This window comes from Danio aesculapii, chromosome 3 (assembly GCF_903798145.1).
Source record: "Danio aesculapii chromosome 3, fDanAes4.1, whole genome shotgun sequence".
In the NCBI taxonomy this organism is placed as follows: Eukaryota; Metazoa; Chordata; class Actinopteri; order Cypriniformes; family Danionidae; genus Danio; species Danio aesculapii.
In genome coordinates, this window is record NC_079437.1 from 11,162,456 (window position 1) to 11,234,492 (window position 72,037).

Sequence of the window (72,037 nt, forward strand, 5' to 3'; positions counted from 1 at the left end):
TTAGACATATAAGTCCGTCAACTCGATCTCTCAACGTGTATGAAGGATGTAAAAACCTGCCATGTGAAAAACCTCGCTGATCTTAGTTTGGATAGGAGGTGAGCAGCTGTAGCAGTGAAAAGTGAAAGTACCCGCCCCCATTACATCAGTAGCGGACATGGTTGAAACCACAGGCTTGATTTTACCGCAACTGTGATTGTCTCATGTGCACATGATAGTGTGGCGCGCATGCAGGCGTACACCCGCAAATGGCGGATCTGCATAAACGGAGATGCGCCATTGTACAAATCTACATTTGTTGACAGACAGTTTAGGCTACTTATCAGAATTATGGGAATTATTGGCTCAACAATGTTTAATTGGATGAACAATTTTTAGTTTTATGCTTTACCCAGAATATAAAAATACATAACAAAAACTGTTTATGACGACAATCACCTACTGCACCTTTAAACGAAGTGTATATAAACGACTTTCTTATATCTGTCAATTCCAATAATATGGTAATTGATTTAACGAAGTGTAAGCTGATATGTTTGAGTAAATAGCAGCAACAGCAACAGTTGGAGATTTTCATTTTCGCGCAGTGGAGAGGGACTTTACATTGTATTGACAAACAATGATTAAAAGACGTTAATCGTCAACATTATTTCATTTATAATTCACCCTACATTAATTACATGCTTTCTATTTAGGATTTTCCATAATCAAAATATTTTTGTCTTGATGGGCCAGCCTTTAGTTTAAGTGGGCTTGTGTCACCCTGGCCCTTATGTAGCCTCGCCACTGGTTGTACTTATTACCACAGCAACTAGAATCACCTCAGCAGATTAATTCAAGTAGTTTACTAGTATGGTAAAAAATTTTCCACCATCTGCCACTGCTTTTTAGGTGGTACAGTTTGTAGATACACACCTATGAAACCAATCAAACTGTGGCATCAAACTAACTCAGGTTCACATTAAAAATACTCCTGTGAAAGCCCTTTAGTGAAGTTTAATTGTGCCCAAGCTTTGGAAACATAAATTAAGTGATGCCATTTGGAAAGATTTGGTTAAACTTAATATAATATTTACTTTCATAGGCTTTCACATAACCTGGGCTATTGCGAGTTTACATACAGTATATAGTAGGGGTAATAACTTAATGTCTGAAACTTTGTTTGTATTTGTAAATGTTGCATATGAATTATAAGGTATTTTCCAGCCAATGTTACACGAGGGAGAATAACAGCTGCATTTTGCAAAGGCGCATAACCGCAAAATTGCTTTAATAAATTGGTTTCTACTTTTACCAGTACATTAGCTTTACTTTCCAAGAGCATATACATTCAAAACTCAGGCTCTCAAAATTAGCTGACTAAAGCTTTCCGTGAGCTGGGGACACCCGGATGACCCTCAGTCTCCACCTGAGAGAAACAACATGCTCTTTGAGTCCAGAAAGTGGACAGATGGATTGTTAATACATTCAGAGCGACCTGACTCACCGTTTCCTGAGAAAGCTCCACTCCCAGGTACCCACAATGACCTGCCTGCATAGCAGCCTCTTTGTGACCTTTATACATGCTTATTCCCTTAATATACTGTATTTAATACTGTATTTTTATTGCATAACACTGATTTTGCTATTTCTTTTTTTTTCCAGAGCTACAGAGTGGTCTCCTGTGCAGAAAAAAACAAAGACTTTCAGAAATGCGTGAAGCTACCTAAATAGGAATTATCCTATGCTTTCTGTCGAAATTGTTTATGACATATTTTGGGGGCCACATTCCAGGAGGGGTTGGGAAGCACCGGTGAGGAAGGGGAAACAAACACCATAAGGGGTCATCCAGTTTCACCCAAGCTAATCCAAGTTTGGCATGGGTTTTTACGACTGGCGGAGCACTTGTGAGAGCGATATGTCTGGATGGTGGTGTATTTAGACATACTGGTGGATGGTTTTAAACATTAGCTCAGAGCTGAACAGACATTATGTGTCTAACATTGTTATCCATGTTGGAAAAGGAATCCCTGAATGAGAGACACACACTTCTGTACTTCTGTTGTGTGAATGGACACATGCACTGTAAAAAAGTGATTAGTTACTTAACTTTACAGGTTCTCAGACCAAATGTACAGCCACACTTCCCTATTCAGCCACATAATTGTAACAAGCGAGTAAACATGTTGTCTTAAAAGCTACATGTTGACTTTACTTACAATACATTTAGTCAGACGCTTTTATCCAAAGTGATGCCCAAATGAGGATAATAAAAGTTTTCTAGGTCACCAAAAAGCAGCGATATACTGTATAAATGCCAATAAAAGTATAAGTTTCAGGTTTTTTTTTTCATTTAAAGGGATAGTTCATCTAAAAACGATAATGTACTATTCTTAATTATCTAACAAGAGACTTTCTTTCTTCTGTTGAACACAAAAGAAGATATTTTGAAAAATCTCAGAAACCTTATTGACTTCCATTGTAGGAAAAACAAATACTTTGGCAGTCAATGGTTACAGATTTTCAACATTTTTCAAAATAACTCAACAGAAAAAAGAAACACAAACAGTTTTGTGACTAGTGAAAGGTAAGTAAATGATGACTGAATTTAAATTCTTAGGTGAGCTATGCCTTTAAGTATTAGAAATCTGCAATCATTAACATCAGTGGTTATAGTTTTCCAATATTCTTCAATATAAATATTCAACTCCAAAACAATCTTGTACTACAAATATATCTAATATATATTGTGTTCAGCAGGACAAAAAAGGCTCAGACTGGTTTGAAACAAGTCAAGGGTGAGTAAATGATGACAGAGTTGTCATCTATTCCTTTTTGGCAAAAAAACATTATGAATGATGCTTCATGATATTGCATGTCTCATAACACAATCTTAATCTTTTTTCTTTTGAGACAGCATTGAGTCATGGGCAGCAAGGTACACGAACAGAGACCTAGACATTTGGTATTGACCTTATGAGTCACTGAGTTAACAATATACCAACAACAACAGAGCTAGTTTTGTCTAGAATGCTACATCTGAACAATCTTTACAGAAGTGTTGGATTTTTACTGCCAGCTCAGCGTCTCGACAATCACACTACTGCTCTGGGAATGAACCTTTTGGGAACAAGGAGATAGAATCTGCATGAGTAGATGGTCATGACTCACGCACAGAAAAAAAACTCATCAGTCCACAATTTGCAATGGTGCCATTTTTAGACGTGAGCCAGAAGTTATGTTTTGAGCACTTCAATATTGCTCCTACACTGAAATATAACCATGGTATAAACTCGTAATACTGGTTACACCTAAGATAAATGACTTTTTTCAACTTAATATATTACAATAAAGGTTGGAAACATGTAGTTTGTTTTGGTGTAACAAGTTGAAGTGTTGTGATTTTAGCTTTTCATTTTTTTCATAGTTTTTTCAGGGATTGTTCGCCCAAAAAAAATTTCAATTCTGCCATCACTTATGCTTTACTTGCTCCAAACCAGTTTCAGTTTTTTGTTCTGTTGAACACAAAAGATGATATTTTGAATAATGTTGCAAACTTGTAATCATTTACATATATAGTAGGGGAAAAACAAAAGATTTACCTCCAAAATTCTTCAAAAAATCTTTTGTGTTATACAAAAAAAAAAAAGATCTATCTGGATTGGAACAACTATTGAGTCAATTATTGCAGAATTTTCAGAACTGTCCATTTTAGTAGGGGAAACAGGCTAGTTTAAAATTGTTAACATTTTCCTTCATAACTCAATGATTACTTGAAATACACTGGTCACCTTTTATTACAAGATAAAAATATATTCAAGGAACACTAATAATAGAATTGAATGTACTCATTCATTCATTCATTTAGGCTTAGTCCCAAATTTTTCAGGGGTCGCCACAGCAGAATGAACTGACAACTATTCTGGCATGTTTTATGCAGCGGATGCCCTTCAAGCCGCAACCCATTATTGGGAAAAACTCTCGCATTCATACACACATACACTACAACCAATTAATTTGTTCAAATCCCATATAGAGCATGTCTTTGGACTGTGGGGGAAACCGGAGCACCCGGAGAAAACCTACGCAAACACTGGGAGAACATGCAAACTCCACACAGAAATGACAACTGCCAGTCGGGACATGAACCAGTCGCCGAGTCACCATGCCACCCTGTACTCATTCTATAAAATATTAAATTAAATGCATGAGTTGTTAAAATTGCAGCCTTGTTCACTGCAAAAATATTACTTTCATAAAAATATTAGCTTGCTTTAAATAATTATTTTTATTCAGACTCACTTAATTTTGGCATTTAATGTCTGAAACCAAGACAATAATTTTTACTTGTCTATAAAATGCTTCTTGATTTAGGAATTTTTAGATATTTGGAGTAAAAACGAGACAAAAACAGAAGGTTTTTTGTAGTGTATTGGAGGTGATTGTATAGAGTGAAAAAATAATAACCCACTGTATCTAAAAAAAGCCTACCACAAATCAAACATGAACTGATGTAGTATCTAACATTGTTGCTTTTATGTGTTTATTTAATCTGCTTCATATTATTTTAGATATATTTAAAATGCGAAAGTCTCTTTCTTTGAAAGTCTTTGTCCCACAAGTCCCCCACAATTTTAAACTAGCCTGTTTCCCCTACAGCACTGAAAGGGAGAGTTCTGAAAATTCTCATAGTTGTTCCACTCCAGATTGAGTTTTTTTAAACAGAAAAAGATAATTTGAAGAATTTTAGAACTAAATCTTTTGTTTTTCTCTACTATATATGTGGCGTCACAGTGGCGCATTGGGTAGCACAATCACCTAACAGCAAGAAGGTTGCTGGTTCGAGCCTCGGCTGGGTCAGTTGGCATTTCTGTGTGGAGTTTGCATGTTCTCTGTGTTAGCGTGGGTTTCCTTCGGTTGCTCCGGTTTCCATCCACAAGTCCAAAGACATGCGCTATAGGTGAATGGAATAAGCTAAATTGTCTGTAGTGTATGTGTGTGAATGAGAGTGTATAGGTGTTTCCCAGTGATGGGTTGCAGCTGGAAGGACATCTGCGGTGTAAAAACATATGCTGGATAAGTTGGCGGTTCATTCCGATGTGGTGACCCCTGATTAATAAAGAGACTAAGCCAAAAAGAAAATGAATGAATGAAACATTAATCAGCTCTTGAGTCAAGAATAGTCTTTAATGAATCAGTGAACTTTGATGAAGTGCTATTTGATATATATATATTGATATTTTTTTTATTTTTATTTTATCTCATTTATGGAAGCCTTAAGAGCAGGAAAATACTACATTTAAATATTCTTAGAACAAAATTCAGGTCTTAACAGAATTATCCAATGAAATTAATTGTATTTTAATAAAGATTTTACTCTACACTATACCTTGTTTATGACTGGAGTGCACTGAAAAAATTATTCCAAGATGATTCCTTGCATTTACTCAATTTTTTATGTTAAGTGGATGTAAACAGTTTATTTGGGCTGAATTTAAACAAACAAATTAAGTCGAACATCGCTCAATTTAATTTGTTTGTTTAAATTCAACACAAATAAATAGTTTGCAACAGTTTTGCATGCAACACTTTATTCAGTGTATGTAACAATGCCCCCTTGTTTCACCTGAAACAAACAAAGACACATTATTTTGCCATTCAGATGGAGGCCTGTAATGCTGCAGGAATTGCACACTTCACCTTTAACTTCTGAAGGACCTCGTGTCCATTCTCAATTTAGATTTCCACAGGAATGCTTTAACCGACGGTTTTGCTTGCTGCGCAAATAATAAATATACCCCAACGCCAGTAGCTTCATTTAAATGGATTCCTTATCACTGGCCGTGGCTTCCTTTCAGAAAACTATTTTATTTCTAAAATAATCTTGAGCTAATATTTGCCGAGGCTAAAGAAGGCACTTGTGGTGAGAGAGCGCACAAGATGAGCTCTAGCTCTGAATCAAGCCTCCAGATACCACACGGCTCCAAAACGGATGAAAACGGCCACTGACGCAAATCCTGAGAGACGGTGTGCAATCCAAGACACCGCCACATATTTCCCTCCTCCGTGTCTCTGCCTTGTCTGTTTTTATGTATCTGTTAATGGGACTTCTCAGAAGTGAATGCAGTGTGTCATTATGTAACAATACAGTAGCTTCAAATAGAGTCGTTGTGCAATTGTATTTGTATGAGTGCACATACAGCGGCCCCAAAACGTATTTGGACACTAAAGATGTCATTTAAAAGTTTAAAAAGATTATTTTATTTCTGTATTTTTTGGTTGCACAACAAAAAAATCTAAATGAGCATTTACCCCCCACCCCTTCCACCCCCCGAAAAGATATTGCACAAACTCTTTATTGAAAATAGGGGAGAGCAGGGTACAATGTAAAACTTTTTAGTTTTGGAAAAATAATAAACAAAGTAATGGGGTTAGACAAACCATATTTTTTAAACAGCAACACACAAGCCTCTCCTACAAATGAGCACTGGTTGTATGATCGCCAGACCTATGGTTTCTGTGCAGTATTGCCAAAAATGCCAGGAGTAAAATAGTTACTATTTATCCTATCTGCCAAGCAAGTTGTAACAGACTGAGGATTAGTGGTAACACATGCTTATAAAGTCAGATTTCGTACAATTAATTTAAATTCAGTTAACGCTAAATAGTATATTTCCTTAGTACTTTTAAAAATTCTACATAGCACAGCATGTTTACTTATTTATCTATTGTATTGATATATTTGGATTTATTTGCATTATTAAAATCAAAAATCTAAATTCTATTAAAAAACATTTTTTTATTTATAAAGTTCCCAAAATCACACTCACAATTCACAAAATATTTGGTTGGTTTAATTGGTGTCCAACAGTGTGAGGCTTATTTGTAACACCCTGTTACAACTAAACTCGCTGTGTTGTGTTTTCCTCGAAACTGGCTGGCAGTCACTGTTTTTTACATCTTTTAAAATGGTTTCATCTTTCAGCCTAGAAGACGGTAATGACAACAATATAAGATTTTACGTACATACTTTCACAATTGTTTTTAATATAAAAAATAATATTGAGTATAATAAAAAATACTTTTATGCTGCAAAAAATGGTTTCTCCTGTGTTTCTCATCCAAATTTCGCTGAATATTTTCAATAATTGACTGGAAGACGTCTACTGACACTGTGGTGAAAACCTCGGAAGCATGCCATGGTTAACCCTGAGCAAATACCTTAAAACTGTTACATTTTGTTAAATTTTACCCCGCATTACTTTGTGCCCCACACTCCCCTACATTACAAAATTAATTTTGTTGGGTTTCAAACAATTAATATAAAGATATGCATGTTTTTCCTGCACTTAAATGCATACATTTAGGTTTTGGGTGATTTTTGGTTGTAAGTTTGTGGAACATTCATTCCTTCATTTTATTTTTGGCTTAGTCCCTTTATTAATCTGAGGTCACCACCGCTGAATGAACCGCCAACTTATCCAGCATATGTTTTATGCCGCAGATGCCCTTCCAGCTGCAACCCATCACTGGCAAACATCCATACACACTCATTCACACCGATACACTACAGACAATTTAGCTTACCCAATTCACCTGTTCAGCAAGTCTTTGGACTGTGGGGGAAACCGGAGCACCCAGAGGAAACCCACACGAACACGGGAGAACATGCAAACACCACATAGAAGGCTCGAACCAGCGACCTTCTTGCTGTGAGGCGATCACTCTACTCACTGCACCACCATGACACCCTGTGGAACATTGTTCAGTGATAAAGCACACTGTAAAAAAGCAGCTCCAACAAAATGTTATTAAGGCTTGCTAATTACAAAATGTTTTCAAAACTTTCTAAAATATTGTTACTTTTTTTACACCCAAACTTGGCTTCATCTTTGGAAAGATTACAATATTGGCTGAGTTTGTGTTTATTAGTTCATTCAACATTAGCCATTCTAAATTTTGACTGGATTTGTAAAGATTCATTCATTCATTTTTTTTTTCAGCTTACCCCTTTATTAATCTGGGGTTGCCACAGCGGAACAAACCGCCAAGTTATCCAGCATATGTTTTATGCAGCGGATGCCCTTCCCATCTCTGGAAAACATCCATACACACTCATTCACACTCATACACAACGGACAATTTAGCCTACCCAATTCACCTGTACCGCATGTGTTTAGACTGTGGGGGAAACCAGAGTACCTAGAGGAAACCCAAGGCGAATGCAGGGAGAACATGCAAACTCCGCACAGAAACACCAACTGACCCAGCCGAGGCTCGAACCAGTGACCTTCTTAAGCCACTACCTACTGCGCCACTGCGTCAGCCATTTGTAAAGATCTCTTCATTTAATGTTTTTAATGTGTACTGTATAACTGACAACAAAATACAATGTCTTTTTTAGCTATAAGCCCAAGCAAAAATAATATTACAGAATATTATTAATTAACATTTTCTTAAAAGGATAATTCACCCAAAAGTAAAATTCTGTCATCGTTTACCCTCCAATCATTTGTGTTTGAAAAAGAAAAATAGCCATTGACTTCCATAGTAATTTTTTAAATCACACTATGGATGTCAAAGATAGTTTTCAACATTATTCAGAATATCTTGTTTTGTGTTCAGCAGAAGAAAGAATCTCATAATAGAATTCTTTAGGTGTGTGGAAATGGTAAAGGAATTCAAACAGTCTCACGGAAATCCGTAACTTTTTTAATTAGTGGCTAATTCATATGAATTCGTATGATCTCATTCACACAATTTAGTACGATTTGCTTATCCCTCAATGATGGTTAGGTTTAGGGGTGGGGTTTGGTGCCATGCCTCCTTTTAAAATATGTACATTTTCATACAGCTGAAATTGCACGAATTAGCCAATAAAATGACGCATCGTAAAATACTTGAGTTTCCTCATGAGAACAGGCCGGGGAATTTTCATTTTTGGGTGAACTTTTCCTTCTAATTGGTCTTTTAACAATTGATGATGAAACCCAGAGACCACTTGGTTAACATAATTAGGAATATGTTAAGTTAGCTCTCCAATAAGCTTTAACATGATTAGTTTGCAGATTATTTCTGACAAGTATGCCATTTTTAAGTTCCAAAAGGTGTCCAAATTCTTTTTGTGACCACCGTATATGCTGCTAATTCACTTTTAATGCACCCATAAACTCAAAACAATGACTTTTGCTGCTTGCTCAAACTACTTATCAGTTGAATCAACACAATTCTTAAGTTTTGTGAGGACAACTTAACTGTTTTCTGTTCAATCCACTTAAATTTGTAAAAACAGTTAAGTTAACCTAATTAATTTGTGTTGTGACAACATTTGTGTTAAACTCGGCATTCTTTTACAGTGCACATCTCTTTTAATTGTAGGAGGAAGTGATAATTACCAAACATTTACATTCAGACATTTGGCAGATGATTTTATCCAAAGCAACTTGGAAACTTAGACATCACCACTGATTGAGCTTCACCAATCCATTATTCAGCATTCTCAGAGGCACCAGAGAGGTTATTGGCAATAAATAGTTGTTGTCACCGTGTGAGGTCTTGGGGAAATGATACCTCTGTGTGTGTCCTCTCACATTTACATGCACTCATATTCACATTCCGGGTTTCATACAGACTGTGCAGAAGCCCTGGAGCCAGGATGTCTTGACCAGAGCCTCATGTCCACTGTCCAGTGTTCCTGTCCGGGACAAACCAAAGCTGACCACAGGGAGAAAAAAAATTTATTTAAAAAGTTTAAGCAGCAGAAAAGCAATGTACGTGGGAGGATTTACACAACAGAAATTACACACCTACCGTCAAGTATGTCATTTCTGCGCCAAACCGAATTGCCAAAAATAATGATAGTTTTAAAAAGTGCTCTGCCACTCAAACTTTCTTAAAAAATTACCGCCTTTGTATATCGTTCAGCATTGGAATGATATTTATAAATAGAGCCACTGACCTGTTTGGGATTTTACCTCTTGGCAAGCTTTTCGTACTGAAGGTTCCCATGATCTGTCAGCAGCAGGAAGGGGTTTTGAGTGTCGTCCAGCCCGTGAATGCACACTTCACTCTAAGCATTGGCCAATTCCCCACCTCGCAATTATGGTCTGTAGATACAACTTTCTTAAAATGCAACAAGTTTAATTTGGCCAGGTCACCTCCTACGTGGTCACCTTCCAAATTCAACAATACCTGCAATAATCAATGCATAGTGAATCTTCCTCAGCATACAGCCTGAAACAATACACTTACTCTCATGGGCAGTTGGTTGACTTTACCCCTACTCTGGGATTTGCCAGATAGTGAATTAGTGGCACATTTCCATGGGCAAATTGGATGTAATTGAGAGGCTTTTTGTCTTTTACAGAATACTTCCTTTAATGCCATCTAGATACTCCTTTAACCTCCGGGTTGTCAGGCATGATTGCATGGTAAGTAGTTCCTATACAACTGTCGAGATACAAAGGACTTCGCTAACAAATTATAGGATTATTGCTACAGTAGATTGCCATGGGAAACCTAATACCACAAGAGTGGACAGGATGGAGGAAAAAAAAAACAACAACAATTAGTCTTGTTCTAGTTAGAAGCTGTGGAAACATCTTTAAACAAGAAAGTATTTACTTCAAATATCCTTAGAAAGTTGTGGTCTAATCTGTATAATTAATAACATATTGATTGATTGACTGAGTGGTGCAGTAGGTAGTGCCGTCGCCTCACAGCAAGAAAGTTGCTGATTCGAGCCTCGGCTGGGTCAGTTGGCGTTTCTGTGTGGATTTTGCATATTGTCCCTGCGTTCACTGTGGTTTCCTCCGGGTGCTCCGGTGTCCCACACAATCCAAAGACATGTGGAACAGGTGAATTGGGAAGGCTAAATTGTCTGTAGTGTATGAGTGTGAATGAGTGTGTATGGATGTTTCCCAGAGTTGGGTTGCAGTTGGAAGGGCATCCGCTGCGTAAAACATGTGCTGGATATGTTGGCGGTTCATTCCGCTGTGGCGACCCCGGATTAATAAAGGGACTAAGCCAAAAAGAAAATGAAAGAATGCCAAAAAACATCTCTACAAAATGGGGAAGATAAAGAACAAATCCCTCAAAACACTGCAGCACAGTTTTTACTTACCTGTAAAAACCTGAACATGTGCCTAGATTAACATCTATGTTAATCCTGGAACAACATTCCAATTAGCCAATCAGAATTAAGGGATATGTTTACATTTTATGTTAAGTTTAGGCTTACGGTTAGGTTTATGCACCTCTACATGATTGTTATCCAACTACTATTCCCCTCAGATTTTGGGAAAAAGTTACTGTTATGGTTTGTTTTTAACGCGTAAAGTCAGAGTCCGTAGGCTAAATAGATGCAAATAAAAACGTCTTTATTTTCCAGTCAACAGAATTACTTAATCACTTATCCTTAATCTATATACACACTTTTCTGTTACCTTAAGTTGAGTTGAGTTACTTCACGTCACGTTACGTTACGTTACGGTCAAAAACTGTGTGCTTCCTACCAACGCTCTCTTCCATGCAGTGAAGCCACAGTTATATAGTCTGGTACTGACACCTTGTGGCCAATCGCCAATTTAGTTTGGTTTAGGACTAGGCAATAGGTATGGATTACATATTCGAACAAAAATGATGATCCAGGATCAAGATTTTAATCCAGGATCGCATCATACGTGGCAAAATCATGAAGTGCACTTACCACACCATTGGTATATTAGAATATACAGTAGCACAATTGCAGTAAAGATGCAGTTTACTTCTTTTTACTCCAGTTGTACTTTGGCGTATTGCAAATTGTACTGCTGTTAAACGTAGACTGTTTATACTTTACTTTATACAGTAATTTAGCAGTTACACTTAATTTTTCCGCAGTTATCCTTCTTTAGACTGCTATTGTTCTTCAGTTTACTGTTATTATTAATCTTAAGGGTTTGTTTTTGACTTATATTTTTAGTATGTGAGCACTATCAATCATTCCATAGTTTTTGAGATATCATCCTCAAATATCTTTGTATTTTCCCACAGTTTTACAGTAAAATATGTCAAACATATATACATTTCATTTAAATTTATAATTTTTGACTACCAAGCAAGCCAAAAAACCTGCATTTCAATCAGTCTCACAAGCCACGTGTAGTTCCATCATGAACCCCTAGAGGCTAATAAATCACAGGATTTGGAAACACTGACCTAGAAAGGAGTTATCTATTGTTAAATGTGCAGAACTCCGGAAATATTTTGTCCCTCTACTTACTCTTGCTCACTAATCAGACTGCGTTTCCATATAAAGTTTCTGTATTTCACGCATAATTGCCCATGATCCTACGTCCTGTCACTGTACAACTCCAGACATGTAAGACATGTCATGTAGGAATGTGCTTTAAAGAGAAAAAGAAGTGGAATATATACTTAGTATTGCGTGTGACTGGAGAATGCTAAAGACAGAAGTGAATTGCATCCTCAAAACATACAAGCAGTTCAGTCCAGAAACACTGAACAGACGGGTTCCAACACCTGAACATAACAAATCTAAATCACCCAGCTGCCAAAGTGGAGAATAAGAAACCCGCAGTCGCTACAGAGCTAAATCAGCTTACACACTCCACAAGGCAAACAAATTTGGCTAATTGTGTTGTAATTGACACCACAAAAATAACAACTTCAGCCCAGCTGTATATATTTTAGTCAAAATGTTGTAGAAAGTGAATAAGGGTTGACTAGACAGATGGCTGCATGACTCACGATTACAAACACAAAACAAACATTCAGTCAAAACTGTGCTCCACCTCCTCTACTGTGCCGTGACTCGCAGTGATTCAGGCATCCATGTGCTCTTTAGATGGCCAGACGAGGCACTTGGGGGTCAAAAGTGTGACAAAGTGTCATTCTCTGTTATGGAGACCATGCCAGGACTGCTCCATCTGTCTGGCATGTGTCAAAAATGACAAGAACCAGAAGAGTCCCCGCAGCAAGACTCAACTCCATCCAGAGTCAACAACACCGGCTCTGGATGAACATGAAAGCTCCTGCTCCAGCACTTTAGCATGAAACCATAAATGTTATAAATACCACCTCCAGAAACGTCAGCGCACCAACTTTTAGGAGCTGTTTAAACTTGGTCACTTCATGTGTTTCTATTCTGATCAGATAGCTGTCTTATTGTGAAAAGCACAGGCGTAAACGCCTTCAGAAACACATTCGAGATGATATAAATCTGATTTCACAAACTACTTCAGAAGGTGACCTGAATTGCATTTTAGATTCATCTGGACAGGTCTAAATGCATCTGGTTGTTTGTCATGAGGAGGCCATGATTAAATGGATTGCTGTGTCCGAAACTGCATACTTCCATACTATACAGTACGCTAAAATCAGTATGCAAGCCAAGTAGTATGTCCGAATTCATAGAGACGCAGGTAGGTCACGTGACCATGACAAAATGGCGGATGTAGTACGTCCGAAATCCATTCATACTTTTCACATTCATACTGAAGAGAACGTACTTTTCTAACAGCTGAGTAGTACGTTTAAATTCAAATGCAGTACCTACTGAGTAGTAGGCGGTTTTGGACGCAGCCGCCGGTCTCCTAGTGTAGGTAAAGTAGGTAAATCAAAAACATGACCAAAAACATGACCAACACCTGTGTCTTTGCAGTGATTGGGATGGAGAGAGTGGCCAATAAGGGATATGAAAGAGAGAGCAGAGTCTGAGAGCTACCTCCTTAAGCTGCGGTCACACTAGAGTTTAAGCTTGCAAAATTCTGTCGTATGGCGCTGCGAAGTAAACAAGATGATTAGACATTTAAAAAAGCGAGTGATCGCTCAATATTTTAAATTTCTGTCCAGAGAGGTCATGTTTTGATCCTCGATTGGTCTCACGCTCTCAAGTGATGCGATTTCGCAGAGTTCACCAAGCTTGAACTTTGCAATGCAGCGAACTTCGAAACTTGACGCACGACCTTGCGTTTCTGGTCTGACGCATTCATGTACATATGAATTAAAGTATATAGGGAGAAAAGTCCAGGGTGACCAAAGCTTTATGCTGGGCTTTTTGGGTTTGTTTAAGACAGAGGTGTCCAAACTCGGTCCTGGAGGGCCGGTTTCCTGCTGAGTTTAGCTCCAACTTGCTTCAACATACCTGCCAGGAAGTTTCTAGTATATCTAGTAAGAGCTTGTTTAGCTCATTCAGGTGTGTTTGATTAGGGTTGGAGCTAAACTCTCCAGGACACCGGCCCTCCAGGATCGAGATCGGACACCCCTGGTTTAAGAGAATAAACCTAAAAATGATACATTTTTCTACCTGAGTCACCTGGGTCAGTTGGCATTTCTGTGTGGAGTTTGCATGTTCTCCCTGCGTTCATGTGGGGTTCCTCTGGGTGCTCCGGTTTCCCCCACAGCCCAAAGACATGCGCTATAGGTGCATTAAATAAACAAAATTGTCCATAGTGCATGTGTGTGAATGAAAGAGTGTATGGGTGCTTCCCAGTGTTGGGTTGCGGCTGGAAGGGCATCCACTGTGTAAAACATGTGCTGAATAAGTTGGCGGTTCATTCCCCTGTGGCGACCCCTGAATAATAAAGAGATTAAGCCGAAAAGAAAAGAAATGAATGAATGTGTCTTTAGAAGTCTGCCTTGATCCAGTGGGCCAGCCGGAACACTCACCGGTGATCTACTGACACCTCCGCAATGAACATGCAGTGTTTTCCAGCCTCCGGCGCCTAGACTGCAGCTCTGCACAAAATGTTTGACCAGAGGAGAAATGGTTGTGCCCAACTGAGCCTGGTTTCTCTTGAGGGTTTTTTCCTTCGCTTTCGTCAATTGGTGAAGTTTGTTCCTCGTCACTGTCGCCACTGGCTTGCTTGGTTTGGGACTTGTGGAGCTGCGCACCGATGGATTTGCTCTCCAGTGTTTGGATTTTCAGCAGTTCAACTCTGAAACTGGACTGACACAGTCTGTCATAGAAGACTTCTAAGCTGCTTTGACACAATCTACATTGCAAAAGCGCTATAGAAATACAGATGTATTGAACTGAATTGAATTATTACCAGGTGTAAACAGGTACTTCGCCATCCCTGAAACATTTAGTCTGTTTACATGCACAACATTTCGACATCAATTATAAATGTCTAGGAAAGACCATCCAGTATTTCTTACAAGTTTTATGGTGTTTCCTAATAGATGGATCATGCGAGCATAATCATACTGTGCATGAAAACACATTTGGTTTAATTAATTGTGTAATAATTAAAACAGGGTCAACATGCCTCATGTAAATCAATAGAAAAATAGATATGCGCATACATATTCAATTAGGTTTTACAACTAAGACAACTTTAAAGCACTTTAAGGTGTTCAAGATGTTTGTCCTTTTAAAAAAAAAGTAAAAAGGATGTGAGATTTCTGATAATAATATGATAAAATGCAGTCTTTATTTGTTTCGATCTGTTTATTTATTACAAAAGCTTCATACCTAAGTGTTTATTTGAATGTTCTTTGTATGCTCAGCATTGACTGTTGTTTTGGAGGAAACCATGAATTTTCTGACCTTGAGTAACGGCCAACCTGTGGATGTCGTGTTTTCCAATCATACAACCAATACACCACAACAACAGAAAACACAGCACATGACATACTTCCTGCTTGATTCTACATTAGCATTATAAATATATATTTTAACAAAAATAAAGCATCTTTCCACAGCCATCTTCCTATGACACCAATTTCCTATCTCTTCTGTAGAATATAAGCGAGAATGAAATGATACTGATAATACTTGCAGATCAACGAAGATGATGAGCCGTTCTTACATTGGATTGAGCAACAGAGATGGTAGAGAGCAAGAGATATTGCATACATAAATACTTTATTCTGGCATAATAACGCTGCCTTCGGAAAGTTCACGGACAGGCAGTTGAGCGCTTTGCTTCTTTCTAGAGGCACGTTGGAAATCGCAGCTGAAATGTTCTGGACCCAAGAGGACTTGATAGAGAGCAGCAGCGTGAAATAGCGTCTTCTATTTAAGCAAGGTTATATGACAACACATCCTTTATTATGCTCTTCCACTTTCTGAGTCCATCCTTCAGGCCAATCTGGATCCAAAAACCCATCCAAAGCATGTGTGAAGTTCATGGTCTCTACAAACGTAGTGTTCTCCAAAAGACTTTCTCCTCATCCTTGACCTTTAGCAGAGTCACAAAGAACAGAGAAGCGACACAAACATTGTCTTTGTCAAGTTCGTTTCCGCCCAGTGTTTGACCACTTAATAATTAACCGAATACCAATCTCGTTTGTCTTCAGTGTTTGACAGAGTTCGTAGAAAGCACCTTTGGTGTTGTGTTTGTGTATAATGTTCCTCTGGATACAGTATCTTTTTTTTTTTCGAACAGCAATGGGGTCAGAGGACAAAGTCCCAGTGCTGCTGCAGTATTACGTAGACACCGTTGTCCTTCAATCGCTCGTTTGATGTGGTTTCACCTCATGTCCACTAGAGGGAGAGAAAGAAAACATAAAGCGCTTTTAGCGAGCGATCAATTTTTATTCTAGAATCTGCATTTGTGAATTTTTTTCTTTAGTAACACATGCAATTTGTGTTGAAGTGACACATCTCCACTGCACAGTGACTGTAGTGTGTATTACAGGAGAGTCTGTGCACATTTAAGAAAGAAACAATGTGGACGATTATGTGAAAGGAACCATATTTGTGATCGAATAAATGAAAACCATCAATCCACACATTTTCAAACATGCTCTGTTCCAAAACCAAGCAAGCTGCCTACAGCTAGACATCAGTTTAGACCATCAGATGGGCTTCTATCATAGTCTGCTAGAGGAAGTGTTCACTTCTTGACATGCTCATTTGAATGATTTTGGAAATAAGATCTCCTTTTGAGGGAATTAAAATGATAGTTCACCCAAAACTGAAAATCAGTCATAATATTATCAGTCTTGACTCGTTCCAAACCAGTTTGAGTTGTTTATATAAATATTTATTATTATTATTATTATTATTATTAAGAATTTTGGAAACATGTAACCATTGACGTCCATAGTAGGAAAAGTAGGTACAAAACACTACAAGTCAATGTTTACAAGTTTCCAGCATTTTCAATATATCTTCTATTGTGGAGATACTCAAACTGGTTTGGAACAGTTTGAATGAACTTTCCCTTTAAATTAGGGTCTAACCCAGCCAGAGGTGCATTTTCTGTGGGTAGTTAGAAGAGGTAGCAACCAGGAAAATTAGTTCTGGCAGGACTTTTTTTTTTGTGTATCATTCATTCATTCATTCGTTTTCTTTTGGTTTAGTCCCTTATTTACCTGGGGTCACCTTAGCGGAATGAACCACCAACTATTCCAGCATATGTTTTGGCCTTCCAGCTGCAACCCAGTACTGGGAAACACCCATACACGCCCACATTCACACACACACACACGTACACTACGGCCAATTTTGTTTACCCAATTCACCTATAGCGCATGTCTTTGGACTGTGGGGGAAACCGGAGCACCCGGAGGAAACCTACACCAACATGGGCAGAACATGCAAACTCCACACTGAAATGGCAACTGACCCAGCCGAGATTTGAACCAGCGACCTTCTTGCTGTGAGGCAACAGTGCTAACCACTGAGCCATCGTGCCACATCGAGTTCCTATAACTGAGGCAAAATCCCCTTTAAGATATATGTAAGCAGAAACTTCAGGTTGCTTTCTAGCGGTTTGCTCATAGTGGGCATGTTCGGTTGGATTAAAATAAACTCTTGTGGTACCAAATGATTCGGATGGCAGCTAAAATAAAGGTATCTACCTTGGTAGGCAATAAACAGCAAGGCACCTAACTTGGTTTTGAAACAGAGCTAAATTATATACATGGTGAACACAAACTGATTTCATGAACGAGCACACAAACCCGTGACACATGCAGCAAAGCAAAAGCACAGCACAGTGCACACATCTCTGGTTTTTAGTGTTGTGTGACTCTGATTGGGCACCTTCCCTCTCTCCTGATTGGTTCATGCCAATGATTGGTTTAGAACTGGCAGCAGATCTGCCCGCAGCTGTCCTACCTGCAGGATATTTTGGTCCGCTGAGTTCTAGGAAATGTTTGCCTTTTATTGAATATCCTTGTTGATCTGTGCGGCCACTGCTTTCTTTCTGTGTTTCCGTTTTTTACGGTTTCTAACTGTGCGTAGGCCTGGAAACACAAGTTTGGTTGCAAGCAGATGATGGGCAGGGTTTGGTTGAGCAGATTAAAAGGAAAGCAGGAACAGAAATAAAAGAAAGAAGGAATTTATGGCCTCGGGGAGGTGTAAAACAGACTGTAATTGCACTTCATAAATATTTGAGCCTTCCAACTCTTTTATCTCGACACACAAGAGCAGAAACCTGTTGAACCTGAACTCTCAGACACACTTCTACATGTTTCAGCGTTCGCACACCTGCGGTTTTTCTTATCCATTGGATTGCATCATCGGCCAGCACAGTAAAACACAAGCTCGCACAAGCATTGACGTTTGGCAATAGCAGGCTGACCAACAGGTGTGTTTGATTGTGGTGACCGCACAATGCCGCACAATCCACAGCCAAATAATCATCACAGATCAGGCCAAACATTAAGCATACGTCCCATACATACCTGTGTCTGCCTCCACGTGCTCTATCACGTGATGCTGGGATGTGCATATGCATTCCAGGTGATCCTCTAACCGGACCAGCACCTCCTTCAATTTCGCTTTCTTACGCGACGCAAACTCTACCTTTGCCACCTGGAAGAACAGAGAAAGGCCAGGTTAGGTGAGAAGTTAAGTGTTTTTCAGTCATATTTGATGATGAAGCATAAAAGCTGCTCAATTCTGCATGTCATTAGCATTAATTAGCAATTAACATTAACAATACTTTTGCCATGAAGATATTATCGATGTTCAAATCATGCTGTAGATTTTTACATTATTAGGGTACTACATGCTCAGTTACAGATCAGCTTACACTAGCACACAGGTTGTCCAATTCTGCACATCATTAGCATTAATTAGCAATTAGCATTAAAAATATTGTATACTTTTGCTGTGAAGATATTAATGACTTTCAAATCATGCTGTAGATTTTTACATTATTAGGGTACTACATGCTCAGTTATAGATCAGCTTACACTAGCATACAGGTTGTCCAATTCTGCATGTCATTAGCATTAATTAGCAATTAGCATTAACAATACTGTATACTTTTGCCATAAAGTTATTAACGATGTTCAAATCATGCTGTAGATTCTTATTTTTAGGTTACTACATGCTCAGTTATAGATCAGCTTACTATAGTATACAGGATGTCCAGTTCTGCACGTCATTAGCATTAATTAGCAATTAGCATTAACAATAGTGTATACTTTAGTCGTAAAGATATTAAAGATTTTTAAATTATGCGTTAGATTCTTACATTTTTAGGTAACTACATGCTCAATTATAGATCAGCTTACACTAGCATACAGGTTGTCCAATTCTGCATGTCATTAGCATTAATTAGCAATTAGCATTAACAATACTGTATACTTTTGCCATAAAGTTATCAACGATGTTCAAATTATGCGGTAGATTCTTATTTTTAGGTTACTACATGCTCAGTTATAGATCAGCTTACACAAGCATACAGGTTGTCCAATTCTGCATGTCATTAGCATTAATTAGCAATTAGCATTAAAAATATTGTATACTTTTGCCACGAAGATATTAACGACTTTCAAATCATGCTGTATATTTTTACATTATTAGGGTACTACCTGCTCAGTTACAGATCAGCTTACACTAGCATACAGGATGTCCAATTCGGCATGTCATTAGCATCAATTACCAATTAGCATTAACAATACTGTATACTTTTGCCATAAAGTTATCAACGATGTTCAAATTATGCGGTAGATTTTTAGGTTACTATATGCTCAGTTATAGATTAGCTTACACTAGCCTACAGGATGTCCAATTCGGCATGTCATTAGCATCAATTAGCAATTAGCATTAACAATACTGTATATTTTTGCCATAAAGTTATTAACGATGTTCAAATTATGCGGAAAATTCTTATGTTTTCAGGTTACTACATGCTCAATTATAGCTTAGCTTACACTAGTATACAGGATGTCCAGTTCTACAGGTCATTAGCATTAATTAGCAATAACAACACTGTATACTTTTACCATGAAGATATTAACGATGTTCAAATTATGAGGTAGATTCTTACATTTTTAGTTAACTACATACTCAGTTATACCTCAGATTACACTAGCACTAGCATACAAGATGTTCAATTCTGCACGTCATTAGCAATAATTAGCATTAATAATACTGCATACTTTTGCCATAAAATTATTAAAAAAATTCAAATTGTGTGCTAGATTTTTACATTATTAGGGTACTACATGCTCAGTTATAGATCAGCTTACACTAGCATACAGGATTCCAATTCTGCATGTCATTAGCATTAATAAGCAATTAGCATTAACAATACTGTATACTTTTACCATGAAGATATTAACGATGTTCAAATTATGAGGTAGATTCTTACATTTTTAGTTAACTACATGCTCAGTTATAGCTCAGATTACACTAGCATACACGATGTTCAATTCTGCATGTCATCAGCAATAATTAGCATTAATAATAGTGCATACTTTTGCCATAAAATTATTAATGATTTTCAAGTAATGCAGTAGATTCTTACATTTCAAGTGTTTCTTCATGCTCAGCTTTCACTACCAATCAGTCATAGGCAACAGTGGAAAGGTTTGTCGAACAATTCCTGGGCAGTAAGCCCAAAACAGTTACATGTTCCACTGTTAACGCCCCACTGCATCACACTAAACTCAAAATAACCACACGGCCTTACACAGGGGTCGAATCGTGGCTTTTGTTGTGCTAATTTTAAAGCTTAGGGCTTTATTCCTTCACACTGTTTTGCTAAATGCTTGACAGCGTTCAATGTTGTTTTGTGTAGGATTGGACCATTTCTGCTCGGTGCTTGGACCATCAATGCTGGCTTAAGGTGCCGTTCACAAAGACACTGTTTATGCATTCACCTGTGCATGCTGTTGTTCCACAGAAATGTTCAAGACTGATTTATTTTCACTGTTTTCAACTCTTCCCAGGGAAAAAAAAACATGATGCAAAATTTAAAAGGTCTGCATCTTGAGACCCTACATTTTCCCCATTCCAAGTAACAAATTAATGTGAAAACATGTTATGTGTGACTGGCCTAGACTGTATATAAGAAGTGCTAATGTTCAGCACATTTGCAGTTACATTTTGAAGATAATGTATGTATGCATACCTATTGATTGTTCAAAACAGGACTGTACATATGCAATGGGTTGGATAAGCATTCAAGTATGCACTTGTGCGTATTCTTCTGGCTTCAAACGAAATCAGTAGATTCAACGCATGACTCACAGAGTGCAAATAAAAACTCAGTCTACCGTGTAAGGGCAATTGGTTCAACATTATGGAACAAATGACGCAATACTTGGAAACTCCTGCAAAATCTATAGAGAATCTCCAAAGTGAAGGTGGGTAGAGCGAGAGACAGTGAGACAGGCTGGTTTCTGTCACTCTGTCTACCCGCGTTACTGGTTTATACCACTTTCTCTCTGTCCACTGCCCACCTCTCCCTCCTCTTGGACATTCTTGTGCTTGGTTATATTTACAGAGCCAAGTCTAAAACAGCCAGTGGCGTGCAAGAATGTTCTGCGACTGAGGATGAAGGCTGAGACAGACTCCGAGGGGCTTGAGAACCAGTCAGGGGGTTGGGTAAGGGGTTCAGGAAAGGGTCATAATAAGAAAAAAAGGACTCCCCGCACCATCCTTTCCTGCTCCCGCCCCAATATTTCCATTCAAATTCAATCTATCATTGCCTCTGCATCTCGCTTTCAAGTCCAGCTCCACCAGGTCTGAACTTCACACATGCGCTCGCCCACATACTCGAACGAGCTTTATAAAAAGATCCAAGTTTCTCAGGAGGCCCTTCCAAGCTCTATTTATAAACTACTGTGCTTTACGCTGCAATGAAAGCCCTGCGAAATCCCAGCACAGTGCTCTAATGGTGTGACATCTGATCCAGCCCCGGCTTCAGCAACCCCAACCCCCTTTGACTCGCCCTGCGCTCTGTGAGGACTATTGTCCGGGGTTCGGATAATTGGCATTGGGATTTCCCCTCAAGAAAAGTAAGATAAAGAAAGGGTGAGAGAAAGAACGGGCATCAGGAAAGGTGCATCATGGGTAATTAGCATGGGAACAATGGGAAACGGACATGTAGCCAGAGGACAGGCTGTTTTGTTGCACATCTGTCAGTGGGTAAATCTGACGACAAAACGATGTGGCTAAAAAGCGAAACTGAGATGGCAGGCGGACGACTGGTGGGGCGACTAGAAGAGAAAGAGGGGTGTGGGGAGCAAGCGTTCTCATTGAGCGAGTGACAAAAAGAGGCCTGAACAGAAACAAGGGGTTCTGGGAGGAGGGAGAAAAAAAAATCAGGGAAACTTTTATCTCGTGACCTGCATGTCTAGAGTTACAGAAAGAGTCTGGACGAAATCTTTGCTGTAAAACACACACACTGGCACTCAGACAATCACTAAGATAAGGAGAAAAAGGTGATCTAATCTGCGCACTTCCTGTCACAGCCCTTTAAAAACGTCCCTAAACACCGTCAGAAAAGCGAAGAGTGAAAAGATGGAAAGAACACAGAATTGCAGATATGATAGCAATTACAGCCCACCACATTTGAGGAAAAGCAAACAAACAAGAATGAAAGAGCAGAGTCTTATAATCACATATGTTTTTTGACTATATAACATCATGTATTTTACCCGAACAGGATGTAAAATTCAACACCAGAAGAGTATGTACATAATGCATATACTGTACTATATGTGCACTGCACAAATTATGCCAACCTGATTTCACCAAGTAGGCAAGTAGGACATCTGTGTTGATCCTGGAACAACATTCCAATCAGCCAATCAGAATTAAGGGATATTTACTGTTTATGTTAAGTTTAGGATTACGATCCCGTTTATGCACTTCTATGATTGTTATCCAACTGTTATTCCCCTCTGTTTTTGGGAGTAATTAACAGTTATGGTTGGGTTTAGGGGCAGGGATTACATTTTCAAACAAAAATGATGTTCCAGGATCAACATAGATGTTAATCCAGGATCGCATCGTACTTGGCAAAATCATGACGTGCACACAAATTAGGTAAGCACAATTTTTACACTACTTAACTAGTGTGTCAACACTGAACTTGGTCACTATAAAAAATAGATACCTGTGTTAATAAGTGCTTGTGAGTATTTAGGTTTTGCCACTAGAGGGCGTGTATTAACAAACAAACAAAAGTGTATCTAGAACACCTGGACCTCTCCTATTGACCACGATGCTGAATATTTTTAAGTGTTTTTCTTGTGGTGGTATAAAAATTATTTACACCCCGTTTACACTAATATGTTTTAGTTTTCCTATGGTTACGCCTTCTGTCCACACTACTCCTGAGTTTTCGAGTACCAAAAAAATGGAGCGTTTTGAAAACGCTGAAGAGGCCATTTAAGTTTTAAAACGCTGCTGCTACGTGTCAGTGTGTATGGGGAAAAACTGAGACAGGCGTGGCTGCAGACATTCGACTATCTGATTGAGGCCTTTTCTCAATATTAAGTAGCCTACACACAGTTCAGTCTTGCATCCTTTCCTTCTAAGTTTAGACTTTGCAAGTTTGATATGGAAAACAAACTCCAAGGGCACATCGGGTAAATTTTCAAAGGAAACTTTATAACATCGTTCACATCGCCCTGGCTATGTCCTTTCACTTTTATCTTAACAATGAGATTAAAACGTGATATAAGGAACTGCCTATTTTCATTTCGATATTAACTTAACATACACTAAAAATGTTGAGGCGTCACGATGCTACATATTTATTTGACCGTCATCTTCACTGTATGCATATTTAAACACTACAGAGCCTATAACATAACTGCAAACTTTCATTTTCTTCGAAAAATATGAAACATACCCTGTCTCTTTTGCTGACTATCAATTTTAATCAATAATGACCATTATTATTAATATATTAACTTATCTTTGCGCTCAGCCAAAACACGTTACCTGAGAACAGATTCAAAAGACCAAAGAGCCGTTAGATATAGACAAGATTAATTTAATATCACGTTTAATATCTATAGAGAGATGAGATCCAGCAGTATATCCTTGATGAGCTGTGCGACCTGCGCTGCTCTCACCTGGGGAAGATGTGCTCGAAGCGCCCGCTGACTGCCTGGGACTCAGACCTCCGCATATGCTGCAGTGCATGCCACAGTGTGTGTGTGTAGTCAAGTGATGTGTGTTTTCAGATCTTTTCAAAAACGCTAGATGAAATGCCAGTGTGGACGTGGATTGTTTTCATTCTAAAATGCCGTTTTCAAACTAAAACAAGGCCTTAGTCGCATGAATCAACAATAGAGCAGTGACTGCTGTTGACTATTTAAATATAGCGAGTTCGGTGTCTCATGTCACAAATCCAATGGCACCGGTAGTGTTGATTCTCTTGGATCAATCTGTGATCATGTTTTGGTAATGCTATGGCTTGCTTGGAACCTCAGCCGAAGTGGTACTACAAAAAAGCACCAGGTACTAAGTACAAAATGCAGAGGAAATGCCCCCAAAAAAGTGAGCCATACTGAACAGCACTTGAAAATGACCATAAATCAGAGGCGTAGCAACCAGGGGGGATCCGTCCCCCTCACTTTTAGAGACAGACCATTTAGAAACAGGTAATTAATAATTATATGAATGTATGATCTCATACAAACGCCCCCCCCCCCCCCCCCCCCCCCCCAAAAAAAAAAAACACTTTTAAAATGTCCACTACGCCCCTGCCATAAATTACAATTTACATTCCAAAAAAAGCTTGGTAGTTTCAACTCAAATTTAAGTAAAATAAAGACAAACTGAACCTTTGGGCTAAGCTTGGCCATTTTTGAAATTCCCATGTTCCATTGTATTATAAATGCATCACTGTAAACAATAGTTTGCATACTTAAAATAGTTCAATTTCAACAATATATCTGAACACAGAGCTACAGTATGTTTTGCAGTCTTTGTCAACACCATCAGCATTTCCACTCCAATACAACAGGGTCTTTTGGAATATTTTCGGTTTCTGTATTAATACCACGCTCATTCGATTTAGCACTATTTGCGTTTCCCCAGTGCTTGCGTCAGAGATGGGGCCCGTATCCTCACTAACCTGGGCCATTTGAGCCTCTTAAACACCCAAAATCAACACTCGCAACACACCTCATGCTCCCAGTGCCAATATAAACCATGTATGATTTCCCTTCATACCGACCTCTAAAGGAGGAATCCAAATCCAGCTCATCCAAACACATAAACACTTGCCTTTTGAACCACATCACATGCTGTATTCTTACACTCGCTCGCAAACATTCCAGATCAGGAATATCCTCACTTAGTCTCTTCATTAGGAAAGAACAGCGGTGTACTGGATTTAGAAACTTTAGCAGCCCGATTAACCCGCGATGCAAATAAAATAAACAGCGCTCACACGATCTCAGCTGTCTATCTAGATATTCCTACTTCAATGAAACCATCGCCGCCTTGTTCACTGTTGATGCTAAGGAAAAGCTGGCGTTATTTTTTTCACAAAACAAAATTAAAGACTTTGTTCAATAGTCTCTTCTCCTCAGCGTCAGTATAGGGCACGCGTTAGTTATATCAGTTCCATAACTATGAAAGTCAATGAGTACCATCAACCAGCATTTTTCAAAACATTTAATTTTGTGTTCTCAAAGGTGTGAAACCACATGAGGGAGAATAAATGATGAGGTAATTTTCATTTTTGGGTGAACTATCCCTTTGTGCAAGATTTACATTTAATTAACCAGTAAATTATTACAGTTCAGATCAATGTTTTGTGTCTAATCATCTAGTTTTGTGGCAAGTAACCATGCAATAAGAGGGATAATGTACATCCAGCTGGTGGTTATTGCAAATTGTTACACGCTGTCTGGATTACCTGATTTTGATTAGTCAATCTGTATGTTATTCTAAGATAACAACCGCCAAATAACACAGGATCATCTGGGAACTTCGAACCACCTTGATCATCAGTCAATAGGCCTACGTTCTTATCTATATACTTACACCCGCATTCATCTTGTGATTGAATAATGCGCAGGTTAGTGTATACTCCATCAGCTGGTTTCGTTTCTGTCAGCTGTTCGTTTTCGACTGGTTAGCACCATCTTGTGACTGAATAATGCGCAGGTTAGTGTATACTCCATCAACTGGTTTTGTTTCTGTCAGCTGTTCGTTTTTGACTGTTTGGTGCCATTTTCTGACTAAATAATGCGCAGGTTAGTGTATACTCCATCAGCTGGTTTCGTTTCTGTCAGCTTTGCATTTTTGACTGATTAGCGCCATCTTGTGACTGAATAATGCGCAAGTTAGTGTAAACTCCATCAGCTGTTTTCATTTCAGTCAGCTTTGCATTTTTGACTGTTTGGCGCCATCTTGTGACTGATCAATGCGCAAGTTAGTGTATACTTCATCAGCAGGTTTTGTTTTTGTCAGCTGATCGTTTTTGACTGTTTGGCGCCATCTTGTGACTGATCAATGTGCAGGTTAGTGTATACTACGTCAGCTGGTTTCGTTTCTGTCAGCTGTTCGTTTTTGACTGTTTGGCGCCATCTTGTGACAGAATAAGACAAGTTAGTGAATGCTCCATCAGCTCTATTTAGGTTTTTTTGGATTCTGTCAGCTTTGCATTTAATTAAAGACTATTACAGCTCAGAACAATATTTTATGTATAATTTTTATGTTTTGTGGCAATTAGCTGTGTAATAAGTGGGATAAAATAAATCCAGGATGGCTGTTTTTACAGAATAAAGCCTTTTAATCATGTACAACAGCATCAGGTTGCCAATAAGCTTCTTAGGCTTTATTCTGTGATAACAACCTCCCGCATGTACTTTATCCCAAACATAAAGCCCTTCAATCTTACACAACAGTGCTCCACTGTGCATCAGGTTGCTGATAAGCCTGTCATTTATAACAACCAGCTGGATGTACATTATCCCTTAATTAACACAACAGCACCAATCAAATCCTTCAGATTCAACTGAAACCTCTAGGCAAGTGCTTTGGTTGGAGCTACAAATCTACTGGTCCCCCAGGACTTGATACCCTTCTGCTTTAGTCCAACTGAAATGATGCCAGTCAAATATCAGTATGTCCCCGTCAGCTATGTGTTGTGCTCACAGATGTTTAAATGTGGCCTTTTTCTCACACTAAAGCTCTGACGTGAGTCTCCTCAGTGTAAAATGAGGTTTATTCCCTCCCCCAGTTCTCCACCGCAGCACCTGTTGTTGTAGTACTGTGTGATGATGTTTGCATGTGTGTGTGTGTGTGTGAGTGTGTTAGTAAGGCTAATAGATACAAACTGCACCACAGCAGTTCTGGGAAAACCATTAGCACTGTACACCAGGACTATAGCAAGATAGAGAGAGGAGGAGGTGAAATGAGGTGAAACACAGACTGTACAGAACGAATATGTAATGAACAGGAGGAAAAATAATATTTAATATGGAATGTGTCTGAAATATTTTAAACCTTTTAGCTAAAAAAGCCAAATAACTTTTTATTTACAGGATTATGTGCATACGCATGGGTTGTACATATGCTGAACATGTTCATTTCTTTTCTTATTTGACTTAAAGCAGCAACATTAGTGTTAAAGTTTTCTGCAGATTTGGCATTCGTTGCTGAAACGCAATCTGAGCCAACAGATCTGAAGATTTGAGTCTCAGCTCAAGCAGACAGGAGCTGTACTAGCATGACAGGATTGGCTGTTGAGAGAAAAGACTTGCCTTAAAGCTACATTAAGTAGAGAAGAGTACCCTCAGGAATATGCTGTGCTGGTAATAATAATAATAAAGAAAGAGCAGCCATCAACTTCATCTGCACTTTACATAACAGCTCAATCACTGCTGTGGAAAAGAGGGAGGGACGGGCTAATGCCAGAGAACTTATAGGAAGGATAAAAAAAATGTCAAGAGAGAAGATCAGGCTGCAAGTGTAAAGATAGAGAAAGAAAAATACAGAGAGACAGAAAAATACACAGACAGGCAGACACAAAGACAGACAAAAGGATGGACAGGAAGATGAATGGACAGACAGATGGACAAATAGACAGTCAGACAGATGGACAGACGAATGGATGGACAGTCAGCTAAATAGACAGACAAACAAGACAGATGAACGGACAGATGGACAGTCAGACAGATAGACAAAGTTGGACAGATTGGCAGACAAGCAGACAGACAAATGGACAGGTAGAGAAACAGACAGATGGACGAACGGATAGTCAGACAGATCGACAGACGGATAGATGAATGGACAGACAGACGAACAAACAGACGAATGGACGGATAGACAGACAGATGAATGGACAAACAGAAGGATAGACAGGTAGAGGAACAGACGGATGGACAGACGGACAGTCAGACAGATGGACAGACGGACGGAGAGACGAATGGACAGGGAGAAGTTTGGGCAGGCAGACAGACAGACGAACAAATGGACAGACAGAAGAATGGACAGGTAGACGGACAGACAGACGACTGGCCAGACAGAAGGTTGGACAGGCAGATGAATGGACAGATGAATAGACAGGTAGACAAACAGATGGACAGATGAAGGTTGGACAGGCAGACAAACAGACAAACAAATGGACAGACAGAAGTATGGACAGGTAGACAAACAGACAGACGAATGGACAGACAGAAGTATGGACAGGTAGACAAACAGACAGACGAATGGACAGACAGAAGTATGGACAGGTAGACAAACAGACAGATGAATGGACAGACAGAAGTATGGACAGGTAGACAAACAGACAGACGAATAGACAGACAGAAGAATGGACAGGTAGACGGAAAGACAGACAGACATATAACCAGACACACAGAAGGATGGACAGGCAGACAGTCAGACAAACAAATGAGGAACAGACGGATGGACGAACGGATAGACAGAAGGTTGGACAGGCAGATGAATAGACAGACAGAAGGATGAACAGGTAGAGGAACAGACGGATGGACGAACGGACAGTCAGACAGATGGACAGACAGACGGACGGATTAATGGACAGACAGAAGGTTGGACAGGCAGACGAAAAAGACAGACAGACGAATAGACAGACAGAAGGATGGACAGGTAGAGGAACAGATGGACAGACAGATGAATGGACAGAGACAGTCAGATGGGCAGACAGATGAATGGATGAACTGACAGATCAATGGACCGACAGAAGGATGGACAAGCAGACAAACAGATGAACAAATGGACAGACAGAAGGATGGACAGGTAGAGGAACAGACAGATGGATGAACGAACAGTCAGACAGACAGACGGATGGACAGAGAGAAGGTTGGACTGACAGATGATTGGACAGGCAGGTGGACAGGGGACAGATAGAGGAACAGACGGATGGACAAATGGACAGTCAGATGGTTGGACAGGCAGACGGAAAGACAGATGGATGGACGAACGGACAGGCGAATGGACAGGCAGACATATAGACAGACAGACAAACGGACAGATGAATGGACAGAGAGAAGGATGGACAGACAGACAGAGAGAGACAGACAGACAGACAGACAGGCGGACAAACTCCAGTAAGTGTTGCTAGTCTCATTATCTGGTGTTATGTTCCACACCCAGCAGTGTCTACTTTGAAACCAGCTTATCTCTGCAATGAACCAAAGTACAGCAGAAATGTGGCCAAGCACACACACACACACACACACACCCTGTGCAGCAAGGCCTATTTACAGTCTGTCTTTTTTATATCACGGCTCTGAACAGCACTAGCTTGTGCAGACCTGCTCCTTTTTTCAGTATGAGAAGGAAAAAGTGAGAGAAGGGTAAATACATACTCTTAAGAGCACTTGCTCAAATTTATATACCACCACAGCTGGAAAGAAACACACATAATATATTCTCAGCCCATCCTTGTGCTCTACACTGGAAAAAAAATCCATACAAGACTAACATCTGTATTCATTTTATGCGGAAAAAATGAAAAACCCTATACAAATCAACTGAATGACCATTCAGAAGATGGCGGAGATGAATAAATGGACAAATAAATAAAAAAATAAAACAAAATTGCCTTCCGTGGTTTCTTTAAACCTATTTAAAACTACATCCTGTAAATATAAACACATCATCCCAGCAGACACACAACACCATAAAACATTAACATTAGTTTAGATTTAGTTTGTCAGCATCTAATAAAATCTTGGATGTTATTTCGACATCCAGTAATGACATGAAATGATGTTGATATTTGGTTGATTTTATGTTGTGTTAGTAAATGACCAAAATGCAACGTTGTGCTTTAAACCTACGTCATATTGATGTCAAATACTGAGATTTATTCATCAGGTATGGCAACCCAAATGAAACATCTAATAGACGTCATATTGGTAACGTCCACACAACGTCATGCTGTAACATCAGTAGACGTGGTTTTTAGGTTGCGTTGGAAAGTGACCAAAATGCAACATCTGTCTGACGTTGGACATTGACGTTGGGTTCTGACGTCAACCCGATTTTCATATCCAAACAAAATAAATGTCCCCCGATGTTGGGGTACAATGTCAATCGGACGTCATGTTGACATATTGTGCTTGCTGGGATCATTCAAAAGGTTGGGTCTGGTAAGATCTTTTAAGGTTTATATGAAATATTACAGTCTAAAATAACAGTTTTCAGTCTGAATATAATTTAAAATATATATTATTTCAGATTTCAGTGTCACATGAAGCATTTTTAATCATGAATGTTGCGAACATTGAACATCTTTCTGATCATACACTGTAAAAAAATCAGCTTAGGCATTGGTGCCTTAATTTTTTTTTAGTTGAATCAAATTAACTGTTCTAGTCGTCTCTATAGCATTCTTATAACTGACAAAAAATATTTGCAACTTTGCAAAACTTCAAAAAAGTAGTTGAAACCTGATTAACTTTTAAAAATAACTTAAAGTAATATAAAACATTTGTAGTCATGACTTTTTTTGTTATCACTTTATACAGTGTAGGCATTTTTTCTTAAATGGTACACTGAAAAAAATTATTCAAAGATTATTCCTTGGATTTACTCAATTTTTTTACGTTAACTGGTTCTAAACAATTTATTTGGGCTGAATTTAAACAAACAAATTAAGTTGAACATTGCTCAATTTAATTTGTTTAAATTCAACACAAATAAATTGTTTGCAACAGTTTTGCATGCAACACTTTTTTCAGTGTATGAAAAGGGGTGTGGTTGTGGAGTGGGTGTGGCTTTAGAGTGGGTGTGGCCCTGATATTGATCACTGAGGATGATATTTTTCTTCATTTGTCCTGTATTTTAGATGACAGGAGCTTGACTAATCTGACTTTAGCAGCACAAATGAGATGCCAGAGAGCATACAGTCTTAGCCCCATACAGTTGAAATCTGTAAAATGAAGTCATTTTTTCCCCAATTTCTGTTTAACGGAGAGATTTTTTCAACACATTTCTAAACATAATAGTTTTAATAACTCATCTCTAATAACTGATTTATTTTATCTTTGCCATGATGACAGTAAATAATATTTGACTAGATATTTTTCAAGATTCTAGTATTCAGCTTAAAATGACATTTAAAGGCTTAACTAGGTTAATTAGGCAGGTTAGGGTAATTAGGCAAGTCATTGTACAATGATGGTTTGGCCTGTATGCAATTGAAAAAAATATTACTTAAGGGGGCTAATAATATTGACCTTAAAATAGTTTAAAAAAAATTAAAAACTGCTTTTATTCTAGCAGAAATAAAACAAATAAGACTTTCTCCAGAAGAAAAAATATTATAGCAAATACTGTGAAAAATTCCTTGCTCTGTTAAACATCATTTGGGAAATATTTGAAAAAGAAAAACAAATAGCAGGAGGGTTAATCATTTTGACTTCAACTGTATATAACAGTGATTTTACAAGATGCACTGCTTTTTACCTTGACAGTGCGGTGCTGTTTTTTGGAGGGGTGGCAGCGCATGTTTCCGGTGTTGCAGCAGCCGGTGCAGCGCTTCACCTCCACACATGGAGGCCAGATGAGGAAGTTTGCAGCAGTGGGATCCACTTGACTGCGGGGGATCTCGTAGATCACCGTCCGGGTCTTGCACATGGCCGGCACCGCCTCCTCTACTGGATTCAACAAATAGGTAAATTAATAAGTTAGTTTTACTTAGTCTGTTCTATACCATTAAAGGTGAAAACCCCTAAAAATGTTTTTATAAATTTTTAAAATAATTATAAAATATATTTTTTACAATAATAATGAAGCTAAATAAAATAGCTTGGCACAGGAAACTAAATAAATCAATAAAATTCACATGGCAGGTGAAAGTACTGAGAACTAAAAACAAACTAAAGAATTACGGTAAAATAAAACAGAATTAGACGATAAATAGAATCAATTTAAATACCATAGTACATTAAACTAAACAAACGCTAAGAGCACAACATGCTAAACTAAATAATATCTTAAAACTAAAATAAAATAATTTTAAAAAATTACCATTTAAAATTGAATACCTAAACCAGATTTCAAGAGTTCACACTTATCTATTGCTTTATATTAGCTGCAGGTTTGGCATGCTGTCCAGGGAGAGAACCCTGAGCTTGGACATACTTGAGCCCAGGGCTCTCGCCTGGTCATTTAGACCATTTCAATGTCATTGGCCCATGAACATTTCCTGCTTGTTATCAAACCATTTCAAAACTGTAACAAGAGGCAATTTAATCATAACTTAATGTTAAAACAGCTCTCATATCATTATTTATCAATATGTGGCTCTTTTTGGATTCTCAGAAGCTCTAGAATAATAGAAAATTAAATATGTCAAACAGAAAATACGTTGGGAACTTTGTTTTTGATAACATCCTTCAAAACAGTCTATAGCATAAAAGGAGGTCTGAGATTAGGGAGGTTCCAAGAGCTTCCCCTGGTAAAGGAGGAAAGGGGGATATGGGGGGATTCTTCAAAACTGAAGATAACGGAGTTAAGACAAACTGGGCTATTTATTGATGTCTTGGATTCATCTGATTGGTTTAACGATGACTGTTGATGAGAGACCAGCCGCGGTCGATCATAGCACGCGATCCTCTTGAATTTAGTTTATAAAACTTCAACAAATAAAATAAGTCAACAAATAAAATTATAGAAAAATAAAATATATTTATAAAATTTGACACTGGACCACAAAGTTACACAGATATATATTTATAGCTTTAACCAAATAAAAATTGTATGGGTCAAAATGAAATATATATATTCATTATAATATTAGGTAAAGATCATGTTCCATGGATGTTTTATAGTAAATTTCCTACGGCACATATACCAAAACTCCAATTTTGAAGAGCAATTTGCATTAATTGCATTGATCAATATTAGCATTTTGATGACTAATTTACTTTATTAAGAATAATTAATAATATTAACATTAATAAAAATAATGAATAAAATAAATCAATAAAAGGTGATTTTATCAGTATTTAGCATTTTTTGAACCCTTAGATTCCTAATTTCACATAGTTGTATCTCAGTCAAATATTCTATTTCCTACAAAGTTTACATCAACAGAAATCTCCTTTAATCAGCATTTGGGTGATGTACAGTATACAGTGTTTCCCAACCTGTTCCTGAAGGCACACCAAAGCTGCGTCTGAATCAGACACTTCCATACTCTATAGTGTGCCAAAATTAGTATGCGAGCTGAGTAGTATGTCTAAATTTAAAGAATTCGAAAAAAATCATGCCAGAAGTTCCCGGATGACCAACTACTTCCGGCGAGATTCTGAAGTGCGCATTCGGAATGAGGGAATTTATGAATGGGAGTGATGTTGCGATGCAGCTGACGTGGCTAGGTCACGTAATCGTGACAAAATGGTGGATGTAGTACATCCGAGTTCCATTCATACTGCTCACATTCATCCTGTATAGAACGTACATTTCTAACGGTCGAGTAGTAAATTGAAATTCAAATGCAGTACCTACTGAGTAGTAGTAGGCGATTTCGGACGCAGCCCAAAAGTACACATTTTCAACCTCTTCCTATTCAAATACACCTGAATCAACTCATCAAATCATCAGAAGAGACTCGAAAACCTGAAATGAATGGTTCAGATAAGGGAGACATCTGAAATATATACTGTTTATATACAGTGTGTCTGTAGGAACAGTGTTGGGAAATACTGATATATTCAGTACATAGCAATTTCCAAAAACTATCACTTATGACTGGTTTTGTGGTCCAAGGTCACAAATATATGGCGCATTAATATGACAATCATTTCATTCTGTGGCATTACCAGTGGTTTGACATGATTCTACAGTATCAATTAGCAAATAATCGCACATTAAAAACCAAATCGCACAAACCGACTACCATTTTTCAGTTCATTTCAGACAGCCGTATACCTAAAACATTTGCCACTGTGCTTTTTTCTCTGTAACCAATGCCATCCAGCTAAACAAAATTCCCTTAAACCTGCATGAGTGGCAAATATTGAAGAGTGTTTTTAATATCTCTGAGCCTCCGTATTTACTGAGCCCGAAATAAGACAGACCGCAGTGCTTCCATCTCCACCTCCAGCCTCTTTCAGAGCAACAGTAGTTAAAAAAAAGGCACACGGTTTACTCTGAGGCCTGATGGGATGATGAGGGGTCTGAATCTCCACACACACGCAGAGAAAGGAAAGGATGTCAGATCTGTGTGTGCCAGTCTGAACTCTGCTCAGTTCAACGAGCTGTGACATGAACTCCGAATGTCTGGAATTTCCTGGCTCGGATGCGTTTGTGACCTCAGCACGTCCCGCCAATCAAAATACTCTCACGTACAGTCCAATAAAGAGATGCTCGCCGATCACTGCGCTGCTTTCATGGAGAAACACTGGCGTTCCCTGCTTCTTATGTGCTCAGAAGTGGAACTGCCGTTTATGTAATTAAAAAAAAAAACCTGGACACTTTATTAAAGGGATAGTTCACCCAAAAAATAAAATGGACTCATTATTTACTTACGGTTTCAAATGCTGTTGTGTTTCTTTCTTCTGTTTAGGTATTTTGGAGAATGTTAGAAACCTATAACCACTGACTTCCATAGTAGGAAAAACAAATACTATGGAAGTTTCCAACATTCTTCAAAATATATTGTTTTGTGTTCAACAGAAAAACTAAAATAAAGGCTTGTGACAAGTAAGTAAAGCGAGTAAATGATGACAGAATTTTCAGTTTAAGTTAAAGCTTGGAACATTTCAGAACAAGTGAAAAGTTCAGATGTAAAAACCGCTAAGTGGCATCTGGAATTTTCTACAATGAGCATTTTTCACAGCCCCTAATGTTAATGTTCAGTTATTTCAAGTTTAAGGCAATGAGAATAAGTTATTCTGTCATAAAAGTGAAATTACTGAATCAAGACATAGGAGCTTGAGAAAAATGCTAATATTAGAAGAGAATTTCAAATGACACTTGTTTTTTATTTTGCTTTTAAACTCTTCAAGTTGTCTAAATGCACCATAAGTTGTATTATAAATTATGTACAGTATAAACTTTAAATTGCAATATATACACAGTTGAAGTCAGAATTAGCCCCCCTTATTTTTTAAAAATATTTTTAAGTGATGTTTAACAGAGCAAGGAAATTTTCCCATTTCACATTTATGTCTGATAATATTTTTTCTTCTTGAGAAAGTCTTATTTGTTTTATTTCGGCTAGGATAAAAGCAGTTTTTAATCTTTTAGAAAATATATTAAGGTCAAAATGATTAGCCCCTTTAAGCTATATATTTTTTCGCCTGTCTACAGTACAAACCATCATTATACAATGACTTGCCTAATTACCCTAACCTGCCTAGTTAACCCAATTAACCTAGTTAAACCTTTAAATGTCACTTTAAGCTGTATAGAAGTGTCTTGAAAAATATCTAGTCTAATATTATTTACTGTCATCATGACAAAGATAAAATAAATCAGTTATTAGAAATGAGTTATTAAAACTATTATGTTTAGAAATGTGTTGCAAAAATCTCTCTGTTAAACAGAAATTGGGGAAAAAATAAACAAGGGGGCTAATAATTCTGCTTTATAAAGGTCACTGTTCAAATGTTCCATTTTAGTAATTTTATTAAATTATAATGCAGAAATTGATTTTATATACATAGAAACATAATAATTGCATGCAAAGTGTCAACTGTAATGTTTTAAATAACGTGAAAATATAGTGTCAAATATATTTATTATTCCATTTGCAGTACTGTAAAAAATATGAAATATTAATTTAATAGTGACAGAAGATTTCAGCATTCTTACTAAATATCTTATTTATTAAAAATCTATCAAATAAATGTTGTTGTTTTGAACATTCTAGGCATCAAATTATTATTTCAAAAAAATCTATCAGGGTTCCCATAAAAATGTAAAGCAGCTGTTTTCAATGATTAAATAATTGAATGCAATTTTAACATGCAGTATTATAAAAATTCCTTGTTGCATTGGTATGCTTTTGGCAGTAACCAAATGATCATTTTGACCCATGCCCAATGAACTGGATGCTGCAATCATATGTATATATTTTTTTCGAAATGTGATGCAATTCCAAATGAATATTAAACAAGAAAACAGTGGGCGTGGATTGTTTTCTCCAGTGCAAGCTGAATGGATGCAGTAAAGTAGGCGTTTCATTCAGAAAGATCGGGAAAAGAGGTTTTAGAAGAGCTATTACAGCCTAACAGACTCCTCCTGCTTACCATTTCTGTTTGTTGTCAAAACTGACAGTTGGAGGGGCGTGGTTAAATATGTTAGCCACTCCCATTTGCTAAGATATACCAAAGAGCATAGAATCACAAGAGGCGACACTCTAGTGTGATTTGGTAATAGAACAACAGCATATTATAAGTCTGTAAAACAAACTATTAAAAGTGCTGTTGATTGTGATCTTAAGTGTTGTACTGTAGTCTTTCAGGTTGTAGCTCGGCTTTAATGCTCTTTTTAAATAAATAAATAAATAAACAAAGCAGCTGCTTGCCATCGCGACAGCAATAAGATCCAATGGACAGCCGACCGCTTTCACTCCAAAATGGCGGAATCGCAAGGCTGTTGCTGGGCGCTGCTGTTGCAATGGAACGTTCTATTGAGTGTCGCCTCTTGGTCATTCTAAGCTCTTTGGATATACATAATCTGATCATTTAACTGAAAACAAAAACAGGAAATGCATTTTCAGATTTTAATTAAAGATTAGAAGGGCAAACATTTTATTTTTCTTAATGACATGCACAGATTAATTGCTAGTCACAAAACTAGCAATGTGAGCTAACTAAATCAATATGACTAGTTTTGATTTCTTGGGGACTTTAATAAACAATTAATATATTAAGTAAAAATCATGTTCTGTAAAATGTTTAGGTACATTCCTACTTTAATTATATGAAAATTATTTTTATGATTAGTAAGGTGCCTTGTTTCTATTTCACAAGATTACTGATTTCACTGTATGTTTGACTGAATAAATGCAGCCCAAAAAAGCCTGACCCCATAATCCTGAATTTGTTGCCCATGTTCTCTGTTTATAGCCTGGTTGTTGCTTAGTGACTGATTATTAGTATGTTGCTACACACAAATGCAACATATTCCAATGTTACACATTATATAACAGCAATAGTAAAACAATTATCAATGAAGCACCATAAATGCACAATCATCCTGCCAAGCCAGAACGGTGCATGACCTGTTTACAGTTGCCAAGCAACAACAGAATTCATCACACGTGACCCTGGATCAAAAAACCTGTCACAATTGACTGTTCATTTTTGGGAGCTGAGATTTCTGCATCATTTATCTGAAAGCTGGATAAATAGTATTTCCACAGATCTATGGTTTGTTGGGTTAGGACAATATTTGGCCTGAAGATGCAACTTTTTGAATATCTGGAATTTATATTACTAATAAAAATGTAATTTTGATATATTTACAACAGGAGATTTACAAAATATCCTCATGGAACATGAGCTTTACTTAATATTCTAATGATTCTAATGAATAATCCAACAAAATAACTTACGATAACGGTCCAAAAATCAGTACAGCCAAATTTATATGTTATAGAAAAATATTACATACAAGTTTAAAAAAAAGGAAAAATGAAGAGAAGCAAAAAAAATTTAGCAATATTTAGCTTGAATTTAATAGTAAAATCTTTCAATTTCTAAATATGGTGTCTAAAATATTATTTTAATAAATATATCTGTTTAATAAATCTGTTTTGTTTAAATGCACCAAAATATATTGATATTCACTGAGAAATGGATACAATTATTCATTTTCAAAATTGGGTGCACTCAATTATGCTGAGCACTGTATGTTAAAGTTAATGCAAAAATACAACTGAATTTTATTAGTTATTTTTAATAAAACAATTGTGACTTTGGTGGCATGGTGACTCAGTGGTTAGCACTGTCACCTCACAGCAAGAAGGTCGCTGGTTCAAGTCCCAAATGGGTCAGTTTAGTTTTTATTAAAGTTTTTTAGTTAGTTTTCATTCAAAATGATTTTAGTTTAACTGATGCAATGGGATTTTCAGTCGTCCACTAGATGTGACAACATGTGACTGTGATGAACACTGATGTCGATACAACAGTCTTTGTAAAAAAGCCCTCTAAAAGTTTAAATAATAAACAATTATTCATAGTATTTTGAAGTGCCCATGATAACAATATTGCACAATTCACAATATTTATTGAATTCTTGAATATCTGAATTCATTCGTTCATTCATTCATTCATTCATTCATTCATTTTCCTTTTGCTTAGTCTCTTATTTATCAGGAGTACCCACAGCCAAACGAACCGCCAACTAGTCTGGCATATGTTTTACGCAGTGGATGCCCTTGCAGCTGCAACCCAGTACTGGGAAACCATCGAAAGTCAAGTCAAAATTTAATTGAAGTTTATTTTTCAAATATTTCCCAAATGATGTTTAACAGAACAAAGAGTTTCTCATGGTATTTCCTATAATATTTTATCTTCTGGAGAAAGTCATATTTGTTTTATTTCGGCTATAATAAAAGCAGTTTTTATTTTTTTTTAAACATTTTAAAGTTCAATATTCATTCATTCATTTTCTTTTCGGCTTAGTCCCTTTATTAATCTGGGGTCGCCACAGCGGAATGAACCACCAACTAATGGGAAACATCCATACACACCCATTCACACACATACACTACAGACAATTTTAGCTTACCCAATTCACCTATGGCGCATGTGTTTGGACTCTGGGGGAAACCAGAGCACCCAGAGTAAACTTACGCCAACACGAGGAGAACATGCAAACTCCACACAGAAAAATATTATTTACTGTCATCATGGCAAAGATAAAATAAATCAGTGATTAGAAATGAGTTATTAAAACTATTATGTTTAGAAATGTGTCTTCTCTTTGTTAAACAGAAATTGGGGAAAAAATATGAAAGAATTCAAATTTAACAGGAGAACTAATAATTCTTACTTATAAAGTACAAAAAAGTCAGATTTTGTGGTCCAGGATCACAAATCACCAGACCAAAGTGCTGATTTCTGAAATAAACAGCAGGTTATGAAGAGTGATTGTTTTGATATCGTCTTACCAACGCTCCTCTTTCGCCGATGGGACAGCTGTCGGCTCTTCAGATCAGAGGCGATGCTCTTGTATGAATGCTGGCTCCTCTGATGGTGCTTCTGCTTGACCTCCTCAATCACCTCATTTCCAGGACCTCCACAGAAACACAGGTTACCCAACATTACTTTCATGTTACTAAGCAAAAAAAAAAAAGACAAATCACTTTCCCCCCATTTTATGAATCCACAATGCATCTATTGAAAAGTCTTGAGAGATGCCCTGCAGCCTCCAGAGGCGAAATGGCACTGGCGTGAGTGGCACCAAAGCATGAAATAATTTCCTTCTTCTGAAACTCTTTTCCCTCAAACAATGGCTGCTTTATGCACGGGCTTAATTGGAAATTCATCACGATGGATTTCTGGAGGAACTATGTCATGCTGGGGCCGAAACGCGCTTGCCAAGTTTATTATAAAGTCTTACGTTGACGTGTCTAAAGAACAAATGTGAACTCTTGACAACCTCTGTGAGTTTTTTTTTTTTTTGCTGGTTATGAATGAGTAAGAAAACCATTTGAGAGTGTTTGAAGAAGAGGCGGGACTGCTGGACGCATGAATACCACATCAGTTTGATTATTATTAACTGCTGTTTAAACAACTCGTGATAGAGGTATTTTAAAAAGTGGAGGGAATTAATCTTAAGACAAAATCGAGAATAAATAGAGTGCTGACTGATATATATATACACACTGTAAAAAATGATATGACAAAAAAGTCATGACAACAAATGCTACTTTAAATGTTACTTTAACTTAATTTAATAAGTTATTCAGGTTAAATCAAGCTAAATTCTTTCAGTTTAACGCAGGAGTGACCAACCCTGTTCCTGTGGATCTTCCTTCCTGCAGATTTCAGTTGCAACCCATATCAAACACACCTGCCTGTAATTATCAACTGCTGCTCAGGTCCTAATTAATTGGTTCAGGTGTGTTTAATCAGGGTTGGAGCTGAACTCTGCAGGAAGGTAGATCCACAGGAACACCTGTACTTGAGCCAGGAACACCTGTATTTTGAGCCAGGAACACCTGTATTTTGAGCACCCCTGGTTTAATGTAATATTTTGAGTCGGTTTGACTGATTTAAGTTGAGTAGAAAAGTTAATTTGATGCTATATTTTTAATGTTAAATATATTTATTATATGTTATATTTTGATGTTAAATGTATGTTATTTGATTGCTAATTTAACATAAAATATTTTACAGTGAAGCTGAAGACAAAATTATTCAACTTTCTGTGATATTTGAGTTATTTTTCTAATATTTCCCAAGTTCTGTATAACAGAGATACTTTTTCCAACACATTTTTTAAACATAATGTTTCTAATAACTAATTTATTTTGTCTTTGTGATGATGACAGTACACATTTTTTACTAGTTATTTTTCAAGTCACTGAGAAGAACTGTAATATACCAAAATAGCTACTACAGATATAAGTGAAAGAGCTGATATAATATAAACCAATATGCCATATTAGTTTTAGTAAAGGCGACGCAGTGGCGCAGTAGCTAGTGCTGTCGCCTCACAGCAAGAAGGTCTCTGGTTCGAGCCTCGGCTGAGTCAGTCGGCATTTGTTTGTGGAGTTTGTATGTTCTCCCTGCGTTTACGTGGGTTTCCTCCAGGTTCTCCGGTTTCCCCCACAGTCCAAAGACTTGAGGTACAGATGAATTGGGTATGCTAAATTGTCCGTAGTGTAAAAATGTGTTTGGATGTCTCCCAGAGATGGGTTGCGGCTGAAAGGGCATCCGCTGCGTAAAAACGTGCTGGATGAGTTGACGGTTCATACCGCTGTGGCAACCCCGGATTAAAAAAGGGAATAAGCCGAAAAGAAAATGAATGAATGAGTTTTAGTAAATCTAACTATATAAAGTATAATCAATATATTTTTAAAAATCTTGTAATAAATACAATCAAAACAACGCTGGGTTGATTTCAGATATGGAAAAACCCAACAGTCTTGTTTAAAAATGTTTATTTAATGTAAATAAAATAATTATTATTGTTCTTATTTGAGCCATTGTTGTGTTAATCTAGCATTTATTTATTTTAATGTATTAATAAATTTAAATGAACATACAAATTATAGATGTAAGTACTGTTTAATTATAATACAATACTATATAATAATAATAATAATAATAATTATAAAAAAATACTGCTGTGAAGAAAGTTAAGGGACCACCAAGAAATTTCTCTGCATTTACCATTTATTCATGGCTGATTCATTTTCCTTCAGCTTAGACCCTCATTTATCAGGGGTCGACACAACGGAATGAACCGCCAATTATTTACACAGCAGACGCCCTTCCAGCCGCAACCCAGTACTGGGAAACACCCATACACTCCTTCAAATACACACTACTTTATTCGTTCTAGTTCTAGTTTATTCGGTTCACCTAAATGTCTTTGGACTGAGGGGGAAAATGGAGAAAGCCCACACAAACGCAGGGAAAACATGCAAACTCCACACAGAAATGCCAAATGGCCCAGCTGAGACTCGAACCAGCGACCTTCTTGCTGTGAGGAGACAGTGCTAACCCTTTTTATGGCTGATGACAAATTTACAATACAAACTTTTGAAGCCGGTGCCATGTTTTCAGACATGCTTTTCTGACATGCTATTATTTGTTTATAAATAAGAAATCAATCATTTGCTGGAATATACCTGTAAAATAAGCAACAATAATTAAATATCTAACTAATAAATGATACCACTAATAAAAAGCCAGTCTGCTTGTTATATGACAGTGTTCCCATAGCTGGCTTTAGCTTCAGCAGTGGAGTTAAACATCAATCTGTGTAACGTGTGAATGTGCAGACAAACCCACTCTCTGAACTGAAAGACTGCATGACCACACGCAGACCTGCAGCAGGAAACACAAGTGACACGTCAACAAAAGCCCCGTCTCATCTTTCCTACAAATGGACGGCCATTGTTTTGAAGCTGTTTTTCAGACTCAGTCAAAGAGTAAGCGTTGACCCGCAGAGAGACAGAGAGAGAGAGAGAGAGAGAGAGAACTACTGCACTGTGAACATTACCACAACGTTAGATCTATAAACCACCAACTACTCCAGTGTATGTTTTATGTTTTGAGCCACAACCCAGCATGCGAGTACACTAACTCGTCAACCCCTAGTGCTGGGAAACACTTATATATATCCATATTTCAAACCAATTGATCATTATGTTTAACACTTTGAACCACATTAAAGCACCAACTTTCAGAAAACCCAGTTTACTGCCACCAAACACCAAAACACTGCAGGATCAGTTGCTGCCAACACTAGCCCTCTATATTGCCTCAAATAGAAGAGATTGTATTAATCAATTTATATTTCCTTAAGTAATTCAATAAACACACTCTCTTTTTAAAACACGAAATCGTCCTATAAATGAGATAGATAGATAGATAGATAGATAGATAGATAGATAGATAGATAGATAGATAGATAGATAGATAGATAGATAGATAGATAGATAGATAGATAGATAGATAGATAGATAGATAGATAGACAGACAGACAGACAGACAGACAGAAAGACAGACAGACAGACAGACGAACGGACAGATTTTTAGATAGACAGACAGTTCAAATTTTCAATTTTTATTGATATAGCCCTTTAACATCTGTCTTGTGAAATAAAGCAGGGGCGTAGCAACCGGGGGGACGGGGGGAATACGTCCCCCTCACTTTTTGAGACAGACCATTTAGAAACAGGTGATTAAGAATGTAAACTTTTGGATTTCATACAGCTGTCCCCCCCACTTTCAAAATGTCCACTACACCCCTAAAATGAAGAGCATTTGGGTGAGAAAGAGAGAGAGAGAGAGAGAGAGAGAGAGAGAGAGAGAGAGAGAGAGAGAGAGAGAGAGAGAGAGAGAGAGAGTTCAGCAATTCATCCTTATCTGGTGTTCACATCAAAACTCACTGTTATGATGGCAAACACGAGTACTTTGTTCTCTCCAACTCAAAAACAGCAGATGATCATCTGGCAGAAAGCACTAGTGTCCAGACACACTGAAAGCAGCGGAGCAGGAAAAGCACAACAAAGCTGTTCAAAGCTGGATGTGAAATCAGATCTGATCTACTGTGGAGAGAGATTTAAAGGGACAGATCGTCCAAAGATTAAAATTCTGTCATCATTTACTCACCCTTGACTGGAACACAGAAGAAGATATACAGTAACCATTGACTTCTATTGCATTTGTTTTTCCTGGATGTTGATGAATTGATCCAGCTTTTTAACATTCTTCAAAATATCTGCTTTTGCAGAATAAAGAAATAAGAACTAATAAAGTTTTAGAGTAAATAGTGAGTACATTTTATTTCAGAGTGAACTATCACTTTAACTGGACATTTGATTATGGATTTTTTTTCTTCTCTGTTTATTGAAGTTATTCAGGTTTGACAGTGGTAAAAAATGTAAAAGATAAATATTAATAAATGCACTTAAATATTAAAAAATAAAAGTCTGCATATTTACTGATATACACTCCCTGGCCACTTTGTTAGGTACACCTGGCCAACTGCTTGTTAACACAAAGGTATGCAGAAGAGCATTTCTGGATGTACAACATGTCGAACCTTGAGGCGGATGAGCTACAGCAGCAGAAGACCACACCGGGTGACACTCCTGTCAGCTAAGAACAGGAAACTGAAGCTACAACTCGCACAGGCTCATCAAAATTAGACAACAGAAGATTGGAAACACGTTGCCTGGTCTGATGAGTCTCGATTTCATGCCTTTAAATATTAAAAGTATCATGCCTTTAAATATTATAAATGATTGCTAAATCATTATTGAGTCACTTCTTCATTAGTTGCTGATCACAAGTTTCTATTAATTGAGAGAATAAATAAATAAATAAATAAATAAATAAATGATTTGATATACATTAATTAATTCCATTTTATATCTTACCCAATAATTACTTACATTTGATGTTTAAGAATGTCTGTATATGAAAGTAAAGAAATCAAAGAGCAATGAGTGGTGAAACGATGACAGAATGATCATTTTGAGTGCATTTTTCCTTCATCTCCTCTGCTCTTCAACACCGTAAAACTGACACATTTTCATCGAGCATCATTTTCACCCACATTATCTTGCAGCGCAGTAATTACAGGGATAATCCACCTGCAGCGAGACACTATTATACATCATGATGCTGATGAAAGCATTCTTACAGCAACTGACAAAATTGGTGGTTCTCAACTTATAATCTTTGCATTACCAGCACAGATCTTTAACTGCCATCAAAACCATCTCTTAACTATCTGTGTGTGCGCGCGTGTATGTGTGTGTGTGTGTGTGTGTGTGTGTGTGTGTGTGTGTGTGTGTGTGTGTGTGTGTGTGTGTGTGTATATGTGTTACATATATGTGCACTATTTAATATTTAAAGGTGCAAAGTGACAACTTCCAAACAAGTTAACGAATATAAATGATTTTGAACAATTATTAATTAATTAAAAGGCATAACAGAGCACCATAGATATCTGATATGTGGCAATATATCCAAATCACATGTTTAAAATAAAAATTCATTCTTGGATTTCACAAATATATATATGTATATAAACCATGTCATACATGCACATATATATTCACCATATATTTCAAAATATTGCAAATGTTATATTTGATTTCAATCATTAGAATTGCCACAGCGTAATGAACCACCAACATAGATAGATAGATAGATGATAGATAGATAGATAGATAGATAGATAGATAGATAGATAGATAGATAGATAGATAGATAGATAGATAGATAGATAGATAGATAGATAGATAGATAGATAGATAGATAGATAGATAGATAGATAGATAGATAGATAGACGAACGGACAGGCAGACAGTATGTTTTACACAGGGGATGCCTATCCAGCTGTACACACTCATTCACACACATACACTATGGCCAATTTAGTTTATTCAATTCACTTATAGCACATGTTTGGACTGTGGGGGAAACCGGAGCACCTGAAGGAAACCCACACCAACATGGGGAGAAAATGCCAACTCCACACAGAAATGCCAACTGGCCCAGCCAGGACTTGAACCAGCGACCTTCTTGCTGTGAGGCAACAGAGCAAACACAGAAACGCCAACTGGCCCAGCCTGGACTTGAACCAGCGACCTTCTTGCTGTGAGGCAACAGAGCAAACACAGAAACGCCAACTGGCCCAGCCTGGACTTGAACCAGCGACCTTCTTGCTGTGAGGCAACAGTGCTAACCACTGGGCCACCGTGCTGCCATTTTGAAATTTATTAACTATATATTAGATTTCTATATGAGCCCGAAAAATAAAATCCTAAAAGCACCAAAACAGATTAATATTCGCATAATAATTTAGTTCTTACACAATTAATCATCAGCTAAATTTCATAAACACGACAGCCAAAATTAAAGACAAATTTCAGACAAATTTAATGAATTTAATGTTCTTTTAACCCCAAAAAGCTAACTAAAGTTCCTCAGCACTCATACTCGGTAGCTGAGGTGTCTGAATAACACAGCTAAGTAACTGTACTATGCACCAGGTTTTGGGCAGCCGCTGCGATCAGACACTACACCAGGGTGGACAATTCAGGGGTGTTATAGACTGTACCAAAAAGCTGAGGACCGGGGGGTGAAGTTACAGGAGTTTTCCGAGAGAAATAATAAAACGGGAGGGTGGCGGGAGATGGGTCTGAAATACAAGAGACTCCAGGGAAAAACGGGAGTGTTGGCAGGAATGGATATAACTGTACTGGGTTATATAGTGATATAATAGTACTGTATGTAAACAAATATGTAATGAACAGCAACCCGCACCAATTTACACTTAAATTATAAAACATTACTGCAATGATACCATTGAGAATGTGACTAAGGTGTAGACTTGCGGTAACTTGCTCAAAATTTCATTTCCAGTCATTATTAGCCCAAAAAAGTTATGAACTGCAGCTTTAAAGTCCCAATATGTAATTTTCACACCTAGAGGGCGCATAATCGCAACAGACAAAGTCGTATTTTAATCACGCAGTGACTGAAGTTGGAACCATGGGAGTTGTAGTCCTTGTTATATTCTATGATACTCCTGCAGAAATCACGTTGCTGGATGAGCTAAAGTATTTTCATGGTAATATATGAAAGGTTTAGAAACACTCGAGGGAAAGTAAATATTAGGTAATTTTTCATTCTTCAGTGAACTATCTCTTTAAGACAAGATATTGTAGATGATCAGGGTAAACAAACAAAAATGCTACTCATAGTTCAACAGTTAATTGATAACATTAAGAATTGCTCATTTTTTCATTCACTCCTTTTTTTTCAGCTTAGTGTGTTATTTATCAGCGATCACCACACTGGAATGAACCGCCAACTACTCCAGTACATGTTTTACACAGCTGATGCCCTTCCAGCCACAACTCAGTACTGGGAAACACCCATACTCTCTTGCATTCACACTTATACTACGGCCAAACACACTGTGGGGCCATTCACACTTATACTACGGCCAAACTCCACACAGAAATGCCTACTGGCCCAGCTGAGATTCAAACCAGCAACCTTCTTGCTGTGAGGTGAGAGTGCCAACCACTGAGCCACCATATTTCACAATACAATCTTTCTAAAATTTTATATAATTGTATACACTAGAATGGGAAACACTTTTAATTTCATGTCTTGTAACATGATGTAAAAACTGAAGGGTCAAACTATAAATAGGAAAATTACTGAATTTTTTTAGGTCATTTTTGAGCGAGATGCTAATGATCTAGTACAGGGGTTTCCAAACTTAGTCCTGGAGGGCCTGTGTCCTGGAGAGTTTAGCTCCAGCCACAATCAAACACACTTGAACCAGCTAATCAAGCTCATACTACAGTAAATAAACTAGAAACTTCACAATAGGTGTGTTAAAGCAAGTTGAAGCTGAATTCAGCAGGACATTGGCTCTTTGGGATCGAATTTGGACACCCCTGGTCTAGTATGAAGCAGAGTAAAGCTCTCAAAGTGAAACGAGAATGCTGGAGCTTGACGTGGCACAAAAACAGCAGAGCTTTTATTATGCCACAGTCCATAACTTCCAGTTCTTCAGCTTTTACATGGAGAAAAATCCACCCTATTTTATCAGACTAAATGCATTTTAGCCTTCTGTTATAACACTGCTTTGTGCAGTCTAATAAAACACACAACATATTCAAGAGACTGTGCCGTTTCCCTGTTTTTTATAAACCCAAACCAGAAGTCGAGGTTGTGTGACGTTATTAGCAAGAACACACACCAAATGATTCATCTCACTAGCTAAAACTGCTTATTTCTCTAGATTTGAACATTCTTCGAAACATTTGAGATATTCCCAGGACATAAATCAGCAAAATATATAACCCTCTAAGTGGATTTTGGATATTTCAGTGTAAACAAATCTGACATATTGTGCCTTTAAGTGGAGTAAAAACACTTAGTCCATGGCACTGGCTTTCTCTGAAGGAGTTTTACAAAGGGCAAGATTAGCCGCTCTTCACGGATTGACAGCTGTCCTTTCATCTCTGTCTGCGCTGTTTTCTCCTGGATGTGGACAGATGGATGTGGAGAAGTTAAAAGGCTGCTGGGAGGCGCAGGAACAAGTGCAGGCTGTTCCAGGTGAGCGGAGAGGTCGCGTGCCGTGACCTCAGGGAAAGAGAGACAGCGTTTCCTCCCTGAATCACTGTCACTGCTTTCATGACCTCTAATTATCCCTCCATTAGCAGGAGAGATTCCTATCTGAGCCTTCCTCCTCTCATCATTCGCTCCTCGTGTGGACGTTTGACAAGGTTAGTTGCTCTGGTCGGAGGCATTACAGTCGACTGCTTCCAAAATTACACGACGGAAACAGGAGAATAATCCAGGTAATAATCACGTTAATCAAAATAAAGGGATAGTTCACCAGAAAATACAATTTACTCATACTAGTTTAAAACTTTTAATTCTGTTGAACACAAAAGAAGATATTTTGAAGAATGCTGGAAACCTGTAACCCTTGACTTCTATATTATTTGGGTTTTTTTTTGTTCCATGGAAGTCAATGGTTGCAGGTTTTCAGCTTTCTTTAAAATTATCCTTCCATTAGCAGGAGAGATTCCTATCTGAGCCTTCCTTGTCTCATCATTCACTCCTAGTGTGGACGTTTGAGGAGGTTAGAGCTCTGATTGGAGGCATTACAGTCCACTACTGCTTCCAAAATTACATAACACATAAAAAAAAAAACGCAATGCAAATAGGGGGAAACTCTAAACTATAAGGAGCAAAAATCAGATGAATCAAAATAAAGGGATAGTTCATCCAAGAAATGAAAATTGTTTCATCGTTAACTCATACTTTTTTCAAACTTTAAATTCTGTTGAACACAAAAGAAGATATTTGGAAGAATATTGGAAAACTAACCATTGACTTGCTTTTTTGTATTATGGAAGTCAATGGTTACCGGTTTTCAGCATTCTTCAAAATATCTTCTTTTGTGTTCAACAGAAGAAAGAAACTCATAAAGGTTTGAAACCACTTGATGGAAAGTAAATAGTAAGTAATTATAAATTTTTTTAATACTATCCCTTTAAGACAAGACACTGCAGATGATTGAGGTAAACAAAAATAGCTAATTGTTATCATCATAGTTCAACAGTTGATTGATAACATCAAGAATTGCACATTTTTTTACATTACATTTTTATTTAATTGTATACACTGGACTAGGAGTATAGTTTCTAGCCATATCGGCCTAGAAAATAGCAACGTTTTATGTTGTGTCGGTCTTAAAACATAATGTATAAAACGTAAGAACATTATCAAAAAATTATCAAAATTTCATTAAAAATGTTCCTTTTTTGAGCGAGATGCTAATGGTCTAATCTGATTCAATAATCTATGCTAAGCTAAGCTAAAAGTGCTCCCACCAGACCCGCAGATTGGTTAATGAACTTAAAAATGGTACAACTCAACTGTTTAACTCTAGGGGAGTTGTAAAATGAGCCTATTTTCAAGAATGTTGAAAACCTGTAACCATTGACTTCCATATTATTTGGCCTTTTTTGTACTGTGAAAGGTTACAGGTTTTCAGCTTTCTTCGAAATATCTCTTATTATTATACAACTCTATTAGCAGGAGAGATTCCTATCTGAGTCTTCCCCTCTCATCGTTTGCTCCTTGTGTGGACGTTTGATGAGGTTAGAGCTCTGATCGGAGGCATTAGAGTACACTGCTGCTTCCAAAATTACACTAATAAAAAAATAATAAATTTGCAACGCAAATAGTGGAAAACTCAGAACTATAAGGAGCAAAAACCAGGTTAATCAAGTTAAAGTGATAGTTCACCCAAAAATAAAGATCATTTCATTGTTTGCTCATATTTGTTTTAAACTTTTAATTCTGTTGAACACAAAAGAAGATATTTTGAAGAATGTTGGAGACCTTTAACCATTGACTTCCTTTGTATTATGGAAGCCAATGGTTACAGGTTTTCAGCATTCTTCAAAATATTTTCTTTTGTGTTCAACAGAAGAAAGCAATTCTTAAAGGATTGGAATCACTTGAGGGAAAGTAAATAGTGAGTGATTTTTTTTTTATTTTTTGGGTTTACTATACCTTTAAGACATGACACTGCAGATGAATAGGGTAAATCAATAGCTAATTGTTATCAGTTTTAGCTTAACACTTGTTTGATAACATCAAGAATTGCACATTTTTCGCATTACAATTTTATATAAATGTTTACACTGGACTAGTATAGTTATTAGCCATATCGGCCGAGAAAATAGCTAATTTTCATTTTGTGACAGTCTTAAGACATGATAAAAAATATAGAAAAGTCAAACTTTAAATCAGAAAGTTATCAAAATTTCATTGAAACAAATTGTAATTTTTGAGCGAGATGCTAATGGTCTAATCTAATTCAATGATCTATGCTAAGCTAAGCTAAAAGTGCTCCCACCAGACCCACAGATTGGCTAAATTAATTTTAAAGTGGCAAATGTTTAACTCTAGGAGAGTTGTAAAATAAGGGCTAAAATTATTATTCATTCTACAAGCTTTACATTTAATTAACTAGTAAAGCATTACAGCTCAGATCAATACTTTGTGTTTAATTGTTGTAAAAAGTGGGATTACGCACATCTTATCAGTTGTTATAACAAAATAAAGCCCTTCAGTTTTATACAACAGTGCTCCATTTTGTGTCAGGATGCTGATCAGTTGGCTTTATTCTGTGAGAACAACCGGCTGGATGTACATTATCCTATACTTATGCAAAGTAAGGGCATTATTTATTCAAATATGTATAACTTCTATACATTTCAGTGCAGAATAAACAAACAATTGTGGGAAAACAGCCCTTAAAATATGCTCTGTGGTTAATTTTACAGAATTGGTGAAGAGTCTCACGCTTTATACTGATTTTTGATCCTAGCTCCAGTTCCTGAGTGGTTGAAACATTACAGCAGGATTATACAGTAACATGAAGACAGCAGATTTACTTGTTTATCTTTGGCGTGTGATGGCTTTGAACGCTCTGACTTTGAAGTGCTGTTGCCTACTGCAACAAAGATCTGAAAATACACCATCACTGGCGTCTTTTAGTCTTTGGGCGTCTGTCAGACTGCCTGATTCATGAAGAGGCCAGCAAAAAACTAGATTACCACTGTATATCTAAACTTACTTTAAATAGTGTTCATATCTTAAGTGCATATATACAGTATATATTATAATTACAAATATAAACAATTACAATAATACAATAAAGATACAATAATCCTTTTTATTACACATATATTAAGGTTAAATCTATTTATTATATAGATACAGTGTATTTAAAACTTTTAAAATAGAAAAATATATATAATTACAAATACATTACAGTTCTATTTCACCCCCAAAATAAAAAAAAACTTTAAAAAGGAGGTCAAAACCTCTTTTATCTGTGTGTTTTTCTAAAAATAAATAGCTGCAAATCTGACTCAATCAGCAACCATATGATATAATCTTAAACAACATCTAATAAATATAACGCATGCATCATTAGTTAAAGAAAGCAAACATTTTTGATCGTATTTTTCTCATTACAGAATGAAATATGACCCACACAAGCTCCTGACAGGTGTGCAAAGATTAACCCGCACATCATGTAAACGTCACTATTTCAAATGTGCAGAAAAAAACCCTTTAAAAGCTTATATTTTCTACCAAACTTCAAAGCAGCCGCTGCGTTTTGATATATTACGAGGGTCTGTGTAAATACCAGCTCCAGTGAACCCAGAGACGGCTCATGTTAGAGATCACTGTAATATTATCCAAACTGAAAGAGGGCGAAGAAGACACAGAAGGAGGAGGAACACAAGTAGCAGAATAGAAGATTTGAACCAGTATAAAGTAAAAAGACAAAAAAAAGTAAAACAAGTAAAGTAAAACAACTATATGCACTTACATAAATACTCCCAAATATATTTTGTGAGGGTGCATTATTACATTTTGGGTGCATATTTGACCCAAAATGGTTGCAGTTTTGAGCCCTGCATGCTCCTTCTCCACAAAATCTCTCAAAATTTTGGCATTTTTGTTAACACATCATGAAATTCTGAAGATATCAAATATATTTAGGAGCAATAAACTGACTTTTAACACAGCAGAGTGGTCCTCAGGGTTGGTTTTGAATATTTAAACCTTTTATTCTTTTCTGTTCATTCATGTTAAAGAGATAGTTCACCCAAAAATGAAAGTTTACTCACTATTTCCTCACACTCAGGTGGTTTCCAAACCTTTATGAGTTTCTTTATTGTGAAAATGTTACTAATTTCAAACATTTATGAGTTCATTTCTTCTGATAAATACAAAAGAAGATATTTTGAAGAATGCTGCAAACAAGGATGTTTGTCTAGGGCAAAAATAATGAGAATTTTCATTTTGCGTCTGTTTTAAAATATGATGTAAATAAAAAATATATAGAAAAGTCAAACTTTAAATAAGAAAATGAATCATTTCATTGAATTTTTTTTTTTTTTTTTTTGAGCGAGATGCTAATGGTCTAATCTAGGCATGGGCAAACTTGATCCTCGAGGGCCGGTGTCCCTGCAGAGTTTTGCTCCAACACTAATCAAACACACCTGAACACCCTAATTAGTGTCTTCAAGATCACTAGAAAGCTACAAGCAGGTGTGTTTGATTAGGGTTGGTGCAAAACTATGCAGGGACACTGGCCCTCCAGGATCGAGTTTGCCCATCCCTGGTCTAATCCGATTCAATGATCTATGATGATCCTAGAGATAGGATAAATGAACTTAAAAATGGTAAAACTCAACTGTTTAACTCTAGGGGAGTTGCAAAATGAGCTTATTTCCAAAAAAAGTGGAGTGTTCCTTTAAGAACGACTTTTCTTTCTGCAAACATTTCAAATAACTATTAAAGCATTACGACTCAGATCAATGGTTTGTCTCTAATTGTTTAGTTTTGTAGCTAAAAGTCATGTAAAACTTGGGATTATGCACATCTAGTCAGTTGTTATCAGAATAAAGCCCTTCAGTTTTAAACAACAGAGCTCCGCTTTGGGTCAGGATGCTGATCAGTTGGCTTTATTCTGTGAAAACAACCAGCTGGATGTACATTATCCTATACTTATGCAAAGTAAGGGCATTATTTATTCAAATATGTATAATTTATTTACAATAAACTAATAAGCTTACTTTTAACACAGCAGAGTGGTCCTCGGGGTTTGTTTTAAAGATTTAAACCTTTTATTCTTTTCTCTTCATTCATGTTAAAGGGATGGTTCACTCATAAATGAGCGTTTACTCACTATTTCCTCACACTCAGGTGGTTTCCAAACCTTTATGGGTTTCTTTATTGTGAAAATGTTACTAATTTCAAACATTTATGAGTTCATTTCTTCTGATAAATACAAAAGAAGATATTTTGAAGAATGCTGCAAACAAGGATGTACGTCTAGGGCAAATATAAAGAAAATTTTCATTTTGCGTCTGTTTTAAAATATGATGTAAATAAAAAAAATATATAGAAAATTCAAACTTTAAATCAGAAAATGATTCATTTCATTGATTTATTTATTTATTTTTTTTTTTTGAGCGAGATGCTAATGGTCTAATCCGATTCAATGATCTATGCTAAGCTAAGAGAAAAGTGCTCCCGCCAGACCTAGAGATAGGATAAATGAACTTAAAAATGGTAAAACTCAACTGTTTAACTCTAGGGGAGTTGCAAAATGAGCTTATTTAAAAAAAAAAGTGGAGTGTTCCTTTAAGAACGACTTTTCTTCTAATTTCAAACATTTATGAGTTTTTTATTTCTGATAAACACAAAAGAAGATACTTTGAAGAATGCTGCAAACAATGGCTAATAGCATTTTAAGGAATCCAACCCACCCTGGCCATAGTCTGCTCACGCTCATGCCATCAAGCAGGCAGTACCGAAGCCTGAGGAGCAAATCAGTGTGGTTTTGTGATAGTTTTTATCCTGTCATTATAAGACTTTTGAATAAGAGCATATTTTCAATACTATTGATAGCTAATGTGTAATAATACATGTATAAATAGTTATACTAGCACAAATCGACAGTATTATAACTATTATAACTCACTGGGCAATAGTTATTTAAGTATTTATTTATTCCCTTCTGTGATTTTATTCTTTAAAGGGGTGGTCCAGAGTGTATTTTTAAGGCTTGGTTGTGTTTATAAGATGCAAAGTAATGTGTGCTCATGCTTTATTTGTTGAAAATCTTGTTATTTTTTTATATATCTTACTTTGATTATACAGCTACTCTGCTAACATGAAAACGGCTGTCATATTTCCTAGTTCCTCTGAAGACCCACCCTCAAGATGCTCTGATTGGTCAGCTAACATAATGTGCTGAGATTCGCAGACCAGCTCCACATCACCAGGAAGCATCTCTGTTTTAACATTACAGTGCCTCTGGCCACGCCCCTTCTCTGCGCTGTGTGCATAACCTGAAGGGTTTATGACATCATTAACCCGGATGTATTTTTTTGTAGTCCCCAAAATTCGCTCATTGTAGGCTTCGCTAAGCATTGAACTTTGAGCGTCTTACATTCAAAGATGTTGTTTATGTTCGCACAGCTACATTACACATCAACTAAAGTTTAAAATATGATATCGTAGTGGACCACCCCTTTAAAATGGGTTATATTGTATATATATAACTATATTTTTATGCATTTATAAATTATAAAAGCTCAATTATTCTGTTAGGTTTTTATAGTGTTTGATGTTTTTAATGTTCTTGTTGGGTCCGATGTAATGTCATTTCTTGAGGGAAACCACTTGAGGGAATGTAAATAGTAAGTAATTATTCATTTTGGGTGAACTATCGCTTTAAGACACGACACTGCAGATGATTAGGGTAAAAAAAATACTAATTGTTATCATCATAGTTCAACATTTCACTTTGCAATTTTATATAATTGTATACACTGGGCTAGATGTATAGCTCCTAGACATATCGGCCTAGAAAATAGCAACTTTTCATGTTGCGTCGGTCTTAAAAACATAATGTGAATCAAAAACATATAGAAAAGTCAAACTTTAAATCAGAAAATTATCAAAATTTCATCCAAAATAAATGTACATTTTTGAGCGAGATGCTAATGATCTAATCCGATTAATTAATTACGATTAACGTATTTTCGTTCCGCATTACAATTTATTGTGATGTTTTGAATGACAAAAGTAGAGGAAACTGAGCTGAACTGAAACCTGTGTTGATTCCACAGTACTATGGAATGGTTACAGGATTCTAACATTCTTCAAAATATCTTCTTTTGTGTTTTTTGAAGAAAGCAACTCATAAATGTTTGAGATTTTTGGGTGAACTATCCCTTTGCCACAATACATTGTAAAGTGCGCTATAGAAATAAAGATGGATGGAAAATATGTGTTTCACAACATTAAATTGAGGGCGGCATTAGTGGCGCAATGGGTAGCACAATTGCCTCACAGCAAGAAGTTTGCTGGTTCGAGTTGGCATTTCATTTCTGTGTAAAGTTTGCATGTTCTCCCCGTGTTGGCGTGGGTTTCCCTCACAGTCCAAAGCGTTTGCTATAGGTGAATTGAATAAGCTAAATTGGCTGTATATTTGTGTGTGGGTGTTTCCCAGTGTTGGGTTGCGGCTGTAAGGACATCAGCTGTGTAAAACATACGCTGGATAAGTTGGCGGTTCATTCCGCTGTGGCGACCACTAATTAATAAAGGGACTAATCTGGAAAAAATCAATGAATGAATGAAATGGCTTTGTGTGATACAACTCTAGACTCTGTTATCATTCTTCAAGCCGTCTCCCTCGCACACCTATCTCACCACAGAAACCAGACTGGTTACACTCATACCCCAAATTACACTGTCTTGAGCTTCTTTCTTTATGTAATTACCAGTAATCTGCCTGTAAATTAAATTATAGTGGGCAAATGAAACCACTTTGCGGACAGCTTAAGTATAGGAAAACCTGGCTTCCCATTCTCCGTGACGTAAACCTGGACTCAGATCCATGCGTCGCTCTAAAAACAGAAGCAGTCCGTAAATAAGGGACTACAGTATTTATGACTGTCCGCCCAGTGGCCAGTCGGATTCCTTTAAATTGTTTCGTGCCACTCGTAAAAATACAGCGCTTTGTGAAGCCACAGCAACTACAGCAAAACACCTGTAAATAGCTTGTACAGCGCATACACACGAGATTAGACGGTGAACAAAGTCCACGAGCGGTGTCAAGAAGACAACAATGAGGAGAATTTACCTGGGGAATTTAACTCCAGTAGCCGCTGGAGGTCGCTGATGCTGTTGATTTCGCTGTGGGACAGTCTGTCGATGAACTCCTGAGGGATCGGAAACTCCTTCTGGAGACATACAAAAAGAGATCGAAATTTGGACGACGTGTAAAGTTATTTAAACATACTGAATTGACAATTGCGCATCAGTTACAAGAATTAAACTCCTTAAAGTTGATAAATCATCCGGAAAATTAGTTTTTCTATCACATAAATACATGGATTTCAGTAATGATACTAAATATCATGCGATATTAAGTATATATACGTGTATAAGGAACTAAAATAATGTTTTCTTCAGATATTAATAGAAGAAATGCCTTATCTAAATTAGCAACCCCTTATTAAGATGAGATGATGCGCAATGCCATTTGACGAAAACATCTCAAGTACATCATCACATCAATGTCAAGAGTCTCCTCTGTTTGTATTTTTCTCTGATATTTTGAAGGTTTGACAGAAGAGGGCGATCTTCAATAGTCAACCCCCTACCATGATTTTGTACAGTAAAAACAGCAGGGACATTAGTAGAAATAGACATTGTACACGAGGCCAGTAAGTGACTATGAGTGAAGCTTGGGAAATGGCATTTCAAAAAGTATCTATCTATCTATCTATCTATCTATCTATCTATCTATCTATCTATCTATCTATCTATCTATCTATATATCTATATGCATAAATAAATGCACAATTAAACGGACCACTTCGTCAGGTAGCCTATTAAATGCATAATGTATAATATTTGTAGATATTATCTATGGATATCTAAATTTTATGACATGTTCACACGCAAACACAGCTGAACTGACACCATAAAATATGGATCTTACATGCACTCAGGATCATTGCATGCAAAGATCGTTTATTATACATCATAATGCAAATACACCTCATAAATGTACACATTGAGGGAACTGAATAGCTTTATGACGAAATATGAGGTTGATTATATAAGCTCTGCGACCTGATTTGGTGTGACAAAACAATCCAGAACATGCTGGATGTAACAAGTGCTTCTTTCTTTATATAAGATCTCTGGCACTTTACCTCAGCAGCTGCCAGCAGAAGGTGCGAGGTGAGGAGCAGAAAGCAGCAGAATAAGGTTCTCATCTCCTTCCAATGTCAATTTCCCACCCAACAAGAAAGATGAAGACTGTAGGAGCCTTGGATCCGCTCCTGAGCTCAAAGAGTCCAGAACCATACCTTGAGGAGATCTCTCTATAAATGACCCGAAGCACCAGCTCAAGTCTAAAGAGAAAAAAATCCGAGCTGGAGCTCCAGGTGTTGGTCCAAATGCTGGAGAAGAAGAAACAGATCTCAAAAGTTGCAAAAGGTCGTCATGGCTGTCCCAGCACGAACAATCCAATGAGTTAAAGCCTTTTGCATTGGCTATGCCAATTAATGAATAATAAAACTCTTTGGGATTCTTTTGAAAAGTTTAGAAGTGAGTACATGCAGCTCATGTGGAGCTCAGCACCGGCTCTTCCAAAAGTGGCTCGTCATGCGGTGAAAGTACAATCCCAGCAGGTTAGTATCCATGAATAAAGCAAGGAGGGGAAGAGCTCAGAGCTGGTCTTGTTGTCAGGAGCTCGTGCACTGAATGCTGTCTCATGCGCGTCTGATCTGCGAAATATATGCGCCTCCCCTCGCGCTCCGGTAATCACCGATGAGCGCTAGAGGAGGCGGTTGGCTGGAGCTGCATGTGAGATTTAACCCTTCAACCCCTTATTGGGGCGCTCCTATCTTACATTTGAATCTAGTTTACAATGTGACAGCTGAAACGGGTCATCTTTGTAATTATGACGGCGCATGCAAACTTTCACCAATCGATATGGCCTCGAATTATTTCATATTGCTTTCTTTACACTTTCTTTAAATGAAAAGTAGACTACCAAACAATTTCTGCACTCAAAATGTAAAGAAATTTCATGTGATTAAATTGATTCACAGCAGCTTATCTAGTAGAGCGCAGTGATTTACATTTGATGTTATTGCGCTGTTCTTTGATAAAGGTTAAAACATTTTAAGCTTACTCAAAAAATAGTAAAATCTTGTATTATGAAGAATTAATTAAACTATTGAGCGCATTTAAAGTCCACATGAAATCAAAATGTACAATATCTATTTTAAAAGCGCACCTTCCCAGGTATAGCAAAGAATTCTGACCCAGATTTGGCATTAAGCTGGCACAGCAAGCATTCGTACGGTGTTCTGACGGTCTGAGCTACCTCCTCAAAATGAGTTACCGGTAGCTCAACCTATCAAGTTTTATCAACTAAAAAAGGGTTAGCACATCTTGTCAGCTTCAAATGTCTATCAGAATGAACTACCGCATTAAATAAGGATGTAAAAACGGGTGACACATATTGTCATCTATCAAAATTAACTACTACTCGATTGAACAATGTAGGAAAAGGCGTAGCAGCTTCAAATGTCTATCAGAATGAATTACTGCCTTAATATTTTTATTTCATTAGTTTTATATTTAATTTGTTTATTAGAGAGGCAGTTCATTCTGATTGACATTTGAAGCTGACAAAATGCGCTACCCCTGTTTTTACACCCTTCTTTATGGAGGTAGCTCATTCTGAAAGACATTTGATGCTGACAAGATGTGCTAACCCTGTTTTGTTAGATGAAATATGACAGATTAAGCTACCGGTAGCACATTCTGATGAGATAGCACAGATCGTCAGTACACCGGCACTGGCATACAGCATGTGGGCCAAACATGGTCCAGTTTTGGCAGAGGTAGCACCGTCTTTAAGGTGGCACACAAGACTTGGGCCAGATATCAAAGGTAGTACTTGGCCAAAATGTTAAAAAATTTATATGTGGGCCACGAAAGTTTGGCCTATCTTGACCCACTTTTAAAATACATTTCACCAGCATGGACAACGCCACACATGAGCTAGACTTTATTGTAGGGATGAAGGGGATGGTATGAGAACAGTGGGATGAACGGGAAGGGAAGAAAGAGGACAAACCGTGAACAGGAAGGTAGGCTGATCAAGGTAGGGCGTCCTACGATGATGCCCACATACTCAGAGTGGGGGTACCGTCTCTGTAATATTTTGGTTGAGTGATTGGACACCCCAATTTAACCTAGGTGTGAGGAGAGGGTTATAGGATTGTTAATGGGATGCGAGGAAGTAGAGGGAGGGAGGGTGGGAGAACGAGAAGAACAGTGTCCAGTAGGTGATTATTTAAGGAGACAAGTGAGGTGTGGTTCCACCGCCAAACATTTGTTAACAAGTTAACTCCATTTAAATTATTTTTGAGTCAAGAAAAACACTGTACCAATCGGCTTGCTTCGAGAAAAAGCGCGGCCATTAAACTGTAATTGTTTATGGGTTCATGGGTCAAAGTCATTGCAGTCGTGACACACCAACATATCTGACCCAGTTCAGGCTCAGTTATGGGTTTTTATCTTGGCTGAGACTTGGCCCAGATATGGTCCGTGTTTGGCCCTTGTCTGGAGGCCAGGCTTGGTCCAGTCATGTACTGTAATTCACTGCGGCATGTGGGCCAAGCAAAAGCTGATTGTGTGGGCCAGATTTGGGCCAGACATTTTGCTATGCTGGTTGTTAGTCTTAAAGTGAACAATCTGTACAAGTTAATCTACTAATTAAAAAAACAGTTCAGATGATCTTTAATCAAAATCTAACAATTTGCTTCTGCTTTGGAAAGGAAGTCCTTCTCTGATGACGTCGGTTTGACAGCTTGGGCAAAAAATGCCTAGTCACGACTTTCCAGGATCTCCAAAAATAAACCCGCACCCCAGTGTGCGAATTATACATTGACAATAAGGGGGGTGGTGGTTCATTTTGCTGTGGCGACCGCAGAATAATAAAGGGACTAAGCCAAAAAGAAAATGAATGAATTAATAAATCAGGGAATCAACCTTTTTTGGTAATACATTCTTCGGTGAATCAAATTTATTAAAGTATTTAAATTACATCACTTTTTTTTAATAAAATGTATACTTTCCAGTGTTTTGATGGATATTTAGTGACTATTTTAGAGGTTACTATTGGTCAAACTATGCAAAATTATGTGAAATTATGCTAATTACTATACAAATTATGTCTAAGTTTTCTTTTTTAGGCAACATGCAGATATAAACACATTTTACAAGTAATGTGTTTTGTGAATACTTAAGATATCTATCGGTGCTCTAGAACTGCCAGTTTCAGACTATTAAATGATATTTTTCCTAGCATTGATGGCATGAACCATTACAGAGGGGTCAAATGTATATTTATATTATTTCTAATATTAATTATTAATATTTAAAATATATATATATATTAATATAAATATAAATATAATATAAATATATATTAATATCGCTTCACTTTTTCCACATTTATTTATGTTACAGCCCTATTCCAATATGGATTAAATTCACTTTGCATTCTACACACTATACCCCACAATGACAATGTAAAAAAAGATTTTTTGGAATTGTTGCAAATTTATTAAAATAAAAAAAAAAACGACAAATCACATGTACATCAGTATTCACAGCCTTTGCTCAATACTTTGTTGATGCACCTTTGGCAGCAATAACAGCCTCAAGTCTTTTTGAATATGATGCCACAAGCTTGGCACACCTGTGTTTGGGAATTTTTGCCCATTCCTCTTTGCAGTACCTCTCAAGCTCTATCAGGTTGGATGGGAAGTGACAGTGTACAGCCAAAAAGAGAATGTTCTACTAATAAGAAGAAAACTAATAATAAGACTACCACTTAATTCCCCCCTCACTCACACTATGCTTACAATAAAAAATGAATATGATACATTATAAAATTTATTTTTTCTCCAGAAGTCACTAGACTATTTCATATAGTCTAAAAATATATATTTTTTATGAACAAATGTTGAAAGTCTTGCTCTATCACTGCATTTGTTGTGCTTTCGGTGGAAATTACTTGAGGAACAAATCCAGCTGTGAGACTTACTCAACACTTTCTCAAAGAGAAGAGAGCAGAAGTTCTCGTACGGTGACCTGAGAATTACTGAGAAGATCTGGAGGAGGAACAATGAACAGAGGAAATGAAACCTGAACAAAAGCAAGGAGAGGAACAGCAACAGTGGATTTCGTTGTAAAAATTAAAACGGGAACAACTTATTGAATGAAAGGCAAGCTTTTCCTCCTCACATACCATTTTTATCCCTCTTACAGATGAAGTCTATATTATTTCTTTTTTTAAATATTTCTCAAATGATTTCTCAAATTAACAGAGCAAGGAAATTTTCACAGTATTTCCGATAATAATCGGAAATAGTCTTATTTGTTTTATTTAGGCTAGAATAAAAGTAGTTTTAAATTTTTAAAAACCATTTTAAGGTCAATATTATTACCCCCCTTAAGCCATAGTTATGGAGGCTTGAGAAACCTCCAAACCTCTACTGAATTAAGTTGCTTTATCTTTTCCGACTGATCCGACGTATGGTTTTCAAAAAAAAACTGACCCAGAAAATTCAGAAAAAGTCCCATTGACTTATCATTGGACCAAACTTTCTGACCTCATAACTTTGCGCCAGACTGTCATACAGACTTAAGGTTGGGCTCATTTAACTCATTTAACAATCTGCCAATCACTGATGACTTTTCAACTTAGCAACTGTCCTATAGACTTCCATTATAAAAAACTGCCATTGACTTTACATTGAACACACTAACAACATACCAATTCATACTAGCAATATACTAATCCATACTAACGAACATACTAACATAATAAGCATACTAGAAACATGCTAACAAACATACTAATCATACTAGCTACATGCTAATTCATACTAGACACATACTAGCAACATGCTAGTTTATACTAGAAACATGCTAATTTATGTTAGCAACTGCCTAGCAATTACTCAGGACACCTTAGCAACCGCCTAGCAACACCTTAGCAACCGCCTAGCAAGACCTTAGCAACCACCTAGCAACGCCTTGGCAACTGCCTAGCAACCACTCAGAACACCATAGCAACACCTTAGCAATGACCTAGCAACACCTTAACAACCACCTAGCAACACCTCAGCAACCACCTAACAACCCCTCAGAACACCCTAGCAACCACCTAGCAACACATTAGCAATCACCTAGCAACCACTCAGAACACCTTAGCAACCACCTAGCAACATCTTAGCAACCTCATAAAATATCCTAGCAACACCTTAGCAACTACCGAGAACCTTACCTAGACCTTACCTGCCTAGAACCTTGGCAACTGCCTAGCACCCACCTAGCAACACCTTAGCAAGCACCTAGAAGCACCTTAGCAACTGCTCAGAACACCAAAGCAACACCTTAGCAACGATCTAGGAACACCTTAGCAACAACCTAGCAACTGCCACACAACTACTCGGAACACCCTGGCAACCATCTAGCATCACCTTCGCAACAACCTAACAACCACCAACAAACACCTTAGCAACTACCTAGAACACGTTAGCAACCGCCTAGCAATCACTCAAAACACCTAGCAACATCTTAGCAACCACATAAAACACCCTGGCAATGCCTTAGCAACTACCGAGAACCATACCTAGATCTTACCTACCTAGAACCTTAGCAACTGCCTAGCAACCACCTAGCAACTACCCAGAACACCCTAGCAACCACCTAGCAACATTTTAGCAACCACATAGAAAACCCTAACAACGCCTTAGCAAGTACCTAGAATACCTTAGCAACTGCCTAGCAACCACCTAGCAACGCCTTGGCAACTGTCTAACAACAACCTTAGCAACAACCTAGAACACGTTAGCAACCGCCTAGCAACCAGTCAGAACACCTTAGCAACCACCTAGCAATGCCTTAAAAACCAGTCAACACACCCTAGCAACGCCTTGGCAACCACTCAGAACACCCTAACAACTGCCCGGCAACACTTAAGCAACCACTCAGAACACCCTAGCAACCACTTAGTAACCTCTCTGAACCCCTATCAACAGTCTGGCAAGAAACATGCCAATCCATACTAGAAACATGCTAACCTATATGTAGTAACCTAGACTGCTTCAAACTTCTTAAAATGTACTTCAGTTACTTAAACTTTAAAATGAATTCAGACTTTCAGACTAAGTTTGTCTCCGAACTTTACTTTTGTAGTTGTTTTTGATTGTCTACAGAACAAACCATCGTTATACTATGACTTGCCTAACCTAATTACCCAGTTAAGCCTTTAAATGTCACTTTAAGCTGTATAGAAGTGTCATGAAAAATATCTAGTCAAATTTTATTTACTGTCATCATGACAAAGATCAAATAAATCAGTTATTAGAGATGAGTTATTAAAACTATTATGTTTACAAATGTGTTGACAAAATCTTCTCTCAGTTAAACAGAAATTGGGGAAAAAAACAGGGGGGCTAATAATTCAGGGGGGCTAATAATTCTGACTTTAACTGTAAATATATATATAAAAAAATCTGTCATTTATCATGATGCCACCTTAGATTTTAAAAAAGGGACTTTAATAAACGTATAAGCTCTTTTATTATACCATTAACAACAAGTATAGCCAAATAAAGAAAGTGAGAGAGAGAAACCGAGTGAGCGGTCTGGCACCTGAGAGGGATTCCCTGTTAAAAAGCCCTTTCACTGGCAGCTGAGCAGTGTGTTCCTATAAGAACATCATACCCAATAAAGACTCGCACAGAAGCTGGCATGCAGTAAATACAGTCATAAAGCTGTGGAATATGTTCCAGAAGTGGATGACTGTTTGTTTCCAGAGGCTACACAGATGAGAATCAGCGCAGTGCTGGAAGGCAGGAATGACAGAAGCCTACTGTAACTTAACGAAAAAGAGAATGTATAAGGTCAGACAGTCACAGAGCCAAGGAGCAGAATGCTAAAATGCGAGGGGGAAAAGAGATGTTAAATCAAATGAGAAGGGAGTGGAAAAAGAGGATACTATGAGAACTTCATAGGAAAATAAATGGTCAATGAATGCATGGATAGACAGAGATGGACAGACAGACAGAGAGAGAGACTGACAGACCGACAGACAGAGAGAGAGAGAGAGAGAGAGAGAGAGAGAGAGAGTGACAGACTGACAGACCGACAGATAGATGGATAGATAGATAGATAGATAGATAGATAGATAGATAGATAGATAGATAGATAGATAGATAGATAGATAGATAGATAGATAGATAGATAGATAGATAGATAGATAGATAGATAGATAGATAGATAGATAGATAGATGGATACACGGATATGTAGACAGACAGATAGAGAGAGTGACAGACCGACAGACCAACAGACAGACAGACAGACAGACGGAGAGATAGATAGATAGATAGATAGATAGATAGATAGATAGATAGATAGATAGATAGATAGATAGATAGATAGATAGATAGATAGATAGATAGATAGATAGATAGATAGATAGATAGATAGACGGACGGACGGACGGACGGACGGATATGTAGAGACAGACAGACAGACAGAGAGAGAGAGAGTGACAGACTGACAGACAGACAGACAGACAGACAGACAGACAGATAGATAGATAGATAGATAGATAGATAGATAGATAGATAGATAGATAGATAGATAGATAGATAGATAGATAGATAGATAGATAGATAGATAGATAGATAGATAGACAAACGAACAGATAGACAGACGAATAGTTTGATGAATATACAGACAGACAGACAGACAGACAGACGAATAGTTTGATGAATAGACAGACAGACAGACGGACAGATGGACTGATAGATTGATAAATAGACAGACAGACAGACAGACAGACGAATAGTTTGATGAATAGACAGACGGACAGACAGACAGACGAATAGTTTGATGAATAGACAGACAGACAGACAGACGAATAGTTTGATGAATAGACAGATGGACAGACAGACAGACGAGTAGTTTGATGAATAGACAGACAGACAGACAGACAGACAGACAGACAGACAGACAGACAGACAGACAGACAGACAGACAGACAGACAGACAGACAGACGAATAGTTTGATGAATAGACAGACAGACAGACGGACAGATGGACTGATAGATTGATAAATAGACAGACAGACAGACAGACAGACGAATAGTTTGATGAATATACAGACAGACAGACAGACGAATAGTTTGATGAATATACAGACAGACAGACAGACAGACAGACAGACAGACAGACAGACAGACAGACGAATAGTTTGATGAATAGACAGACAGACAGACAGACAGACAGACACATCCAGGTGAATGTAAATTGTCAGTAACTCTCTCCGCTTGTGATCTGGAAGGTGGGCAGCTCCTCCCCCTCATTAAAAGACTCTGGAAGGTATTTTTAGATCTGTTTTATTAGCATGGTCAAACCACGCAACCAGCAAACAAAACAGCAGTTAATCTCCAGACAAACTCACACGCTGAGTCTGATACGAGTGAGTCACGGCTGGAGGAAACGGCTCTCTTTCTGTCTGTTTCTCTGAATCACCAGCTCTCTCTCTCTCACACACACACACCTTCCCGAGAGTTTATGCAGAGCTCATTAAAAGATTCACATCCAAAGGTATATTACGCTTCTCCAGCAAGGAATCTGACCTCTCTCTGGTGTGTAGAGCAGCGTTCAGCCAATCAGTGCGCAGCTCTCAGACATTATCACACTTGAGGAATGCATGTGTGCAGAGTTATTGCCTCGGCTTTATCACCGCACTTCATTTCTGGACTCTCAGCTGTTATTGGGGGAAATCTGTCTGCATCAGGAGTTTGGCCATTTTCATTAATCTGATCTTTAAATTCTGCTCGTTTTATTTGAATATTGCTCATATTTAAGGTTTTTGGGGGGGTTTCGCTTGAGTGGTTATTTAAGGATAAATTAAATCTCTTGTTATTATATGAGGTTTACTGTATCTTAACACCTTCACAATCACACAGCTAAAGTCTAACAACCTCCAGTGAACCCATGTGTGTATGTTTCATGGTAATGATGGCAGCACATTGCTATAGGGGGTTTTCTGCTTGCATACTTGCTGGAGTCAGAGTCACCTCAGGTCAGTTCAGTGTAAATACATGCGCTTTTGTCTGTGTGTGTGTGTGTGTGTGTGTGTGTGTGTGTGTGTGTGTGTGTGTGTGTGTGTGTGAGAGAGTGTGATGGTTTATGGTGTCCCAGGCCGAGGCCAAGTTCTGTTTATTCTGTTAAAAATATCTAATGAAACAAAATGATAAACTATTTATTCATTCATTTTCTTTTCGGCTTAATCCCTTATTTATCAGGGGTGGCCACTGCGGAATGAACCACCAACTATTCCAGCATTTGTTTTATGCAGCGGATGCCCTTCCAGTCGCAACCCAGTACTGGGAAACACCCATACATACTCATACACTACAGCCAGGGTGCGAACTACAGGGGGGTTTGGAGGAGACTGACCCTACTAATTGAGGCTTGATCTCCCCTAAAGGACGTCAAAACAAGATGTATGAGGGGGTCCCTTTGAATCTGAGAAAAAGTTCAGTCTGATCTGTATTTTACATAATAAAAGTAATAATTAAAATAATTGATATCCGTTTGACCACCCCTATAACGGTTGGTACCATTGTGAATGCATAATCGTGCCAATCAGTCTAAGCAATAAAAAAGTCATTCAACAGCCTGAAACTGGCAGATTAAAAAAATTATAGGAGTTTGTTTCTACATGAAGCCTAAAAGTAAAGTCAAATTAGATGTATAGTTTGTATGGTTTGACCTAAAGTAAGTCGAAAATAGCTAATCAGGTCAAAATAAACTAAATTTGATTCACTGAAGCATGTGTGACACAAACTAACATTACCAAAAAAGTTGACCCCCCCCCCCAAATTAGTAGCTAATTTAGATCATCTCATTTACCTATAGCGCATGTGTTTGGACGGTGGGGGAAACCCATAGCCCCCCATAAAAAATATGGTATATCGTCGGCACCAATAACCTTGTGGTTAAGTACGCCAACATATAGCACCAAGGTGTTCACGGCGACCCGAGTTCGATTCCCAGCTCGAGGTCCTATGCCAATCCTTCCCCTCTCTCTGCTCCCAATGCCTTCCTGTCTGTCCTTCACTGTCCTATAACATTAAAGGTGAAAACCCCTAAAAATATAATTATAAAAAAATAAAATAAATAAAATAAAATATGGTATATGAAAAGTGGAGATATAATATCAAATATATTCATTCATTCGTTTTCTTTTTCGGCTTAGTCCCTTTATTAATCTGGGGTCGCCACAGCGGAATGAACCGCCAACTTATCCAGCATATGTTTTACGCAGTGGATGCCCTTCCACCTGCAACCCAGCACTGGGAAACACTCTTGCATTCACACACATATACTACGGCCAATTTAGCTTGTTCAATTCACCTATAGCGCATGTCTTTGGACTATGGGGGAAACCGGAGCACCTGTATGATACCCACGCCAACGCAGGGAGAACATACAAACTCCACACGGAAATGCCAACTCACCCAGCCGAGGCTCAAACCAGTGACCTTCTTGCTGTGAGGCGATCGTGCTACCCACTGCGCCACCGTGCCACCCTATATAAAATATAAATGTACATATAATATAATATAGTTAAAATATACCATCCATCTCCACTCTCTTTGATGAAAAATAATGTCTCTATAAGGTGCATCAGAAGCAAAGAACTGCAAAATATATACTGTACATTTAAATAAATTGCTAAACACAATTCTTTTTGGTCTATTTATGCAACACAACACAGTGAAAAGAAATTAAATACATTTCTTTCGTCCTGGGAATAAAAATGAGGACTCAGAAAAACACTTCAGTAAATAAATGAAACATAGATTCACATTGCATGATTAAAAAAAATCATTATTTATATTCGTTTTATCGCATTGTTTTCATGATGTTGCATCGTTTCAATTTTTGTTTACGTTTTATTTTGATATTGCATTTTTTTCTTGCGTTTTATTTCAATTATATTATTTAATGCATTTTTTTTAATTTATTGCATTGTGTTGATTTAACACCACACTGACAGGAATTTTCTGGGTGGCTGCATTCTTGCCCAAGTCAAAAGAGTCAGCTCAGGTCAGTTCAGTGTAAATACAGGGATTTTTTTTCATGCTTTATGGTAAGTCAGGTCAAGGTCTGATTTAAAAGAAAATTAAAGCTACCCACCGGCCACTTTATTAGGTACACCTGTCCAACTGCTTGTTAACGCAAATTTCTAATCAGCCAATCACATGGCAGCAACTCAAGGCAATTAGGCATGTAGACATGGTCAAGACGATCTGCTGCAGTTCAAACCGAGCATCAGAATGGGGAAGAAAGGTTATTTAAGTGACTTTGAACGTGGCATGTTTGATGGTGCCAGACAAGCTGGTCTGAGTATTTCAGAAACTGCTGATCTACTGGGATTATCACACACAACCATCTCTAGGGATTACAGAGAATGGTCTGAAAAAGAGAAGATATCCACTCAGGCCCACCAAAATTGGACAATAGAAGATTGGAAAAATGTTGCTTGGTCTGATGAGTCTCGGTTTCTGCTGTGACATCCGGATGGTAGGGACAGAATTTGGCATCAACATGAAAGCTTGCATCCATCCTGCCTTGTATCAACGGTTCAGGCTGGTGGTGGTGGTGTAATAGTCTGGGGAATATTTTCTTGGCACACTTTGAACCCATTAGTACCAATTGAGCATCGTGTCCACGCCGCAGCCTACCTGAGTATTGTTGCTGACCATGTCCATCGCTTTAGGACCACAGTGTACCCATCTTCTGATGGCTACTTCCATCTCAGACTGGTTTCTTGAACATGACAATGAGTTGACTGTACTCAAATGGCCTCCACAGTCTCCAGAACTCAATCCAATAGAGCACTTTTGGGATGTGATCGAATCGGGAGATTCGCATCATGGATGTGCAGCCGACAAATTTGCAGCAACTGTGTGATGCTATCATGTCAATATGGACCAAAATCTCTAAAGGAATATTTCCAGTATCTTGTTGAATCTATGTCATGAAGGATTAAGGCAGTTCTGAAGACAAAAGGAAGTCCAACCCAGTACTAGTAAGGTGGCCCTAATAAAGTGGCCAGTCAGTGTACAATGCACAGTGCACAGCTTAGACGAAGACATAGATTTTTTGAAAATGTATATTTTTATCAATTTCTAATATATATTGGTGCATTTCAACAAAACAGTTTTATTAAAACATTATGTTCATCAAAATAAGAGATTGGTCACAGAATATTTTTAGAAATAGAAATAAAATACATTTAAATTCAAATTAAATATTGCAAAAAATAAATAAATACTCAAAATTTCAACTGAATTTTATATATTTTTAGTTTTTTCTTGACTTTTCCTCTTTTTTACATTTTTACTTACTATTTTTCCTAACGTTCTCCCTAATTTTTCCCTATATATATATATATATATATATGACAAAATTACTCACCACCTCCAGCCACTTTGATGTGAATCTCTGTTTCATTTATTTAAAATGTAAGTTTTACTGAGATCTTCTCTTTTTTGCTCAGGATGAGACTCAATAAGTCTAATATAGTGCATTTGGAAGAGGGTCGCATCCACATGCACACACAGACAGCGGACCAGCCTGAACACGCAGGCCTCCAGCAGATCAGTGCTGAAACAGAGGCTCTTTCTTTCTCTCTCTCTGTGTGCAGTGGAGGAAGCGGCGGTTCAGGGAGGAGGTGTGCTGTAATTGCTGCGGCTCTGCTGCCGATCATAAGCTTGACTTCTGGATGTGTGAGAGCTGCGAGGAATGTGGGAAAGGGAAAAGAGGAAGACAGGGGTCTCTCCACGCCGTGGTGGTCTGACCTTGGCCCTCGCCGGAGGCCAAACACTGTCAGTGTCCTCCATCTCAAATCCATCTACAGCATACACCGTTTTGTGTGTCGACACGTCTGAGATCCACTGACCTATAGTAGACTACACAGAAGAAAGAAAAGCCGTTTGCCTGTCTTGAGACTTCTGTTACAGCCTTAAAGGAACACCGCACCTTTATTTAAAACAGGTTCATTTTACAAGTTACCTATAGTTAAACAGTTGAGTTTTATCATTTTTGAATCCATTCAGCTGATCTTCGGGTCTGGCGAGAGCACTTTTAGCTTAGCTTAGCATAAATCATTGAATCAGATTAGACCATTAGCATCTCATTTAAAAATGATCAGATTTTTAATAATTTTCCTATATAAAGCTTGACTCTTCTGTAGTAACATCGTGTTTTAAGACAAACTCAAAAGGAAAAGTTATTTTCTAGGTCAATATGGCTAGGAACTAGTCTCATACTAGACCTGTTGGTACGGCAGGAAAGTTCCTTGATTATTATGCTAAAATAAGAATATAGTTCCTAGCCATAATCACCTTGAAAATAATAACTTTTCATTTACTGTCAAACTTAGTACATGATGTAAACACAGAAGAGTCAAGCTTTAAATCGGAAAAGATTTTAAATTCTGAGTAAGATGCTAATGGTCTAATCAGATTCAATTATCTATGCTAAGCTAAGCTAAAATTGCTCCTGCCAGACATAAAGATCAGCTGAATGGATTTAAAAATGGTAAAACTCAACTGTTTAACTATGGGGAGATGTAAAATGAGCCTATTTTCAAAAAAAAAAAAAGTATAATGTTCCTTAAAGCCCTTGATTGCAGCAGTTGGCATGTCAAATTTGGCTTTTTGCAGATTTTGCATTTCCGGTCAATCATGTGGGATGGAGGAGAGAGAGGAAGAGGAGAAGCAGGCCATCCAGAGTTCTGGGATTTCTGCATTTCATCGGAGATCAAGCTGCCGTCCTGACAGAATCTGCCCAGGGCTGAGGAGCAGGAGAAAACAAGGGATTATTCACAAGAGAAACCTGAGGGAGAGAGAGGGTTTCCTTTCCATTCTCCAGTTCACTATCAGCTGTCAAATTGTCAACATCAAAAGCTTTTTTAATGGTGTGACTGTTTCATAAATAATAATAATAATGCTAAATTAAAAAAAATGTGCAATGAAAGTAAAAGATAATGAAATAAAATGAAACAATGTAATGCAACACAATACAATACATACACTCGAAAATATTTTTGTTGCTTGTTCAAACTATTTGTTTAATATGAGTTGAAACAACACAATTCTTTGGATTTCACTGAGACAACTTAAATGTTTTATGTTTAATCTACCTAAATTTGTAAAAATTAATAATAAGTTAACTTAATACCTTCATTTTGTGCCAACATAAATAGATTGTGTGGAGCCTATCGTTAACAAATAGCAAATATAAAACAATGTAATAAAAACAATCATCCAAATGCATTAAATAAAAAATACAATGCAATAAAATATGGATTAAAAACTGCAGTGCAAAAAAACAATGCAATATAAAAATGTGCAAAGTACAATAAAATAACAATGTCAATAATAAATAAAACTCAATTTAATTCATGCAGAAATTATAAAAAATAAATAAATAAAATC

The 72,037-nt window shown here is 37.4% G+C and overlaps 1 protein-coding gene across 3 annotated transcripts; it reads right to left on the reverse strand.

Annotated features, from left to right (window-relative positions):
• Positions 1-15,399: 15,399 nt before the first annotated feature.
• Positions 15,400-58,195, reverse strand: pdgfab (platelet-derived growth factor alpha polypeptide b). 3 transcript variants are annotated; one of them, XM_056453128.1, is made up of 7 exons: positions 57,627-58,195; positions 56,546-56,642; positions 39,747-39,872; positions 32,084-32,274; positions 18,622-18,751; positions 18,053-18,180; positions 15,400-16,471 (listed from the first exon to the last, which is right to left on the reverse strand). In XM_056453128.1, exons 1-6 carry the CDS (start codon positions 57,687-57,689, stop codon positions 18,098-18,100), a joined length of 690 nt encoding a protein of 229 aa, XP_056309103.1. In that variant the 5' UTR covers positions 57,690-58,195; the 3' UTR covers positions 15,400-16,471; positions 18,053-18,097. The 3 variants fall into 3 exon arrangements, with proteins under 3 accessions (XP_056309103.1, XP_056309102.1, XP_056309104.1); XM_056453127.1 differs by having other exon boundaries at positions 56,546-56,645; XM_056453129.1 differs by lacking the exon at positions 18,053-18,180 and having other exon boundaries at positions 56,546-56,645.
• Between the last annotated feature and the right edge of the window lie 13,842 nt (positions 58,196-72,037).

Excerpts from the sequence above, each read along its gene's own strand:
- pdgfab (XM_056453127.1), bottom strand. The coding sequence starts at position 57,689 with ATGAGAACCTTATTCTGCTGCTTTCTGCTCCTCACCTCGCACCTTCTG. Across the intron at positions 32,275-39,746 it reads TCGGCGAAAGAGGAGCGTTG|TAGAGGAGGCGGTGCCGGCC; the intron begins GTAAGACGATAT and ends TGTTGAATCCAG. Across the intron at positions 18,752-32,083 it reads AACAGCACCGCACTGTCAAG|GTGGCAAAGGTAGAGTTTGC; the intron begins GTAAAAAGCAGT and ends CTGTTCTTCCAG.